The sequence below is a fragment of the Castor canadensis genome, chromosome 3 (genome assembly GCF_047511655.1).
Source record: "Castor canadensis chromosome 3, mCasCan1.hap1v2, whole genome shotgun sequence".
Lineage (NCBI taxonomy): Eukaryota > Metazoa > Chordata > Mammalia > Rodentia > Castoridae > Castor > Castor canadensis.
The window spans coordinates 198,078,040-198,149,496 of NC_133388.1; the positions used below are offsets into that span (position 1 = coordinate 198,078,040).

General features: G+C 46.9%; 2 protein-coding genes across 3 annotated transcripts; both read left to right on the forward strand.

Moving 5' to 3' along the window:
• The first annotated feature begins 10,627 nt into the window (after window positions 1-10,627).
• On the forward strand, window positions 10,628-24,895 carry LOC141421759 (cytochrome P450 11B2, mitochondrial-like). Of its 2 annotated transcripts, XM_074069321.1 has the most exons (6): window positions 10,629-11,761; window positions 22,097-22,288; window positions 22,376-22,478; window positions 23,107-23,185; window positions 23,271-23,438; window positions 23,742-24,895. In XM_074069321.1, exons 3-6 carry the CDS (start codon window positions 22,447-22,449, stop codon window positions 23,853-23,855), a joined length of 393 nt encoding a protein of 130 aa, XP_073925422.1. In that variant the 5' UTR covers window positions 10,629-11,761; window positions 22,097-22,288; window positions 22,376-22,446; the 3' UTR covers window positions 23,856-24,895. The 2 variants fall into 2 exon arrangements, with proteins under 2 accessions (XP_073925423.1, XP_073925422.1); XM_074069322.1 differs by lacking the exon at window positions 22,097-22,288 and having other exon boundaries at window positions 10,628-11,761.
• Window positions 24,896-38,994: 14,099 nt separating this feature from the next.
• Window positions 38,995-45,568, forward strand: Gml (glycosylphosphatidylinositol anchored molecule like). The gene is made up of 3 exons (XM_074067000.1): window positions 38,995-39,076; window positions 39,661-39,768; window positions 45,246-45,568. The coding sequence occupies exons 1-3, from the start codon at window positions 38,995-38,997 to the stop codon at window positions 45,539-45,541; spliced, it is 486 nt and encodes a 161-aa protein (XP_073923101.1). The 3' UTR covers window positions 45,542-45,568.
• The last annotated feature ends 25,889 nt before the right edge of the window (window positions 45,569-71,457 follow it).

A 71,457-nucleotide genomic window follows, 5' to 3' on the forward strand; every position in this document is an offset into this window, starting at 1 on the left:
CTTTGCTCTGCTGCTGTGGGAGCAGTCAGGGAAGGGTGTGATGGAAAAGCCTGCAGGCCATAGCACATGGGCCCTGGGTACAGCCCCAAAAGGAAGTGGGGGAGGCCTGAGCAGGGCCTCAGGCTTGGCTTCTCCTGGTGATGGGCCCCAGGCATATGCCTTAGGGCAGGAAGCATTTCTCCCCAGGAATGCCAGGCATGGGCAAGCTGCTATTGTCCCTGAATGGCTTGACTATGACAAACCCCCTTCTTTCTCTCCTGATTCTAGACCGGCTTCCTGCTTCTCACTCTGCCCCTATCCCTGAACCCATGGAACCCACCAGGGAGCTCTGTGTGACTGCAAGAGACAGAGGTAGTGAAGAGGTGGTCAGAGGGGGAGAGAGCCTGGCCCTGAGTCCCCCTCCCCAGACAATGAACATCTCACCAAGCTTGGGACCCCTGATGCAGGCTGCAGGGAAAAGGGACTGGAGGTGGGGTTCAGGTATGCATATGGGAAACCCACATTAGCAGAAGTAATCTCCATCTGATGACAGTGGCTGTGTGGCACTTCCTGGAGAAGGTGCCAGGTGGCTGCATTTGGAAGTATGAACCAAACCTTGAAAGTAGAGGATGAGCCAATGTAACAGGGGACAAGCCAGAGCTTGATGAATTCCCAAAACTCCAAACTGGCAGAATTGGCTGTATTTTACCTGGTGCATGAGACCGTTCTTAAATTGGGATTCCTAATCTCAGGGTGAGTGTTCCTTGAAGTCTGAGAACTGAACCCATCCAGTCTCAAAGGGTCTTTTAGGGCAAAGATTCTGCATCCTCCATGGGATGGGAGTGCTAAGCTGGCCTTCAGGGGAAGGAGAGACTCAAGGCAGGGGCCGCCATGTGTGACTGGGGGTGTTGGAGGCAGCAGCCTGGCTGTGACCGCCTTTCATTAAGCTAATGAGGTATCAGAAACTCACCCCTGCACAGCTGGGTGTGTGCCAGTTATAGCCCAGGCTCCCTCATCCAGGCCATAATTAAAGAGTGGCTTCCCAGCCCGGCATCAGCCTCGACTCCCAGAGCGCCAACAGGGACAGGGCTCCCAGGTCCAGGAATGCGCAGGGCAGAGGAGGGAACCAAGCAGGGCGAAGTGCTGCATGGGTCAGCCATGTAGAGGCCCAGCCCAGTGGAGCTTGAGCTGCCAGGAGGGATCTTTAGACTCAAAATCTCCCACATGGCCAGAAGCCCAGGCCTGCTCCAGCTTTCTCTCGGTCCTCAGGCCCTGCCTCCCTCCAACCCTTCCACATGGCTTTCTTCCACCTATACTGAGGACTGGGCTGAGGGGCATCAGTCCCAGCCCAGCAGTGCAGGCTGGCACTCACCTGCTACACTCATAGAGCTCACACTCAGCCTACTGGAGCCACAGGTGGGAGTCTTAGCACAGTCATCCTGTCCTCAAATGCTAAAGTGTCTTATACAAGATGGCGCGCGTCTTTCTGTCCACTTTAAATCACCTCTTGTTTGCTTATAATGCCTGATATGGCATAGAGGCTGTGTGAGGTGTTGTTGCACTGTGTCATTGAGGGAGTAAGGACAAGGAAAGAAGTCTGTGCAAGTTCAGTTTGGACACATTACCCACAATACTTTAGGTCCAAGGTTGGTTGGATCCACGGATGCAGAAACCACAGAGGCAGTTCATAAATCATGGCCCACTGCTCCTCCACCTCCCATCTGCTGAGCCCTGACACCACCCTCATACCGCTAAGCACCCCTCATACCTGCTGGGTCCCCTCTCAGCAGAGAGGTGGGGGACAGTGAGGAGAAAGTGGGCACCCCAGCAGAGTGAGTTTCCTCCAGTGAAGGAGCCTATTTTCTCAGCCCGGGAAACCTCCTTGCTTACAAGGGGGAAACTGAGTCGGGTGAGGGTGGGAGAGGAATCAGGATTTGGTCAGTCCCTTTGACTGGAAAGCAGGGAACCCCAGTGCTAAGGTCAGCAGAATAGCTTAGGAGTTCAGGGCCCATGCTGGGATCAGTCAGAGGGAAAGACGAAGAATCTAGATCATTCTCCAGGGGACAGCCAGGGCATCACAGCTGTACCCAATGTAGGGTACTGGGCCCATCCCCAACCTTGCTAGCCTGGTTGTCATCTGACGGATCAAAAGTGACAACCAACTGCTTCTGGAGGATGCCATGGGTTAGGGCTCGGGGGTGCAGTTAAGGCTCTGGTTAGGGCTTGCAGATTAGACAGGAGGGCCCAATGTCTAGCTAAACACCCAGTGAGCCCACCCCACGATCTTGGCTCCTGCTACCTCTTCCCAGTGAAAGGAATGAGGACTCCTTGGAGAAGCATCTGATTCTAGAGATGAGACAGGGCAGCATACAATGAACCCACAGCAACTTTCACTAACATTTCTGTTTCCAGATGTAATCCACAAGCCACATAACTCACCCATCCAAATCGTAGTGCAGTTATCTCCACAATCCCATTCTGGATGTTTATATTGGTCTGAAAAGAAGCCCTGTCCCATCAGTAGTCACTCCCACCTCCCCTCCCTCTGGCCCCTGGAAGCCCACACCCACTTTCTGTCTCTGTGAATTTGCCTGTTCTGGCCAGTTCATGTTGGTGGAATCACAACATGAGGTCTTTGGTTTGCCCATGTTGGGACATGGGTCAGCACCTCAGCCCCTCCTGTGATGGAACCATATTCTCTTGTTTGGACGGCCACACTGTGTTTACCATGCATCGATCAGATTGTGGAGTATCAGGTGGGGCCAGCAGTTTAGAAAATGATACAAGCTGGGCATGGTGGTTCACACCTGTAATCTCAGCACTCAGGAGGCAGAGGTAGGAGGATCATGAGTTTGAAGCCATCCTAGGCTATGTATCAAGATTCTATCTTGAAAACTCAAGGGCTGAGGATGTAGCTCAGTGGTAGAGCACTTGCCTAGCATACCTAAGGCCCTGGGTTCCATCCCTTGCAGTGAAAAAAAAAATGACAAAAACAAAATAAAAGATGACTGAGTTTGCCAGAGGGATACACAAGGCAGATGAAAAAGCTTCCAATGGCCAAGGCTGGACCAATTACAGCAGCAAAAGAAATAATAGTGCTGTACTGAATTATAACCCCAGGTATCAAATAAGTATCTATGAGCCCATAATGATCTAAATAAATGATCGAAGAAAGAAAGAAACGGAGGGGAGAAATACATCTTCTGTACATGAGAATTCCCAATCATGTATGCAGGTTGTGTAAGTGCTCTCCCCTTGAGGGCGTGGGGCTCAGATAGCAGCTCAGTTCCGGCTGCACTTAGCGGTTTTGCTCCAAGGAACACACCATGGGACTGGGCAGTGTGGAGAACATTACAGGAGAGACGCCTGGCAAGAACTGCATGTCCCGGTGATCAAAGTCAACGTGTGTAGTGACAAGCCATGCAGGTAGTGTGGACCCGTGACAAAAAAGCCATGAGAAAGGTGCATCCCTTCTACACTGTTCTTAAAACTATCAGTCCAGCTCTGCCACATGGAGGGTCATTCCACTAACTGTTGACCAGTACCGACAGCTGTTGAGATCATGGAAGACAAGGGAGTCTGAGCCACTGTCACAGTCCAGGGGAGACTTTTAGAGACATGATGATTGAGGGCCAGGAGGGTCTTAGATGGAAACCCAAGCAGAAAAGGGACACTGGGAAAGAGCAAAGGAAATCTGAACAAAATGTGGACTTTAGTTTAAAGTAATGTGCGAATACCGGTTCAGAAATTGTAAGAGGGAAGCTGGGTACGGGGAATATGGGACTGTCTGTGCATCTTGGCACCTTCTCTGTAAACCTGAACCTGTTCTAAAATTAAAAGCTTATACAAAAAACCTACAGTGTCTACAGAAGATGAGTGATACAGGTGGGGTTTGTAAGGCTGGCAAGCTATTGGGGGCAATTGCTGTTCTTCTCTCATCCAGACGGGTAGATGTGGGAGTGGCTGCCGCCCCTGCAGCCAGAAGATCCCATCGGGTGGTTTTGTTGTGCAGGAAGTGACACTGTCTCTCCAGCAGCTTGAAGACCTGGAGATGGCTTGTCTCAGGAGATAAGATGCCAAAATAATGAGCCACTAGTGATTATTGCATAATGAATAGCCTCATTCTAGGTATGGCTTGAATCTAGAACCTGGTCACAGATGGAGTTTGACCCTGGTCACACACTGAGCTCTGACCCGGGTCACACATTGAGTTTTGGCCTAGGTCATAGAAATTGAAAGCTGTTTTAGGATCTCAGAACAGAGCGTGGGGGAAACAAAAGAACACAGCTTGCCTAGAAACGCAAAGCACTCAGCTGCAGCTAAGGATTCAGGCTGTGGGACTCTGTGACTGTCCTGAGCAAGAGAGTGACCAGGTGGAAGCTGGCCGGCCCAGGGTGTCCAGATGCCTACCCCTGACATTTTCCTTCTTCCCCCTCCTTTCCTTCCTTCGCAGAACCTGGTGCCTCCACCCCTGTCCCTAGTTGCCTCTGTCTTCTTGTAGGGATGGACAGGCGACTTCTCTAAGCCCACTGTGAAGGATCCAGCTGTGGTTCCGGGTTCACTGAGTGCCACCATGGTTTGCACTAGCAGCTGGCTGCGTAGGTGTGTCTCAGCTGCCCCCTCCCTGTGCCTTGCTGGCTTCTTCAGGTGAGGAGACAGGGGTGGGAGGTGAGGACAGATAATTCATTGTAGGGCCTGGGCTGGCCGGCTGCACCAGTCTCAGCCAGTTTGGCCAGCCAGAGCCAGGTGCAGGGACGCCTGTGCTCCTGCGTGGGGAGCACCTGGTATTTTCCAGGAGCAAGGAGGAAGCCGGGTAAACAAGGGTGTTCTGGCTTTCCTCCAACTCCCAGCTCCCAGCACCCTCTGGGGGCACCTGGGACAGCTCTGGCAGCTCACCCCTGCAGCTAGGACTAGGCCACTGACAGCACCTGCAGGGCCTATAGACTGGGACTCTGCAGGGGGCCAGGAAGGGTGAACAGGAGCTCATCAGGGTGGGGTCCTTGACGAATGTGGCCAAGTGTCTTCGGGAATGTCCCCTTGGGTTGCCCTCTCTGAGCATGGAGCCCTTCAGTTCTTTTCCGGGATCATATGACACACATTTTGGCACCTTCTGGGCAGGACCTGACCTTGGAGTCGGACACTCACTCACCCTAATTGGCGCAGGGCTGAGAGATGCCCCTGGCCATCAGTGCCCAGGCTCCCTCTTGCACCCCCTGTTGGAAAAGCAGAAGCATGACTTGAGCCAAGCACAGATGATGGGCACAGTGGTCATGACTCCCCTGAGTTTGGGGAATAGAGTGGACACAGGCCCTTCAGTGCTGTGTTGGTCAGATTTTTGTCACCTCAACAAAATACTTGGGCTAAACAACTTAGGGAGGAAGGGTTTGTTTTAGCTTACGCTTTCAGTCTTCAGCCATGATCAATGACCCCATTGCTATGAGTCTGTGGTGAGGCACAAACATCATGCTGGATGGCATGGTGAAGAAAAGATGCTCACCTCAAGGGAGAGTGGGGGTGGGTGAGAGAGAGAGAAAGAGTGAGAGAGAGAGAGAGAGAGAGAGAGAGAGAGAGAGAAAGAGAGAGAGAGAGGGGATAGAGACAGAAGGAGAGGGAGTGTTGGGGACAAGAAACACCCTTCAAAGCTATGTCCATAGTGACCTTCCTTCTCCAGCTAGCCTCCCAATAGCCCCTTCACCTATGGACTCCTCGGTGCATTATTCCATTCACGGAACCGGGAGGCTCCAGGGAGGTCTCCAAAAGGGAGGAGGCCTCTACCTGGCCCTGGACTACTGGGTTCCCAATGTTGCTGCAAAAATGAACTTTAGGGTATATTGAGGTAGAGACCACAAAGGTTTGTGGTAAAGAAAAGCAGAGGAACTGAGTGCGGGCCCACCCGGATGAGTGTGGGCACACGGGGTGCTCTGACGTCGGGGATATCTCTGCTGAAAACATGGGGTAGGGTTTGGTTGAAATTCACCTTGGGATAAGTGCATCCCTTTGTTCTGGACACGTGGGACTTTCAACCCCTCTTGCTGTTACTCTGTTTTGACATCGGTGGGGCCAATGTTGAGTCTGGTCAGTTTATTAAATTTGGGTCACTGTGGCACAGATGTCCGTTTTCCCTCTAAAGAAAGGATGGGTTCCATCAGATGCTCCCTCTAAGCCAGGTGTCCTTCCTTAAGATAACTTTCTACTTCTTTGCAAACACTCTGTGTTCACAGGAGTCATTTTATCAAATGTTTTCCCCCAGGGTAAGTGTCTTTCTTCAAGGTAGCCTCGCTTGATACATTGCAGGTCAGCGAGGGTGTGTGAAGCTTTGAATCAAGTGCCTGTGTGCTGTACTCGAGCTGGGCACCAATGCAGGGTTTTAGTACCACTAGCTGGGGACCAAGCCTCCTTCAACACATGAGCCTGGTGAAGGAACACTTCCTGCCCGATCTGCGCTGTCTCCCTGCTCCAAGCAGATGACTACCATGGTGCGCAGCCCCTGCTGAGCACCCGTTTGAGCAGCTGGCCCAAGCCTCAGGGGCCTGGTCAACATCTCAAGTGGCCCCTTGGGTCAGGGGTCTCTCTCCTCCCACAGCTGATAGGCCTGGGTTGGGGCCTCACATTTTTTGCTGCCCACACTGTGCCCCTTCATCCTTCACAGGCCTCCCCCAAAATGCTCTTTCATACCTAATCCTGCGCTGATATCCAGTGTGATCTAGCATCAGGTACACCCAAGTCCTTCTACAGAGATTGGTCCATCTTGTCTCCAGCCCTCTGTCCCCATCCATGACGGTGGGTGTCTCTTCCCTGTCTCCGAATGCACACACGTGTCCACAATGTTCACACGAACAGTCACCAGCCACAGAACACACACACTCACACACACACGCACGCTAACGCACATTCACATTCACAGGAGTGTACACATTCATTCACACACTCAAATACACTCTAAAAATGCACACACACTGACTGACACACACTTGGGTATGAATACACCTACACAGACACACATACGAGTACACAGGTACATTCTCCCTGCAGATGTACACATGCACACAGCCATATACATCTTCACACATGACACACGCTGGTTGTCACAGACAGTATCACATGCTCACACACACCAGCACACTCATTTGCACATAAATACATATACGCGTGTGCATTTACACAGATGTCTTCACACTCAAATACATCCACACACACACGAACACGCATGCACACAACGTGAATACAAATGCACACTTGCGCACTCAGCACCAAGGTTGTCGGGGCTTCTCCCTCAGAGCTTACCTGCCTCCCCCAGATGGGGACGACTTCACCTGCCTCTGAGGAAGGCTGCTGTGCAGCTCATGGGCTCTGGCACACCTGGGTGCCTATGACGGAGCTCACATCATGACACCCACCACGCTGGCGAACCAGCAGATGTCTGCTGTCTGATTTATTTCCCAACGGTAGGGGCTGCACCCAGCATTGGCCGCAGTGGCCTTGTTTGGGATCCAGAGGCTGGTGGTTCTTACAGGAAGGGCACAGCCTGGGGGTATGGGGGCCTGCAGGTAACAAAAGTGCAGACCACGGTGACGGGGAATGACTCCCATACAGAAGTGGAAGGCAGCCTAGGATCCTACCGATGAGTATCTCTGGGCTCAGAGGATAGGAAACACCTGGCTGTGTCCTCCCAGAGGAGGCCTTGTGCCCACTGCCTAAGGCACTGTCATCTTTAGCTTGGAGCCCAGCGTGGCCAACACCTGAGAGGAGCCCATGCAGCTCAGAAAGACAGCAAATGCCTTTGTACCCTTGCTTCACCACCATGTGTCCATGCTCTGTTCCCAGTGCTGATGGTTTCATGTCTTTGTCTGGGGCTTGGTATTGGCCTGAGTTCCATTGTCTTCAATTTAGGCATACCAGAAACACCAGGAAATCTATGTTCCCAGAGTCCCTGACTCCCCAACAGTTATGCCAGGTTGGCAAGGACACAGCCCCGTCCCACTTCTCCCCAGGTGGGATGAGTCAGAGCTTCAGGGTTCCTTGGGGATGGAGCCTCTGGTCTGCAGTGGTGACAGCTCACCACTGCCTTGTCTCCTTGCATGTGTCCTTTCCTCCTGCACAAACTATGTGACACTGTGTCTCAGGGTCAGCTTCCAAACTCAGCCCCTGCAGCAGACACCACAATGGACACAGTGAGCATTCCAGGAGTTGTGGGGGCTCTGGGAAGCTGTGGAGCCCCAGGCTGGAGGCAAACCCTCTCTGTGTGCAGAGGATTCACACGTGGTGATGTTTACAGGAGGCAGAATCTTCAGAGGTGGGAGGTAGTTAGATCGTTGAGATGATGCCCTCAGAAGAGATTAAGGAAATTCTCATGGAATGCTGTTTAGTGCTCCCAAGTGTTGGCTGTGGTAAAAGAGCAAGTGTGATTCCTGCATCTCTCTGGCTTTTTGCCATGCAAACCCTTCCTCTCTCATGCACTCTCACAACACAAGATGTCATCGACCACGAGGTCCTCACCAGAGCAGAGCAGAAGCCAGTGCCATGCCCTGGACCCTCCAGAGTCTTCAGCCAAAATGATCCTCTTTTCTTTATAGAGTAGATGGCCTTGGGCATTTCCTTACACCTACGGTAATTACAGGTGTGACTTGTATAAATGACATGTAGCGCACAGCTTAGAAATGATCGCGTAGCAACGCTCTGTGCCGTAATCCCACATGGCCGAGGGATGCTCACCGAGTCGTCACTGGTGGTTCTCATCCCCATAGGGAAGCGGAAGCTCTGGAGCAAATGCTGACTGGTATTTCCATTCACACCAGGGAGCAGGAGGAAGTGAAATGACAAGGATGATAGGCCATCGCTGTCCACAGCGATGTAAGTGAGTTCTTTGAACTGGACAGAAGGCTTCGCGTTTTGTGCTGGTGTAGCAGTTACAGGCGGCATGTTTCTTCACTGCTGACATTTTTGTCGCCTTCTTAAGTCTGGATGATCGCTGAAGCTCTGTGTCAGACCGGATTTCAGCGTCTGCACAGTTCCATGATGGGCGTCATGGCGTCACAGTGCCACCGCTGAAAATCGTGGGGAGGCTCAGTAGCTCGGTCCTCCCCACCCCCAACATAGCCTCCAGACCCCAACCACAAAGGGCCTCCCGAGATGGGCAATAGAAAAGGGGGTCAAATAATCCAAACTGCTGTGTCTTGAGTTTAATTACCTTGGCTTTAATGTGATTGATTTAGTAGTAGGCTGATATAATAATGACTTCAACAAAGTCTCACAAAAATGTTTGGAAATATTGTAAATATGTCAACTGGCATGATGGGCCAGTGCCAGGCAATTGTGGTGCCAGTGGGAGAGATGGAAGCAGGCAGAGCTGGACGAGGGGCAGAGGAAAGAGAGGGATGGACAGAGGGTTGAGTGAGGAAGTGAGAGAGAAGCAAAGGGAGGAGAGAAGTAGAGAGATGGTGGGGCTTGGGCAGCTGGAGGCAAACCCCACAGCTCCTAGAGCTGGGATTCCACCTCCACTCACCCACACTGTTCCATCAGCTCCTGATTAGAGGTGGAAAGTGTGCTGGAGGCCCTACGCCAGCAGGATGGTACTGCCACCTTGCTGGAAGGGGCAGGTAGGGTGTCACTGGGGCCACCGTAGGAGCTGGAGGATTGTCTGCACTCTACTGAATGGGCTTCTATGGTACGTGACAGTTTGGAAGGGTGTCTGGGTGGTTTCCAGTTGGGGAAATTTATTTCCCATAAAACTGCTGTACACACTTCATGCACAGTTTTTGTGTAGCCCGGGCTGGCCTCAGACTCGCCATTCTCTTGCCTCAGGCACTCTAGTACTGGGATTACAGCTGTGCGCCACCACTCCTGGCTCGTGTGTAGTTGTATAAAAACCTGGCAAACTGTTTCACATTGTGGCTGCCTCATTCTACATTTTCACCAGCAATTTCTGCAGTGAAAAAGTAAGAGGAATGTCCAGTTCCTTGCAAATTTGTCAGCACTTGGTCTTGTCACTATTTTTTTATTTTAGCCATTTTCATAGGAATGTAGTGACACCTTGTGTGACTTCGGTCTGCATTTCCGCAGGGTAACACTTTTTTCATGTGCTTATTTGTCCCTCTGTATCTGCTTGCTCACAAACTGTCTCGTTCATATTGAGGCACATTTTCTAATTGGTTTCTTTGTGCTGTTAAATTTTGAGTTCTTTATGTATTTCACACAATACTTCTTTGCCAGATGTGGCCTGAAATTGTTTTCCCCAAGTCTGTAGTTTGCTTTTCCACTCTCAATGGAGCTTGTAGCAGAGCAAATGTTTGAATTTGGTGAAATCCCAATAGTCAACTATCCCTTTTATGGATCGAATCTTTGCCAAACCCTGCATGGCATCTTTTAATGTCTTCTTCATGCCAAAGCCATATTTTTAATTTCTGAAATTGGTCATTTGTGGATTAGCTCTTAGTCATAATCACTCTAGAAGTTCATGGAGATTTATGATTTTTATTCATTTTGTCAAAGAAATGGCTTTCAGTTTGGTTGTTTCTTTTGTGAACTTTCTGTGTCATCAGTTTTTGTTTCTTCTTTCTTTGAGTTTGCCATTTTTACTGTAATTTCTTTATATAGATAGATACTCAGATTTCTAATTTCAGATTTTTCCCATTAGTATATGACTTGAGATCATGAGTTTCTCTTAAGCGTTGACTTTAGCACTACACCACAGGAAATAATGTCACACACACTATTATTTAATATATTTTCCAATTCCCATTGTGTTTCTTTAGTCTTAGATTATTTACAGAATTATTGCTTAACTTCCAAACACTTGGGATTATTTTAATTCTGTTTATTTTTGTATTTAATTGCTCTGTGGTCAAAAATACCCTGTAGATGATTTCAATCCGCTGAAGTCGCTGAGATGTGCTGTATTCCCAGCAAGTGGATAAAGAGCAGATGGATTTTCCATCACGCTTGGAAACACTGCGGTTTTAAGTTGCTGGATATGGTGCTCTATATATGTGAGTAAGCCAAGATGCTCGTGATGCTCAAATAATTTGCGGATTCACTGTATTATATACCAAAGTAAGTATGTTTAACTTTTATTTCTGGTAACGTTTGCTTTATATATTTTGAGGGTACGTTAATAGATAATACACAAATTTGCAATTATATCTACCTGTCGGATTTACTCTTCTGCAGTTGTGAAAGGCCTTCCATCACTATGACGCTTCTTGCTAAGCACCCCCTTTGATAGCAGAAACGACCACACTTCTTTTGTCACACCCTGAGTCGACTCCCCTGCTCCTCTGTCCTAGTAGAACCACGCTCTGCATACTCTTCAGGTACCCATCCCACTGCCATGCCAGGAGGCGCCGCCAGGGGCGCCAGCGCAGGCGGGAGAGCCCTGGGCGGAACGACACAGCTCCTTCCGGTCCGCTTCCTGTCTCTTACCTGCCACTTCCGGTCCCTCACCTCTCCTGGGCCGGAAGGGCTTTTCTCTGAACACAGCTGAAGCCGGCTTGAAGGTTCCGGTCTGTCTGGACTGGGCTTCACCGTGAGCGTCAGACCCAGGCCGCAGCTAGCGACACCCCTCAGGGTCTGCACCCCGTGGCCCGTCCAGCCCAGACCCCACGCCTCGGTCCCTCCTGAGGATACGCCCCCAGCCTGGGCCCCTGAGCCCTGAGCCCAACCTGCTCCTTCATCCCTTGCAGCATCGCGGGGCTTTGGCTCCGACTGTCAGCGCCCACCGTGGGTCCTTCGAGCTCAGCTCCACCTGACCCCTCCTGAGGGTCTGCGCCCCGACCCTGGGCCCCAGGTTTGTTACTTGGCGCCGTGTGACCCCAGCCAGAGCTCATCGTGGCCTTGCAGAGCGCGAGCCGAGTGCTTGTTCAGCTCGATGCGGGCCGGGCTGGACCTTCCCTTGCGGGCTGGGTGTCCGTCGGTCGGCTTTCCGTCTGTGTCGCTCAGAAGCGTGCCTGCCCCTGGGATGGCCGCCGCCTGGGTCCTGCGCGGTGACCAGGTCCTCGCGTTAAGTGAGCCGCGCACCGGTCAAGATGTCCTTTCTTCCAGCAGCGTGGCCCCGTCATCCACGGCCATCGCCTGTGTTCTCTCTTGGAGCTCAGTGCTGGGCTTGTTGCCCCCGTGAGACTGGTGGCCATCTTCTCCCTGGCGACTTTTACGATTTTCTCTTTACTTTTGGTCTTCAGCAGTTTTACCCAGGTACAATTTTCCTTTTCGCCTGTTCTTCAGTTTTTTAGTTTTCCAAGTCTGTGAGCTGATATCCTTAATCAGCTTTGGAAAAATGTTATCTTCTCTTAAAATACTGTTGGTCGCGTTCGCTCCTTTTTTCTACTGGCTCAGTTTTTCTTCATTTCTCAACTAGCACTTATTTTCTACTTCTTTCCTCCTGTTTTAACATTCACAAGTAACACACTTATTCTAGGAAAACATCTTGGATTACAAATAAATATATGCATCCACAAGCCCTTGTGCACCATTTAAAACTGTCAGTGTTAAAGTTCTGATTTTAATAAAATTCTCAACATTAAACGAGAATTGCTCACTTATAAGTTTGACTTTAACAACATCTGAAAATAAAATTTAGTAAAATTATGGCTTCCAAAGTTAAGTTGGCACAGTCTATATAAGACAGAGTTCAGACAGAAATAAACTTCACCAAAACAGTTACATAACCCATCCTTATCCTTTCTTCTGACATTTTACACACCTGTAAAAGCCACCTTTTTACAGTCTTTAAAATCAAAGGGATGTCTGCCCTCAAGATGAGCAATTTCTACACATGGTAAGACATATCCAGAGGACATTCTTGTGTTTACCCACAGGAACGACATCATTTTCTGCACATTCAGCAGTGCAATAAATGTTTAACCTTAATGAGAAGTTCCGTAGGTATATACGTTGCCAAACAATGCAAAATAACTCACAATGTAAAACCAAGAGTATTAATTGTCATTACTAAAACCCTGCAACATTTGTTTTTACAAACCCTAAAACTGTAAATAGGAATTCTTTTAATTTACTGAATCAAGGGAAGTATTTTAAATGTCAAAATATACATACTGAATGTGATTTAGCACATAAGCACCAAAAAGTTTACAAATTGTTTAAACATCAAGGTGCACTTACATTCACTTTGAAGGAAGGAATGGTACCCCAAAGTTCATTAATATTTAAGAAATACCTGAATAGCATCCAACTTACAGCAAAATAACAAATACTACTTTTAGGTTTTTTATACAAGCCATCTAAAAATGTAGGTTGAGAGTTTAAGTGCTGCCTTAGACTGTGAAAGGCAGTTTGATCATTTGTTTATGTGTTTAATATACTTCACACACAATGGGATTTAATGAATGCCCCAAAAAATTAAAAAGTAAAATGAAATGGAGTCAGTTTGTGAACATATGAAGTTAGGAAAATGTTAATCTATATACTTATGCAGCACTGGACGTAAAGCCATTTTGGAGAAAATAAAATTATTTTTGAAATGTTATCAGTCTACTCAGTAAGTACAACTTTTCTAAATATGACATTATAGCTTTGGGCAATAACTTATGTTGTGATGTTAGATGATGAAAATACATAATTTCTTGGTTTATAAAACAAAATTATTGTTATGTTAAAAGTGTCTTTTTCAATCACTTGGTCAATGCTGATGGAAAAATGGAAAATAATACATGCCTGTTTGCTCTAAATATACTACTCATAGGTGTCCTGAGTGACCTCGTTAGATTGGGGAGGAACTGACCTGGTTCCCCAGTTCTGTGGAGCCCAGCCTCTAGCCTCACTCTAAACAGCTTGCATAAAACCAAGCTATCCTCGCTGCACAAAATCCAGAAGCAATGGTCCTGAATGTCATCTGCGTTTGCATATTGACTTCCATGTGTGCATTAAAACAGAATGTGTTGTGCTTTTCACAAACCTCACTTTTCATCTCATTTTATTTCTTGGCTTCTCATGAAGGGAAAACAAACACTAAGAAAAGATGTACAACAGAAGTCAGACTGCAAGGTAACGAAAGGCCAGCCTTTGAGACTCGATCTTAATGGAGATCGAGTGCCATATCTCTTGTCCCCCGCATGGCCCTAGAGAGCAGGAAAAACCAATCATCCTCAGGGCAGCTACCCGCTTCAGGATGTGACCATGTCCAGTTATGTTGGGAGCTTTGTGGAATGTGGAAGTGCTGATCGTGCAAATAGATTTCCTAAACTGCATCCATTTTAATTTCAAATCCTAATGTGTTGCGAGGGGCCTGGGCTCTCCAGGCTGAGGGTCTGTTCCTTCAGAAAGGTCTCTCCTCTGTCTCCAACTCATTGCTCTTACTTTATCTTGTCCCAGCGTTTCCTGGATTGAACCAGTAGTGCCACACAAAGCCACTTCTAGATCCTCTCAGAAATGTCTTCATGGCACAGTCAGCCCTGAGACCAGGTTCCTTGAGATCAGGTTGACTTCTCCCCTAGTTTGGTTTTTAATTCAAGGCATATCTCCTTCTAAAATCCTCATGGCTGTTTTACTTTAGCTTCCCATCTTAATGGAGATCGAGTGCCATATCTCTTGTCCCCCGCATGGCCCTAGAGAGCAGGAAAAACCAATCATCCTCAGGGCAGCTACCCGCTTCAGGATGTGACCGTGTCCAGTTACTGGCTAGCTCCTGCCAGCGTCTCATGCCGTCTCAGCCCTGACCTCCACACCGCTGGACTACCCGTGTCTGCTCCACCACTTTCCTTCTCCCTTGCCTTAAGGACCTCCCAGGGTGCTGTCTTGCCACTCAAACCTTATTTGAACTCTTGTTGTGAGATGTACCACAGAGAAACACGACTGTCAGGAACGGATTCTTTCAGCTTCCTGGCCCCTTCCCACACAGGCTCTGTCTGTGTATGCCTGTGTGTTGCACTGCCAGGTTGACAGGAGGAAGTGACTATCCTTCGTGCCAGCATCTACCCTTGGACACGCATCCACGCCATCCCACCTGGGCGGGGCCCTCACGAATTGTCAGAGCTCAAGTCCTTGCTCTTTTCTCTTCTCTTCTTTGTCAGTGTGTATTAATTGTACAAAGTGTTTCACTGTGATACTTCCATTCATGCATGCAATGAACTGGTCAAATTTATGCCTATTCTCTGTTACCCTCTCTCGCCCTTCTAAGCAGGTTTCATTATTCTGTTTTCTACATGCCCATCAAGCACTTTGATCATATTCAGCCCCCTTCACCCTCCTTTCACCTTTTACCTGCTTCTGGTCCCCAATTCCCCCATTTTACACTCATATCATTCAAGCCCTTGTTCTTGACTGAGTTTTCATAACCATAATGCAGTGCCCACTCTGTCCCCCAACCTTCCCTAGGCACTACCCTCTGCATCTCCCTCATTCCACTGTGGGCCTTCTAGAAAGAATAGCTAACGCTGGCAACAGGGTATTCCTTGATTTGTTCTAACTCCTCATCCTGCAATGCTCTGGTATAATCGCAGCCATCATCGAGTCACGGAAAGTGCTCTTCCTGTTGCCCAAGGCCCACCATTCCAAATTTTGGACTTTACCTTATTTACATTTCTTGACCTTTGGTTATTTTCCACTGCAGATTACATCTTCTGTTTGAAGGGCTGTCAGGTTGCCATGGCAATGCTCCCAGGCTCACCTTCCCCACTTACTCCTGAGTGAGGTACCACCTTTTCCTAATGAAAGTAGTGCCCTCAAGCCCCAGCCCAGGACTTGAGCTGGGAGCACCTTGTCTGCTGTTGCTGGTGTGGGTGCCAAGGGCAGTGTGTGAACTCAGACCCTGTGACAGGCAAAGGGAAGTGCAGGCTGGAGGTCTCCAGTCCTGGAGATGGTGACCAGTCCTTAGGGACCCTGCCTTCTCCTAGCCCCCAGAATGGACTTTGGTCTCATGTTTGGAAGGTTGAATGTGACAAGGATGGCCTTGTTCTCCATGCCTCAGGAACAGCGCAGAAACTCTTCTGGAAAGTTCCCCTGGCCTCCCCACCCAGCAGACTCCCGGTGTCAGACCAGAAGGGAGACAAGAAAGGGGTGTGTGGGTGCGTGCTGGCCTGACATAGGAGTGAGCAGAAGTTCTCCTTTACTTGGAACCTTGAAGTGGCTGCAGTTCACTTCAAATAAGGAGGAAGTATACGTGCTGCTGTCCACCTGGGTCAGATGTTGGACAAATAAATACATGGGGAAAATTCACAAATCCGTGTACCTGTGCCAGGCATCTTTCACTCGAGGGATATTTACCCATCTCATTCAGCCTCTCCCACTGATCCCAGGTCCCCTGAAGGTCAGAAGCACAGAGCACATCCTCTTCGTGTGTGGGATGTGGGCTCTCTCCCCATCAGTGCAGAGGAAACGAGGAGTAGAGGAAGGGAGTGGTTGTCAGCACTCAAGATCCTAAGGCTTGATTCCAGAGACATGGTCAACAAAACTGAGGCTGGAAGTCGGCACATGCTGTCATCAAGCTGGGGAGATTTGGGGACGAGAGCCGCTGGGCTCAGCCCCCTCCCCTCCCTAAGGCCCCATGGAGTCAGACCAAGAGACAATCAATGGAAAACAAATTTAATTAACAGGTTCCAACAGTCTACAATGAGTTCAAGCCCCACAAAGCACAGCCCAGACCTTCTGTGGATCACTGCAGGCCGAGGCCAGTGAAGGCTGCAGCGTTGAGCACTGAGAGGATGGTCAGCACAGAGTGGCTATGTCTCCTCTCACCAGCTCTCCCAGCCTGCTCTCGGAACGATTCTATTGCTTTGCTGGGTGGCCCCAAATTATTGCATAAGTTCTCTTTACAGCACCTTGCATATAAGAAGGGTAAGGGACTCTCCAGTAAAAAGGTCTTGGGTGGTGCAGGGCCAGGGACCTCAATTATTGGACAAAACCGGATGCATTGCTTCGAAACCATGTAGAAGCGTGGGAGTATTTCTAATAGGAAAGAAAGACAGAAGAAAATCGCAAGAGTTCAAAGCCCCAACACCAACACTTTTCTGTCTGCCTGTGAAACCTACACTCTTTGGTGCCTTGTCAGGCCCACACTCAAACAAGGCATCTTGAAGGGTGGGAGGCAGAAGCCACCACCCAGGAGGAAGAGGGTCAGGCCCTGTGTCCACAGCTGATTTGGGCAGGGTGTGAGCCTGTGTGTTATGTGGCCATCGGGTGTTCCAGTCCTGGCCTGTCCACATGCTCTGGGGAACGCAGGCTCCTTGTGCCTCTGCTTCTTAAACAAGGTTGGCGCAAGCCTTTGTGACCTCAGACAGACCCAGGCAGCATGTGCCTACTGGTCACCCTGACACTTGCCCTGGGACTGGTGCTGGCCCCTCAGGAGGCTTGGCACAGCTCTGGGGTGGGGGGGGGAGCTGAGCCTGGTACCTCACCTCATCTTATCCCTTGTTGTGTGAATCATTTTTTGATATGAATGAATAAAGTTCATGTGGATTGAACTGAGTCCCAATTCTTGAGCATCACACACACTTCCTGGAACACAGAGGCACCAGGGAGTGACTGGCAAACTGAATTTGAATTCTCAGCCTTTAAAAAAAATACCATGGCGGTCATGATGTCGTGGCTCTCCTGACTACTCTTTGATCTCCCCATGCACCCAGATCCTCCGGGTGAATCGCAGTGGACAACAGTGCAGTTGATCTGGAAACACTTCTTCCAGAGCATACTTGAAGCCTGTGTCCCTACTCTGATAAATCTCCTACGAAATCTATCAAGACACTATTCTCAGTGAGGCATGTGACATTTAAACTTATTTTTTATTGGAAAGAGTAAATCTGTATTTTCTTCCAATACCCCAACTGCTGGTGTGCACACCCTGCCCAGTGCTAGGGCCTTCCTCTCCTGTCGCATTCTTGGCCTCTCAGGCCTTTCTTTAACTTTTTTTTCCTAGGGGGAGGGGAGTCATGGGGTTTGAACTCAGGACTAGGCAGGTGCTCTGCTACTTGTGCCGTACTTCCAGCCCTTCCTTGTTTTGCTTTAGTTACTTTTCACATAGGCTCTCATGTGTTTGCCTCAAACTGAGCTCCTACCACCTGTGATTCCTATGTAGCTGGGATTACAGGCACATGTCACCATGCCCAGCTTGTTGGTCAAGAGGGGATCTGGTTAACTTTTTGTGTGGGCTGGCCACGAACAGCAGCTCTTCTGATCTCTGCCTCCTGAGTAACTGGGCTTACAGATCAATACACCTGGCCTCGTTTTTTGTTGTTTTTAAAGGTCACTTTCCAGAAGTTATTCTCCACTGAGGCGAACTACACAGGTCCTAATTGCCCAAAGCGATTGCTGCCCTGCTGAGGCTCCCGTGCCCGCCCTGTGTGAACAGAGACACTTACTCATGGCAACAACCGTGCAGTACTTCTCGTCCTGCCGGCAGTCCTGTGCACCTGTGCATTCAAAGCTGTTCTCGATCTCACAAACGTGGCACTGCAGCCTTGAGTCTGGAAGAAGCAGAGTCTCACATCCCACTCCAGACAGACGGAGCTCCACCGTCCAGGTCACCTCAAAGCCAGCGAGCTTTCTCCTTAGATCGGTGTCCCAGTGTGGCCCAGGCCGGCCGTGAACGGCCTCAGCCTCCTGAGCTCTTCGACCGAGCTCCGGGGCTCTCTCGCCCCCCAGGTGTGTCACCTGGTCACTGAGCTCGCCCGTCCTGCGGCCCCTCTGCGCACGTCCACCCCCGCCCCGCGCGTCCTCCCAAGCCGCCGGACTCCTGCGCTGCCCGCCACATCCGCGTGGCGATGGCCGGGGTGGACGCGAACCCGCCCGCCCCCGCCACGGCCCCCGCCGGGGACGTACCCTGCCTTCTGGTCCTGTTGGCCATGTGCACCTGGGGCAGGCCCAAGGCCAGGAGGAGCGCCAGCAGCAGCGCCATGTCCAGCGCGTGCCAGGCCCTGCCAAGGAGCAGCGGGTCAGTTCGGCCTGCGGGGCGCCGGGGCCCAAGGGCGGCTCCCCCGACCCCAAGACCTCGATGTCCCCACCCGTCGGGTCCCCCAACCCCTTCCGTCCCATGGAGCCTGTGCCTCCGCCGTCCGGGACCCCAGCAGGGCCAGGAGGCCGGCGCCCACCTGCAGCGTCGTGCTGTCGCCGCCACGCTCTCTGCCCCGCCCTCCCGAGCGTCACCGCGCTCCTTCTGGAACATTCCCCAGCATGCCCAGCCCTCCGGGGTCGCCCAGTCGGGCAGACGGGGGCGCGGGCCGGGACCCCAGGGCCCCACTCTCATCTGCCCCCATCATCGGGGAGTCAGGGCCTGCTGTCCCCAGAGCGCCCTGCGCGGACGCACCCGGCACAGCAGCGCTGGGCGACAGCAGGCGACAGGGTTCAGGCACAAGAGGCCTCCACCGCCGTTAGTCACTTCTCAGTGTGCTTTCCCCGATGGACACAGGCCCATCCGAAGCCATGCCGCGTGCTTTCTCCCCTCAGCCTGGGGCAGCACGCGCGTTCTTCCTTTTTCACAGTCGACTACGAGTCTGGGCTCTGAATGTAGCGTAGCTGATGTAAACGGCCGCCTTTAATGAACGTCTGTGCTGTTCACGGCCTGAATGTTCGAACTGCCCATGAGGGCACTCGGCACTTATGCCGGCATCATGTCAGGACAGCTTCCAGCAGTGAGGCACAAGGGCAAAGCCCTCCATCGCCTCACGGGCTGGACGTCCTCACTGCGCAGTCGCAGCCTCGTGCCCACCGCCTAGGCAACCAGGCTGGGCGTGTCTAGGCTCGGCCCGCTCCTCCCGCTCCGAGCCCCGCCCCTCCTGCGGGCCCCGCCCCTGCCGCGGGCCCCGCCCCCACCGCGAGCCCCGCCCCTACCGCGAGCCCCGCCCCCACCGCGGGCCCCGCCCTCCGCCCCCTCGGCTGGCCCCGCCCAGTGAGGGCTTCAGAGGCTGCTCACCTGCCTGGGTCAGCCTCAGATCAATGCCCAGCCCTGCATCAGACCGCACTCCAGTCTCTGCCTTGGGGGCATCAGCACCACAAATGAACCTGGTGTCAAGCTTCTCTTCACTGGAGGCCCTGCCCTCCCCTCTCTGTCTCCTTCCCAGCCCACCCTGCCGCTTCCCTTGGTAGAACAGAGCATTATGGGATGCCTCACATTCAGCATACGGACGGAAATTTATGCCAATAAGCACCTGCATGAAAAGATAGGTTTCAAATAGACAAACTGATGATGCATCTCAACACCTAGAAAAACGAGAACCCAAAACTAAAAGAAGGAAGAAATAGCAATGTTCACAGCAGAAATAAGTGAAATGAAGGCTAAAATATCAATACAAAAGATTAATGGAAGAAAGAGTTTAACAAGAAAATAAAACTGACAAACCCTGGGCTAGACTAAAGAAAAAAAGAGAGGGGACCCTAATAAATAAAACAGGCGATGAAATGGGATATGTTGCAAGTGATACTCCTGAAATACAAGGGTCATTATAGACCTTTGTGAAAAACGATATGCCAACGAATTGCAAAACCTAGAAGAAATGGATAAGTTCTTTGTGTTCCTGCCAAATCCTAGAAATGGAAAAATTCATGTACCACATATGATCAAAAGAAATCTAATTCCAAGATCATACCAAAGCGCAAAAGAACAATATATAGAATGACATAGAATCAGTAAGAAAAGTCTCCCAACAAAACAAAGCCCAGGACTCCATTTCGAAACCTTTGAAGAAGAACTAACACTAATATTTCTCGAAATACTACAATGAATTTAAAGCAAGGAAACTCTTCCAAACTCATCTTATGAAGTTTCATTCTATGTAGCAAGAATTACTCTGATACCAAAAGTACACAAGGGCACAAGAAAAGAAAACTAGAGCCCGAAACCCTGATGAACCATGATGCAAAAATGTTCAGCAAATCGAGCCAAACAACACATCAAAAAAGATCATTAGCAGAGCTCATGGTTCCTGCCTGAAATTCCAGCTACCCAAGAGAACGGCAGTTTGAGGCCAGCCTGGGCAGATTTGTGAGAACACCTATCAACCAATAAAAAAGGTGGATGTGGTGGCACAAGCTTGTTATTGCAGCTGTGGAGGAAAACTAAATAAGAGGACCAAGGTCCAGGATGATCAGGGCATAAAAGTGAGACCCAAAATAACTAAAGAAGAGGGGCTGGGGTTCATGTGGTAGAGCTCCTGGCTAGCGAGAGCAGGGCCATGAGTTCAAAGCCCAGTGCCACCAATATATACCTACATATGCTTACAGCTGTAAATGTCCCTTCAGCACTGCTCTTCTGGCTTCCGACAAATGCGGTATGTCCTGTTGTAATTTTGTTTTGCTCCATGGTAGTTTCTACTTTCTCCCTTTACTTCTAAATATGTGTTGTTAAATTCCTTGCATCTGTCAATTTCCCATTTTCCTTGTGTTTTTGACTTCTATCTTTATCTCCCTTGTGTCAGGAGAAGAGCCTTGTGTGATTTTAGCATTCTCAGATGCACTGAGACTTGTTTTCTGGCCTGTGGTTTTTCTGGGACTCCGTTGGGCACACCTTTAGGAAGAATGTGTATCTGATTCTGTAGGAGGGAGTGTTCCATACATGCTGCTCGGTCTTGACTTTCTCATTATTGGAATTTTTTGTCCCCATTTTTTTCATCTGTTACAAAAATGCAGCATTTAGAACTCTAGTTAATATTTAAAACCTTTCTTTATCTCCCAGTGATTCCGTCAGTGTATCCTTAATATAATGGGGTCCCAAGAAAAATTGAGCCAATACTAGGTAGATATATAGAAAAGAAGGAATACAGGTATTTATTTTAAGGGTTGGTTTATGTGATTTTGGGTTCAGGAAATTTCAAAATGTGCAGGGCAGGGTGGGTGTCTGAAGACCCAGAGGAAAGTAGATTTTGCAGACCCCATGGAAAAGCTCTCAGAAGCAGTTACCCTCCAACCTCAGGGACCCTTGGCTTTTCTCCTTCTTTCCTCGGCCTAAGAGTTTGACTGAGGCACACACTCACTATGGAGCAGGATTTATGTTTCACAAAGCCTGGTGATTTAAATCTTATTCATACCTAACAATGCCTCCATAGTAATATCTGCATGTGTGTTTTACTTAATGGACTGGTGGTGGCCCTCTCCAAATTCATACGTAGACACCGCTTCTAAAGAGGCAATGAAGGGTAAAGGAGATCCCATGCGTGAAGTCCTAATCCTAGTGTCCTTACAGAAGAGAAGGAGAAAGCAGGAGGTCACCTGCACAGAGAAATGGCCATTGGGCTCGCAGGTAAGACAGCCACCTGCAATCCAGGTAGAGAAACCTACACTGCTGACGCCTCGATCTTGAACTCCTCACCTCTGGAACTTTGGGACACACCCATCTTGTCACCTGGGCACTTGCACATGGCTCCTTAAACCACAGGTAGTGTCCAAGTAAAAACAATATCAAGGACAGCCTCCCACCTAACACATGACTAACAACTCATTCACCTTTGTATTCCACACACAGAAATGCATCAGACTACAAATCTTCTGCACAGCCAAAGAGCCTGTCAATGGACTGAAGAGACAACCTGAAGGATGGAAGAAAATATACAAGAAGCACATATCTGGTAAACCACACATCTTAATATCCAACTCAACAGCAGAAAAACAAATACCAGGTTAACACAAGGGCAAGGGACCTGAGTCGGCATGTCTCAAAAGACAGAGCTGTAGCCACAAAGTATAGAAACAGATGCTCAATACCACAATGAGATGTCACCTGATACTGTAGCGCAGCTACTAGTGAGAAGTGGAGACTCTGGGGCAGGCACAGCCCAGGACTAGGAAGGCAGACAGGCTGTGTGAGGCTGGGGGAGGTGGACACAGATGAGACAGACAGGGGTCAAAGAGACCCTGCGGTAGGTGATAGCTGACCCTCCCCAGCTGGTCTGGCTCCTCTGCGCTAAGGGGTAAAGACAGAGATGGGGCTGAGGAGGCATTTGCCAGGACCCATAGCCCCTCACCCTCTCTTCCACTCTCTGAAGGGTGGGGTTCTGCCCTTCCCCTGGGACTCCATTTTAGCATCCTATGCTGCTCAGGATGGGAGAGGTTCGGCTGAGTGGCAGTGCAAGGAAGTGCAACCCATCTCATAACCGGGGGTGGAGGGGCATAGGAAGGTCCTACTTAGTAGGGTGCAGAAAGGACAGGAGGGGCCAGCCTTGTCTGAGGTCCCTCCCTTTTGTGTTCCACTGGCAGGCTGTACCCCGTTGGTGTCTTCCTGGAGAGAATGCAGCAGTCAGACTTGGTGCTTCAGAACTACCATATCCCGGCTGGGGTGAGTGAACCCCAAGTCCCCGGCAGAAGCCACATTGCACATGGCCCCACAAGGCAGCTGACTCCTCCCTCCGCGTCTGCTGCAGACATTGGTGCTGTTTCATCTGTATGCGATGGGCCGAAACCCCGCCGTGTTCCCGAGGCCAGAGCGCTACAGTCCCCAGCGCTGGCTGGACAGGAGGCTGCGTTTCCACCACTCAGTCTGGGGTGCGCCCGACAGTGGAAAGAGAGAGACTCCCCTGCTGCTGCGTCACGTGAGCACGAGGGGGCGGGGTCTGGAGGGGGCGGGGCCTCAGAGTGGGGCGGGGCCTCAGAGTAGGGCGGGGCCTGCATGGTGACCGGGGCCTTTTCAAATAGGATGGGACCTGGGCGGAGAATTCGTAATATTGCCCAATTCTGATGGGGAGGCCTCAGGCTCTTCACCTTAGGGCGAGGCCTGCAGAGAACCATACGCTGCTGTTCCGGGCAGCATGGTGGCAGCAGTGAGCACCTTGGGAGGAGTTTGGGTCAACACCCTGCCCTGCTGAGGTCAAACGGAAGCTTTGTCTCTGTCCCAGGTGCTGAAATCCTTCAGCGTGGAGACACTACACAAAAAGGATTTAAATTTGGTCTACCATTTCGTTTTGATGCCCGCCTCCTTTCCCCTCCTCACCTTACGTCCTGTCCACTAGTGCCCCCTCTGCATCAAAGGCATCAGCCAGTCGACCCGCGTCCCTCTACCCTGTCCCCAGGCCATCCGCCCCTTTCTCTCTCAAGGAACTGCTTTCAGCAAGCCCTGTGCACACATGGAAAAGCTGCAGCCCTCCTGGTCAGTGTTTGCCAGGCCAGGCCAGGACCTAGGAGGACCTCGGTGGCAGGTGGTGGCTTTGTCCCCAGTGTCACTCAGCTCCTTCTCCAGCAAGTAGTCTCTGCTGGGACACTTTCTCCTTCCCTCCCAGCAGTTGCTCCAGCCTCCTCATGTTTTCCTCCACAGCCCCTCAGACCCCACCCTTGCCTTCCTGTCCACTATCATGTACCCATGGCAACCTCTCCCTCTCCAATTTCCCACAATATCAGTAGGTGGTTTGAGATTGTGAGAGGGGACCCAGCATTGAGAGCCCAGGTTGAGACTCTCCTGCTGTGGCCTTCCTTCCCAAGCTGCTCAAAACATGAGAAGCTGTTGCAATTCGCCATCATGGGGGGAGACCCTGCAGATCAGAGTGCAAAGGCCTTGGGGGTGACTCATCCTGACCCATCCTCCTTTCCAAGATGAGAAAACTGAGTCTGGACAGAGCTGATCCCACAGCTAAGTGGAGTCTGCCACAAGACTCAGCCTCTATCACCTTGGGGTTGCAGGACCAGTGGGTGACCAGAGTTCAGCCCCCAGAGCAGTGCTGAGGGGTAGAAGCTAAAAGGAGATGGAGGTTGCCTGTGGGGCACAAAAAAGCTTGGATCACTGAAAACTGGCTCTTATCAGCAGAGTCTTCACATATGTCCCCTGGTCAACACTTGAGCACATAACATATGCCATCACCTGTGTGGGCAATCAGGACATGCTTCCATCCACCCTCATGTTTTCCTCATGCCACAGAGAAAATGTACGCCTGGGTCCCTGGCCTTGCTCCAGCCCACAACTTCAGGGAGAGGATGTGCCCTGGTTAGGACCACAGCCAACACACTGTCTTCCTCTCTGTCCCTTCCAGCTGCTCTAATAAAATGTCATACAACAGTATCTTCTGAAGAACAGAAATTCATTTCTGGAAACTGGCAAGTCCACGATCAAAGCAATAGTGTGTTCTGTGTCTGGTAAAGAAGGACTGAGTCCCTGGCTTAAAGGTGGGACCTTCTCCCCATGTCCTCACATGGTGAAAAAGGGCAAGGAAGCTCTCAGGTCTTCTTTTATGCAGACGCCAATGTTCCTCATGAGGGCTCTGCCACCTGTACCTGATACCCTCTTACTGCCCCACTGTCTTCTTATCATGACATCGATGATTAGCTTGCAACAAGCAAATACCACCCACGTCTGATATGGGTGAGACACAAGGTACAAGGCTTCCTGAGTCAAACTGTTCCCGTTGTGCCCTGGGAAATCCATCAAGTTACATGCTTCCAAAATTCAATGGCTGCACAGGTGTGTGATAGATGATCACTTTTCAACCAGGACAAGGGGAAAGAAGGAAGTAACATGCCTTAAGTTGCTCTGAAAACCAAAAGACTAAGCAAGGTTAAATGTTACAGTTCAAGAAATTCTCTGATGGCATGTCCTGCCTTACAGACATCCTGGGACAGGAGTTGGGCCCCCATGGTTCCAGGACACCTTGCCCTGTGGCTGTCCTCAGCAAAGGCCATGCCACAGCTTTCACAGCTGCAGTTGCAAAGCTGCTGTTCTCCTAAAACCCAATCCCCCATGGGTCTTGTTTCTTCACTGGGCACTACTTTCTCAGAATTCCTCTGCCTAGGACCTGCACCTGCCCCTCTGGGAATCTCATCTTTGCTGGCTGGTCAGTGAGAACCCTGCCCCACAGCTTTTCCCTCTGTACTCTAGTGGAGATGGACCCACAGGAGCATCCCCTGGAAGTGTAGCCACCGAAACCCAGGACACACCTGGGCCTGCTCGACCCACACTTGGGTGGGAAACATCAAGTCTCCAGAACACAAGCAAAAGACCCCTGAAACCGCAGTAGGTGGTGTGTACCAAGGCACTGGGGGAACCTCTGGACGCTCCGTGGCTCCTTGAAAAATATCTTCTTTTTAATTGCACTGTAGTTTGAACTCAGGGCTTCCTGCTTAGGTGCTCTACCACTTGAGCCATGACCCAATCCGTTTTTGCCCTGGCACTTTTCAGGTAGGGCTGTTGTCCAGGGACAGCCTGGACCTCAGTCCTCCAATTTATGCTTCACTCAGTAGCTGAGATAACAAGTGTGTGCTATCACACCCAGTTACTTGTTGAGATAGGGTGTCCTGAACTATTTCCAAGGGATGGCCTTGAACTGTGATCCTTCAGATCTCAGCTTCCTGAGAAGCTGAGATTATAAGTGTGAGCTACTGGAGCCCAGCTTCATTTGAAAACCTTGCAGTCTGGCTTTGTGATGGCTGTGGCAGTCACAGTGGCTTCTGAAATGCCTGCATGTACATTCTTCCCTTGCCTTGAACAATAAATCTGGGTGATCCATTTTAATCTGATTATCAGATTGTGTTCTGGGAATTCCCTCTGGAGCTCACTGTCTCATAGTTTGCAATGTGGACTGGCTAAGATTTCCAAATCTTCAAATTCTGAGTCCTTTGACATGAAAACTTCCACGTTTAACACATCTCAGTGTAGAGAAAGTGTTTTTAATCCAGAAAATGGAAACTTGATAAATTTGATGTCATAATAAGTTTTCTGCATTGCATTGCAAAGACAACTGATGAATTGGTCTAAAATAGTTCTAAAATACAAATACAGTGTTAAATTCCTTAATATTAAAGTCACCTTACATATAGGAAAAGAAAAACATCAAAAACCTGGTAAAGTGGTACAGCTCTATGAACATGAAATTCACACCAAAGAAACACAAACAGAAAATAACCTTCTGTGTGTTCTTCCCCAAGACCTCCAACTACAGGTTAGTCACGAGAAACCATCAGGTAAACCCAAATCCATTGATATGCTACAAAACACCTGAGCAGAATTTAAGCGTCAAGGTCATGAGAGATAAGGAAAGAAATGATCTAGGTCAAAGGAGACTAAGGAAAGACATTGACCCCATGTGATGAAGTACCTGGATCAATGCCTACTGCAAAACCAAGGGAGCAGAGTGGGAAGCAGATGTCTGCGGTTAGCTGACATTGCTGTACTAAAGTTAATTTCTTTGTGTTAATGAAGGCACCATGATTATCTAAACATTAGCACCAGGGACAAAACGGGAAAGGAAACTCTGCATTCCTCTGCAGCGCTTAGGAAACTCCAAGCTGATTTAAAATGAAATGTGAAAAAAGGTACACACAGTGATATTCACTCAGCATTGTTTGTCATTGCTGAATACTGGAAGCCACCTGAATGTTGCTATGTAGGATGAATATACCGTTGTACACAAGGGACAGCTGTGGAGCCATAAAAGCAAGGCATCACCTGAAGATCTTCACAGTGATTTTCATGACACACCGTTCTGTGAACAAATGAAATGTAAACATTACCTGTGCAGAGTTCCTTTTGTGTGGGAAAAAATCACAATCAGATAATAAAAGAATCAGAGGGAGCACAAAGAAAAGCTATTGAGGTTGCTGGAGTATGGGGTGTGGGTAAGAGGTGCAATGGTGACAAAGGATGATGTGACACCACTTCTGTCACTCATCTGAGTATTTCTTTGTGCAGTTCCAACTTTGTATCCATGATAGTTTTCACATACACAATTTTAAATGAAATGACAAGTGTGGAGTCAACATGAGGGGTGAGTTACAAGCTCCTGAGGAAACACTGAATAAACAACAATATATGGAGCAAATAATTTCCCAAGAACTCTGATAAACAGTTAAGAAGTTGCAGCAACCACATGTCTGCATAACCCAGAAAAGGCCACTGTCACACAATATGGAAATTCTATAGCATTTTGTACCCCTTTCTGGACCATCTTCCCGGTAGAGTGTGGAGAAACCAGACAACTCCCAGCGTCTCCCTTGGGATGAGCAGAAGGGAATAGCAATGTCTTGCAACACCCTGACTTGTCTGAGGACTGGGTTCTGTCTTGTCTGAATGTGAGTGCTGCTGCAAATAAAGCCTAGTTAGGCTGTGAGATTGGAGGTCACTGAAAGTGGTGGGCACTTCTACATGATGGTGCTTCAGAAAGTATGCAGACCTCCAAGTGCCTGGGAGGAAATGGAAAGAAATAAGAATAACTAAAAGGAAATTAAAACATTTAAAAGCAGCTGTGTGTATGGGGAACCCAGTGAAATTGCATCTATTCATCCAGAAAGACAGTGCCTTGCAATGTGTGTGAGAGTGTGGCAGGAAGGCAGAGAGGGGAAACAGAGATTAATGAGTGCTACAGTAAAACAAAGGAAAACCAGAGCTGGGGACTGTTAACCTGGAGACCAGAGAAGGGTCACCTCACCCCAGAGGTTAAAACAGTCAATGAAATAGTATGTGACTATGTATGGGACAAGCTGTATCCCCCATTTCTGTAACCTGCTCTAAATGGTATATAAGGCAAGCCCCCTTTGATCTGGGGCTCAGCCTTTGGACATGCATCCACTGAGTTGCTGCTGGCTTACTTAATAAACTTGCTTCCTGAAAGCTTTGGTGCCCTTTCAGTCTCTATCTGAGCCCTCCTGCAACATTTCTAGGGGCCTGGCTGGGATTTGGGTGTTGGTGTTTTCACCTCCTTGTCACCGTCTCAACTCCCCAGCCCACCTGGAGGGCTGCCCCTGCCAGGTGCCACCGGACTATGTTGATCCCCAGGAGGGAGCCTCTCTACAGGCGAGCAGAGGAGACAAGTTTGGTTGCACAAAGGAACCTGGAAAGGCTTGGGAACCAACCTAGGAGCCCCACTCATCAGACTGGTAAGAACATGGGTTCAAATTCAGGCCTACTGCAGAAGGCAGAAGCAAAGTCTGATCAACTCTCAAAAGACACCCTAGTAACTGCCCCTTTTGGGGGTGAAACTGTGTCTTTCAGGAGGGAGTGGGGTGAAAGTACTATACTGTGCAAGAGTGTGTGAAAGTGCGAGCCTGAGACATAGCCTGGTTATGAAGCAAGTGTGGAGTCCTGATCTGCGTGTCCATGGTGAACTCATATGGTCTAGAGTGGGCCCTAATAGGGCCTCCTGTTTGGGGCTTATAAGGACTCATTACAGCCAAGAGACACCTAAATCCCCACAAGGGGAGCAGCTGGAAATGGGCGAAGCGAGTGGTATTGTTTTCCCTTGTGTGCCTGAGAGGAGGACCCCTTACCTCCTCTCCACAGCCCTCATCCCTTCCATCTTTATCTCTGTCTAGATGCCTGGCAAATGGGAGGAATTGAAGGAGGTTAAGAGTGAGAACACCCACCTAAAGCTTTAAGAGGGGATTTAATGGAGATTATGGAGTCAGGCTGACTCCTGGCAAGCTTAGGACCTTCTGTGAAATAAACTGGCCTGCTTTTGGTGTAGGATGGCTCTCAGAGGGGTCATTAGATAAAGTCATGGTAAATAGAATTTTTAAAGTGATTATAGGGGAATTGACTGCTGGCAGGATGCATTCCTCAGTCAACCCACATGGCTAACACCCCACCTAAGAAAGCATGTAAGGTTATGGTAGCCAGGGTAGCAGCAGCTTCCAAGTACAGGGAACATGTAAAAAGCCAGAAAAACCCATATTAGTAGGGGCCCCCAAGGAGTCCCTGCCCCCCTTATCTGCCACTATATAGATTAGAGAATTTCTAGGAGCTGCAGTTTCTGCCGAATCTGGATTCCCAATTACTCTCTCTGCAAAACCCCTGTATGAAGCCACAAAGGAAGGAGAGTGGGAACTCATGGTATGGGGAGAGAAACACAAAAAGGCCTTAAAAAACTAAGAGGGCACTCACAAATGCCCCTGCTCTGGGCCTGCCAGCTGTGATAAAGCCCTTCTTCCTAAATGTACATGACAGACTGAGAGCTGTAGGAGTCTTGACCCAGCTGCTAGGTTCCTAGCACCACCCAGTGGCCGATTTATCAAAGCAACTTGATGCAATTTTGTGAGGCTGGCCGCCCTGCCTGTGCACCCTAGCAACTACTGCTGTCTTGGTGGCTGAAGCAGACAAACTTACTTTGGGACAAAAACTCACAGTCTGAGTTCCCCACTCTGTTTTGATTCTCATGAAATATAAAGAAAATTATTAGTTAACAAACTCCCAAATATCAAATATCAAAGCATGTTACGTGAAAACCTGCGTGACTGGCTAGAGGTTGTTAAGACTCTAAACCCAGCTACCCTATTACAGGTTAATTCAGGCCTACTGGAGAATGACTGTTTAGAAATTATGGATGAGCTGTTCTCCAGCTGGCCAGGCTTGACCAACCAGCCCGTTAGTCATCTGGACATTGAGTGTTTCACAGATGGCAACAGCTTTGTGTGAAAAGACACACACTTTGCTGGATATGCAGTAGTGACTCTGGACACTGTCATTAAAAACACAACCACTGCTAGTCCAGACTTATAATTCAGGAGAAAAAGTGTTAAACATGGACAAAGCTGGATGGGCCCCTAAGCAAGTAGTGGTCATGCCCTGCTGAGAGAACCAGAAGAGGGAGACAACAGCTGTTCAGGGAAACTGAAAGGCTGATAGGCAAGCCAAGCGAGCGGTCCTCACAGAAGGACAAACCTCAGCCTCACTGACAGCTGCCTTGTTCCCGTGCCCCTTATCTGAATGGGACCCACGGTATACTTCACAAAAACAGGCATGGCTTGAGACTGAAGGAGGAAATTTTCTACTAGATGGATGGTGGTTTACTGATGGCTGCATTGCCGTACCTGAGTCACTGGCTCCCACATTTGTCTAGCAGTTCCATGAAGGCACTCACTCAGGGTGGACAGCTCTCGAGACCACATTGACCCAGCATTTTTATGTCCCCAAGCTCTCCAGCATAAGTAAGATGGTATGTGCGAGGTACAGTTTGTGTGCCAGAAACAACCCCCAATATTTGCTGGTGTTTGTCTACACCTCCTCAGGATGGATAAAAGCATTCCCCACTCAGACTGAGAAAGCCCAAGAAGTGGACAGGTGCTTGTTAAAGAAAATCATCCCTTGATTGGGTGTGTCTGATGGGTCAGACAATAGGCCAGCCTCTGTGACTGAGGTGGTACAGATAGTGGCTAAGAGATTAAAAATAATTTAAAAGCTACACATGGCCTACTGCCCCCAGAGTTCAGAGAAAGCAGAACGAATGAACAGGACTCTAAAATTGCAGTTGGGAAAACTGTGCCAGGAGAGCCACCTACAGGGGATCAATTACTGTCCCTAGCCTTGCTCAGGATTAGGTCTGGCCCCACCAAGTGGACAGGTCTCTCCCCTTTTAAAATTCTTTTTAGACATCCACACCCGTCAGTCAAGGGGCTGCCAGGGGACCTTAAAAAAACAGGTGACCTCACCCTGAGACAACAGATGTGGGCCCTTGCGTTGACTCTCTCAAAAATCAATGACTGGGTAAGAGAGAGATTCCCTGTTAGCCTCACAACTCCCACACACCCTTATAAACCAGGGGATGCTGTTTGGGTAAAGGAATGGAACATTCAACTGGTAAAGCCCCACTGGAGAGGCCCTTTTGTTGTTGTTTTGTCCACGCCCACTGCACTTAAAGCAGCAGAGATCATTCCTTGGATCCACCACAGCTGAGTGAAGCCAGCTTCCCTCAGTGGGAGTGCATCCCTGATCCAGCCTCACCGTGCAAGATCACACTTTGGAATGCCTGGGCCCTTTCCCAGCAGGACCCTGCTTCCCAGGAGAAACAGGAGATCATGAGTGATGTGACATCAGCACTGCTCTAGTCACTCCAGAAGCTGACTAGTCTACTCACAGCAGAAGCTTGAGGAGTTGCCCATCTCACCTTTGAGGATGAATGCTTTCCATGTAGTCTTCTTGTAATCTCGGCCAGCTCTCTACCTGGGGACCCCCAGGCTTTCGTGTATGCACACTACCTGAGCGGGGAGTGCTGTTACCAAAACTCTGGTTTTCATACTTCTTATTCCTGTGCAGATGCCATTGTTGGGTCATGCACCCACAACCATACCACGTACTCAGTGTGCTTTCATGATGATCAGTATATCTGCTTTAACCCCATCTACTGCCCGCAAGAGCAAGCACTGGGAAGCTTATTAATTGCACCCAGGTTAATGACCCCAACAAACCTGTGTTTGCAATAGCTAAAAACACCAGGCCTTAGGCCAACTGTGGGGAGCTAGCCTGGAAAAGGACCTACAGGTTAAGTGACAAGTATATAGGCCCAAAAGGTGACAGCGAGACATCCAGTTGGGCATACTATGTACAACTCTACTGCCCTTATTTGGGTTGTGAAAGGAGGATAACTTGTTTAAAAGGGGAGGTCCACACCTCACATAAAATTGCCACTCTTTTACAAAAAATGGAAGCAACCCCCAGCTGCATATTTGATGCCTGTAACCCTGTAAATTTCACTATTTTCAACCTCAGTGAAACAGGTTGGAGAATTGGGAAATAGTCTGACATTCTAATCTACAAAAAGGAAACAGACCCCAGTACTTTGCATTTTCAACTAATCATGATCACTCATGAGAGCTCCTCATACCAGGTCTTTCACTCCTTTTACGAGGAAGCACAGTCCTTCCAAAACAAAAACAATCTCCAGTAACTAATCTCAAAGAAATTCAGGATTTTGATTGATCTGATATTAAATTTAAAACTGTCTTAAACACACTCTATGTGGGGAGACAACTTAGAAAGCTGAACAAAGTGAGGAAAATAAGTAATGAACAAAAGAACATGAACAATGTGATAGAAATTATTTATACAGGTGACCAAACAAATTCTGGAGCTGGACTATATAATAACTTCACTGGAAAGTTCACTAAAGGGATCATATTAGTTCATTTTATCATCACCGTGTCCAAATACCTGACAGAAACAACCAAAGGAAAGGAAGATTTATGTTGGTCAAAGGAGGGAGACTGTGTGGAGCACTCAAACCATGTCAGACAGGAAGCAGAGACCAACAGTGACATGAAGGGGCCAGAGCAAGACCCAGACCACAGGGACACGCTCCCAGTGACCTACTTCCTGAAGCCAGGCCCCGTCTTCCACAGTTCCAACGCTTCCCAACAGTCTGTTCAAATTGTGAATCCATCCATGGATTAAACCGTTGATTATCTCAGAGCCTCCTGATCTAATCACCTTTCAAGATCCCTCACAGACACATGCAGAGGTGGACTCTACTATCTCATATGTTTCATGATCCAATCAAATCAATAATCAAGATTAACCACCACAGGGTGAAACAGCAGAAGAAATCAGGTAAAAGAATCAAAGGAGGCAAAAAGTCTCTTGAAATTGTTGATCAGAGGAGAAAAAGAGAAAAGAATGATGACAAGTGAGCAGAGCCTAAGGGACTTTAGGGGACACTGTCTCATGGGCCAGTATACACCAAGCAGTTCTCAGAAAGAGAAGGGAGAGAAAAGAGCAGAGATTCCTTGAAGATACAATGGCTGATAGTTTTGGTAATTCAAAGTAAGAAAGGGATAGACAAACAAGTTGAATGAATTCCGGACGGATCCCCACCATAGACACGCTGTAGTGAAACCATCAAAAGTCAAAGAGAATCTTCAAAACAGTAAGAGAAAAGCAACTTTCCATATACAAAGGAATCTCCATAAAATAATCATTGGCTTGCCCAACAGAAGCCATGCCAACTGGAAGGCGGTGGACTAAAAAGCTGAAATTAGAATTCTCAAGTAAGAATGCTGCTATCATTGGGATCTTAGGTGTCCCCCCAGCTCTGGGTGGGAAAGGCTTGCTCCCCAGGCTGACATTGGTGGGAGGTGGTGAGCATAAGGAGGTGGGACCTCGTGGGAGGTGCGCCCTTGAGGTCGATGCTGGGACTGAGCCTCTTCCTCTTTTTCTCTTTCACTTCCTGGCTGTGGAGTTGGTTTTGCTCCACCACACACTCCTGGCCCGATGCACCGCCTTGCCCAGGCCTAGCAGAATGGGCCATTAAGACTGGATCATGGACCAGAACTTCTGAAACCTTTCTCCGAATAAGTTGATGGTCTCAGGTATTTCTCATACTGACAGAAAGCTGATACAACTACTATGGTCAGCAAACCTGACTTTAAAAAAGGAAGAGAAATGAAGGCTCGCTCAGTTAAACAAAGCTGAGGCCCTTCAAGAACAAAATGAAAGGACTGCCCTCATAGCTGGCCAGACCCCAAGTTCTGGTGGACCTATGTAGCCTTCCCAAATTCCCTGGGCCTTACCAAGTCCCTAGCCATGTGGGACTCAGCGGCCGGGGAGACCTCAGAAGCATGCCTAGATATGGCCACTGCACTCATCTTCCTCTCTGCATTTTGGGACAGGTGTCATGGCCTTGGTTGTCGGAGTAGGTAAGGGGAATGCAAGCCACATCTGGCTGCAGGAGCTACAGCTGAACAGGTTTAATGTACCTGGGGGACCCTACCTGCTGCAGAGTGGCATCATTATGCCCTTCTCAGGGAACTCTCTGATAGGACACAGGCTGGCCTTGGCACATCTTCTAACTCTCCCTCCTTTCTGTCCACCATGCTTCCTTCCTTCCACATTCAGTGGAGGTGTCCCGTTAGCACACGGACAGTGTGCGCTAGTTCTTCTACTTGTCTTTTCAATGGCAAGATCCTATGGCCTGGATGTAGCACGGTGAATTTAAACAGTCTCCTTTAATGAACACCTGTGCTGTTTCCAGGCTTTTTATATTCTACCAGCACTACAATTGTCCATAAAGTCACTCAGTACATACACAGGTATTCTGCAAGGGCAGCTCCCCCGCAGTGAGAGAGATGGTCAAAGGTTATTTGTATGTGCAATTTATATGGATGCTGTCCGGTTGCTACATCTGGCCAGTGTGAAATTCTGTGCAGGTGTAGTTGAGAGGTGAAAGCCTGTTCTGATGCCTTAGCCAGAAAAAAAAAAAAAGCACATTCTTATTTAACCCTTGAATTTTCTCCAGTCTGAGAGGTGCAAATAGGGCCTGGTGTACTTTTTAATTGGCATTTTTGGCGTATGAGTGAGACTGCATAAGTGTTTTTCTTTCTAGTGGATTTGTGTGTTGTTGTGTGTGTGTGTGTGGTACTGGGGCTTCAAATCAGGGTCTTCACCTTGATCCACTCCCCCAGTCCTTTTTTGTGAAAGTTTTTTTCGAGATATGGTCTCGTGAACTCTTTGTCTAGGCTGGCTTTGAATGGCAATCCTCCTGATCTCTGCCTCCTGAGTAGCTAGGATTACAGGCATGAGCCACCGGGGCCCGGCTCTAGTGGATATTTTTGTGATATCTTCATTCATCTCCTCATCTTTTGTCCACTTTCCTGTCAGCCTCTTAGGATGTGGTGAGATTAGTGCTTGTCAGTGATCAAAACTCAAATTTCTTCCCTATGTGCTCTTGGTGTCAGTATTCAAGGTAAGTAGAAGTGTGTGTTTTCAAGCAGTGTCTCAGTCCATTTGGACTGCTAGCACCCAATACAAAGAGTGGGAAATTTATAAACAAGAGAAATTTATTTCTCACAGTTGTAGAAGTTGGAAGTCCAGGCAAGCTTGGCGTCTGGTGAGGGCCCATTCCTCATAGATGACACCGCCTCAGTGTCTTCACATGGCACAAGGGAAAGAGGGCTCAACTCACCCCCTCAAAACCCTTTGTAACAAGACAATAATCTCACATCCCAGAGTGGGCCCTCATGGCCTAACTGCCTCCGAAGGGCTCCACCTCCTAACAGCATCACCTGGGGTGGACTTCAAATCCAGCAAATGTGGAGGGACACCCACACTCAAACCTCAGCCCCTGCAGTGCTGGGTGCTGCCATGCCAAGCACATTGTTGGAGAACAGACTGTGGCTGGCAGGCCCAGCTTCATTTCAGAGCCCAGACCTGACTATGGGATTCTCTGAGAGGTCCTGCATCAATGTAACCAGGAACATTCCTCATGCAGTGAGAAATAATTCTCTCACGCTGACTCCTTTGTTCTGCAAGAAGCAGATTTCTGTGTACCAATGACACACGTGGGGACCTGACATCCTCTTTTTAGGAATACCCTGGCCCTGGGTGTCTGTATGTGATGGGTCCCCAAGCACAGAAAAGCACTGGGCATGACAGATAGCTCATGATTAATCCCAGAATTTGTGAAGCAGAGAGAATCATGGTGCAAAGACATCCCAAGTAAAAGTGAGATGGCCCCATCTCAACAACAATAAGCTGGACGTGGTGGTGTAGCCGTAATCCCAACTACACAGGAGGCATAAAAGGAGGATCTTGTCTCAGGCCCAGCAAAAAGGGCTAGAGGTGTGGTTTAAGTGGTAGAGCATCCGCCTGGCAAGCTGGACTGCTGATGGCCTGAGTTCAAATCCTGGTACTGCAAAAAAATCCAAAAAAATCCAAAAAAACACCAAATGTTCCCCTGAGGCCTCTGACCATGCAGTCCACAGGATGTCACGTCCTGCTATAAGAACGCATGGAGTAGGGGAACCTTCGTCCCTACTCCTGGATATGGTCAGGCTTTTCTGTCACCTCCCTGGGATGCCCTGTCACGCATAGTAATGGAAACTCGGCATGCTGGACGGTGGGAGCCTGATGCTTCCTGAAGGGAGGGGCTGGAAGGGGAGCGCCCTAGGGGCGGGGCCGGGAGGGGCGGGGCTGGGAGGGGCGGGGCCGGGAGGGGCGGGGCCGGGGAGGGGCGGGGCCGGGGAGGGGAGGAGCCACTGGGGGCGGGGCGGGGCATGGTGCTCCGGAAGACGGCCGGCCTGGGTTGAGGGCTGACTTCTAGAACGTTCTGTGCAGGGCCGCGGAAGACTCGGAGCTGCTCCTGAGCAGCCAGGGACCGGGCTGGAGGCTGTCCTGGTGCTAAGGTGCCAGGCGGGGACACGGGCCGTGACCCCTAAGGGACGGTGACTGGCAGGGGAACCCAGGTCCCTAAGCCCAGTTGAAGGTGCCAGGCGGGGACGCGGGCCCCTAACCCTGAGGGACGGTGCTTGGAAGGGGGACGCGAGCTTCTGGCCCCAGGGAAAGGATCCAGAAGGTGGTCGAGGCCTTCCGACCCATGGAAGGTTCTAGAATGGTGACCCAGTCTCCTGGCCCCAGGGAAGGTTCCAGTAGCAGGGACTCCAGCAGGTTGGGGGGGGCGGGGCAGCGGTTCCAGTGCCCATAGTGCTCTGTGCGGCCTGCTGAGCATGGCCGGGCATGGGCTCCTTCCGTCCCTCCCCGCCGTCCTCCCCTCCCCTCCTCTCCTCCCCTCCTTTCCTCCTCCTCTGTTCTCCTCTTCTCTCCTCTCTCCTCCTTCCCCTCCCCTCCCCTCCTCCTCCTCTCTCCCCCCTCCCTCCCCTCCCCCTCCCTCCCCTCTCCCCCTCCTCTCCTCTCCCCCTCCTCTCCTCTCCCCCTCCCCTCCTCTCCCCCTCCCCTCCTCTCCCCCTCCCCTCCTCTCCCCCTCCCCTCCTCTCCCCCTCCTCTCCTCTCCCCCTCCTCTCCTCTCCCCCTCCTCTCCTCTCCCCCTCCCCTCCTCTCCTCCCCTCCTTTCCTCTTCTCCTCTCCTCCTTTCCTCCTCCTCTGTTCTCCTCTTCTCTCCTCTCTCCTCCTTCCCCTCCCCTCCCCTCCTCCTCCTCTCTCCCCCCTCCCTCCCCTCCCCCTCCCTCCCCTCTCCCCCTCCTCTCCTCTCCCCCTCCTCTCCTCTCCCCCTCCTCTCCTCTCCCCCTCCTCTCCTCTCCCCCTCCTCTCCTCTCCCCCTCCCCTCCTCTCCCCCTCCCCTCCTCTCCCCCTCCTCTCCTCTCCCCCTCCTCTCCTCTCCCCCTCCTCTCCTCTCCCCCTCCTCTCCTCTCCCCCTCCTCTCCTCTCCCCCTCCCCTCCTCTCCTCCCCTCCTTTCCTCTTCTCCTCTCCTCCTTTCCTCCTCCTCTGTTCTCCTCTTCTCTCCTCTCTCCTCCTTCCCCTCCCCTCCCCTCCTCCTCCTCTCTCCCCCCTCCCTCCCCTCCCCCTCCCTCCCCTCCCCCTCCCTCCCCTCTCCCCCTCCTCTCCTCTCCCCTCCTCTCCTCTCCCCCTCCCTCCTCTCCCCCTCCCCTCCTCTCCCCCTCCCCTCCTCTCCCCCTCCTCTCCTCTCCCCCTCCCCTCCTCTCCCCCTCCCCTCCTCTCCTCCCCTCCTTTCCTCTTCTCCTCTCCTCCTTTCCTCCTCCTCTGTTCTCCTCTTCTCTCCTCTCTCCTCCTTCCCCTCCCCTCCCCTCCTCCTCCTCTCTCCCCCCTCCCTCCCCTCCCCCTCTCTTCCCTCCCCCTCCCTCCTCTCTCCCCCTCCCTCCCCTCCCCTCCTCTCCCCCCTCCCCCTCCCCTCCTCTCCCCCTCCCCTCCTCTCCCCCTCCCCTCCTCTCCCCCTCCCTCCTCTCTCCCCTCCCCTCCTCTCCCCCCTCCCCCTCCCCTCCTCTCCCCCTCCTCTCCTCTCCCCCTCCCCCTCCTCTCCCCCTCCCCTCCTCTCTCCCTCCTCTCCTCTCCCCCTCCTCCTCCTCCCCTCCTCTCCTCTCCTCTCCTCCTCCCTCCCCTCTCCCCTCCTCTTTCCTCTCCCCTCCTCTCCCGTCCTCTCCTCTCCTCTCCCGTCCTCTCCTCTCCTCTCCTCTCCCCCTCCTCTCCTCTCCTCCTCCTCCCCTCCTCTCCTCTCCTCCTCCCTCCCCTCTCCCCTCCTCTTTCCTCTCCCCTCCTCTCCCCTCTCCCCTCCTCTCCTGTCCTCTCCTCTCCTCTCCTGTCCTCTCCTCTCCTCTTCCCCACCTCTCCTCTCCCCCTCCTCTCCTCTCCCCCTCCTCTCCTCTCCCCCTCCTCTCCTCTCCCCCTCCTCTCCTCTCCCCCTCCTCTCCTCTCCCCCTCCTCTCCTCTCCCCCTCCTCTCCTCTCCCCCTCCTCTCCTCTCCCCCTCCTCTCCTCCTCCCTCCTCTCCTTCTCCCTCTTCTCCTCCTCCCTCCTCTCCCCCTCCTTTGAAATATTTTCTTTCTGTTCTAGGAATATCCATGATAATTTAGAAAGATTCCATTTCTCTGTAGAGGAGGGCCCGTGGGCAGGGTGGGAGAAAGGATGGTGGGAGCAGGTAGCTGCAGAAAGGAGCCCTTGCCCTCCCTGATGAGTTGTGGCTCTCCTAATTTTCAGGTTCCCCATTCTTGCAGGAAATGATGCTCCCCTTCGCCTTACTCCTTGTTGTGGGGTTCCCGCACGTGGAAACCAACAGCAGCAATCCTCTTCAAAAATCTTGTGAGTGTGATCTCAAGACACTCACGTTTATGGGGGGATGTGAATTCAGCTGGGGCTAACCAGGGTCATTCCTCTGGAATTTGGGTCATCTGCGCCAGCTGGGGTGTACATTGTCAGGGCAGTTGGGGGGTGTTCATGAGCAGGGAAGAGGGTCAGGGAGAAGGAGGCTTCACTCACAGAGCAGCTGACTAGACCTGAGGGAGAGTCTGGAAGTGGCACTTCCCCACAGGAACAGCAGGAGTAGTTGTGTCCAGGCAAATCCAGGAGGATGCAGGCCTCTCAGGTGTAACCTGCCTATCTGGGAGGCTGGGCGTGCTCTGCAGAGCTCAGCAGTCCCACACATGGCTGCCTGAGGGTGATCTTGAGGCTTCCTCTGAGAGCAGGAGAGCTCCATGGTAGGCCTGGCTCTTGTCCTGGGAGTTAGTCTTGCAGAAAATTGCACTACACCCAGGACTGAGCTTTAAGGGCTTAGGGAAGTCCTTGGGTGGAAGGTGGGGCCAGCTGTCAGAGGAGGGTGGAGTGGGCTGCTAATGGGTGAAAAGGGATGTTAGAGCCAAACTACAGTGCTTCTTTTTCTTCCACAGGGACCTTCAATCTGAAATGCCATGAGTGTTCGTCCATAAACAACTTCGGCTGTGAGACTTTAAGGACGTGTGTGTATGAAATTAGGCGCTGTATGACAATCGCCATCCGTAAGTATCCTTTTGACATTTGGGGGTTTATCACCCCACCTGAGCAACTTGAAGGGGAATGACCATTGTGTCTCTGCAGCCAGCCCTGCTATTACCCTTCTGTTATCTTCAAACTGGGGGCATGTTCACAGACAAGGGGCTCAACCACTGATGGGACAGTGTGCATCAGATTGTCGGCCAGGTATCTGCAAGATAGGGCAGGCAGTCCATGAGCCCATGATGTGTTCAGGGGCGGGAATGTTACTGGCCCGTGGGTCTCCCTATTCATATGTGTTCACCCTGAGTGACTCTGTTGCCCATTTGGTTTGTGGCTGTGGGTAGGGAGTTTCCAACTAGCCAGGTACAAGCAGTGAACATGCCTTAACCCCTCAAGGTGATGCCTACCAGCAGTGGGTGAGGACAAAGCCAGAGATCAGTCTGTTTCTGCTTCACACTCCACGGCCTCTAGTATCTGAGAGATGTGCCTCTCCCTACTGCCTTACCAGCCAGAGACCCAATTACCATTTCAGCAATCAGGGAGGGCAGCCATGTAGGCCCTGGTGGACAAGAGGGGGCCTTATCTGTGGCCGTGCTCAGGACTCTTGCTCTGTCCCCTGGTGGCCTCCAAATCCCCATGCGCAGTTGCTCTTGCAGCTTCACGTGGCATTCTGTGTTTCAAGAGCAGTGCCGAATGACCTACGGATTGTTCCTCCTTCATCATAAGGAGTGCCATTGCCCTGTGATTATCTGAGGTTTGGGACATGTGCAGGAGGCTGAAAATCTGGCTGTGTTCCCACAGGGAGCCACTAATGGGCGTCTCGAGAGGCTGTTTTCACTTGGAAATGAGTGCTCCTGAAGGAGCCTGGGCAGTGTTCTTCTTGGAATCTGCATCTCTCTATGACTCTGTTAGAGTTGGATTTGCAAGCCTGTAAAAGTAGAGACTAGCACTCTGGAAGGTCACTGGGGCCTTATACAATGACAGGTTTCTATTGTGATGATCTTCTTTCCATCACAGCAACATACACCTGAAATACCAGCTGACAATGAGAAAGGTTTGGTGGTTTCTGTGCATGAACAGCTGGACCCGTGACTTTGGCCTCTGACTCCACATCAGGGCAGGAGTATGTCGTGGAGGAAAGCATCTCACTTTGTGGCCAGAAAGAAAAAAAAAACGGGGGGAGGAACAGGGACATCTGTTGTCCCCTTAAAGGCCATGACCTCAGTGGTCACCATTGGGAGCAACCAAGGAAAGAAGGGTACACAGGAGCGCTCTGAATTACTTCTTACAACTGAACCTGATTTCATTTGTCTTCACATGAAATACTTAATGAAAAAGAAATTAAGAACTAACATGTCCTTACATTAACATTAATCAGCCACATTTTGTAGCCTAGAACTTTTCAAGTGCACAAGAAAGAATATATTGTGTATTAGAGACATCCTTAAATGTTTCAACATAGTGTGAATTGATAGATTTAACCACTGCACGGAAATCCTTATGCACACACTCAGGCAAAGTCAGAATTCAGTTACTTATGTGAACAGCAATATTTTATGGAAATACAGGACAGCACTACAAGGAAGGTGTCAAGATCTACATGTGAATGCTCGAAATAACAGAGAATGAAAGTGGATTTTAAATATGACAGTTTATGACTGTCATAAAAGACAAAGCTGTCATTTTTTGCCTTCCAGTATTTATTCTCAGGAGAAAACAAAGCTAGCTACATGAGTTTCATCACCTGCATCACACAGTTGTATTTGGATGCTGTGAGATACAGAAAGAAGGAAGTGACACCCCCCCTCCCCCCAGCTAATTGACTTGGTCATGAGAGACATTCATCTCAATATCCTGTGTTTTCAACTATACATTGACAATTAACGTTCAGGTCAATGACTGAATTACTGTAGAATTTTCAGGTCTAAAAAACAGTTTTGTATACTAAATATGATTAAGAAATATGCTAGGATGTCTTAGAAATATAACAATTAAAGCTTATAAAGTAATACTACTACTACAGTAAACTTTATTTAACCATTTTATGTGCACGTTAGAATTTACCAAGTGATTTAGATGAGTTGTGTTATTTAATCCTAGTGAATTCAAATGGTAGCAGACTTGCACAAGAGTGCATACAGATTGGATTCACGTGAGCTCTTCTGACTTCTGATCTTTTGCTTTCATTCTATAAAATGTCATATTCTTCAAGAACTCAAAGTAGTTTTTTTCTACTACACGTTAAGCTAGTTTGTTGGTCATTACGGTATCTACTCTCAAGTTGCCATTTTAAACGCTTCTCTACATAGCTTCTGGATGCTACGAGGAAACAAAACTGACTATGGCTATAGACGAGGTACTGTTGAACTTTTTCTGGAAAGGACCAGATAGTAAATGATTTCAGCTTTGCAGACCATCTAGACACTGTTGAAATCACCCAGTTCTGCCTTCATAAAGGCAGAAGTGGCCATAGATGGTAAGAAAACATGTTCCAGGAAGTGTTTGTGTACAGATACACCCATCAGAGGGATATGTTATCAGAAAGAAATTGCATCTGATAGAAATGATAATTAAACGAGAATGGTGGGCATACAATTGTCTCGAGGTGAAAAATGAGATAAGCTGTCTCTTGCCACCTCCTGTGTTCCCCAGGCAATTGAAGCTCTCACTTCAGTTCGGCCAATGAAAGAGTTAAATGCACTGGGATTGGAAGTAGAGAAATTGACCTGCTGTTAGTCTTCACCAAAGACAACAAACTTTATCCAAGAATGACTGGCTTTATCATGGACACTGTGTAGACAGGAAGTATTTTACAAAACAATGTAAGAGGACCAGTTTTCTTCCATTATCACAAGAAACAACTAGTAAAATTTATGCCACAATACCATTTTTAAAAGTACCAGAAAATCAGCATGTAGAAAGACATCTAATGAAGTTTTGCAAGTTTTCAACACTGCAAATGCCAAAGAACTGTTGAGATCAAAGACTGAAACACCTGGAAGGACATACAATGTGTGTGGGTCGTGACACAAGGTAGAATAAAGGTAGCTATTCTTAGGCTGGAGGAGTAGCTCAAGTGGGAGAGCACCTACCTAACAAGTGTGAGGCTTTGAGTTCAAACCCCACTACCACTAAAAACAAAGAAAAAAGGAGATAGCTGTTCTCAAATTAATCTGCAAGTAAATAAAATCCCAACCAGAATCTCAACAGGAGTGACGGAGGATGGGTGGGTACACACCTGTGCTTGTGTTTTGAGAAGTTGATTCTGAGTATTTATTGAAATATAAAGGGCTCGGAATGGCCAAGGCAGTCTTACAGGGCGGGGGATGCTGCAGGATGGGTGCTCTGAACGCTCAGTATCTTTTGTTTGGTTTGACTAGTGAGGACAGTGTTGCACTGTATCAAGACTGGAAAAGTAATATTAGAAGAGGAACAAGCACAGGTAGTGAGTTCTACACCCCGATGGTGCTGTCACACAGTGCAGGGAGGAAGCTGCTGCTGACGTTAGGTAGTGATGTGTACACTAGGTGTCCATTTACAGTACCTGCACTGTGCAGCTCTCAGTGTAAATGCTGAACCAACAGAGCATTTAGAGGAAAATGTAGAACATATTTGTGTCCTTTCTGTAATTAAGAATTTAAGAACTGAACCAAACGGTGCTACTCCCATTCTAATACAATTGACAATTTGGATTGTATTAATTGTCACAACTTCTCCTAAGAGACCAATAAAAAAGTAAAATGCTAGCCATAGATGAGAATAAAGCGTTTCCAAACCTGTGTCTGCCACAAGATTGCTCGTCATATTTACTGAACTTCCCACAGATCAGTCAATGAAAAGCAGATCATCCAACAGAAATTTGAAGAAAAGACATAAAGGACATGTACCAGAAAATGCTATTTGAATGAGTAACAGATGTAAGAAAGTTGCTTGGTGTCATCTCCTTGAGGAAAATGCAGGTTAAAACCACACCATGGTAACACTTGACTAATATCCAACAAGACCACACCAAGTTGTCACAGTTTTGAAGTGTACAATCCTTTGGAGTAGAGACAGATCCAACCTCATCTGGAAAAATTTTAAACTACTGGCTAAAGCTGTCATATGCAGAAGAAAATTCCACCATTTCTCCTATGTACATACATAACAAAACATGTAGCCAGGCTCACCATAAGTCAATACAAGAATATTTATTGGAGGACTCCTAGGAGTAGAGGAAACCCTGAAACAACTTTAATGTCATCAATATAGACTGGCATAGTCACCAATGGGATTGTACAGCTCAGTAAGAGTGAGGGATATACAATAGGCGCAATAGGGTTGTGTTCCACTCACGGTGTTCAGTCGGGAGCCACCCCCAGTAGCGTACATAACGCATGACTTCTTGTTTGTACCATTCAAAACTAGGGAAAACTAAGACGTGGGCTGGAAAGCCGTGTCCCTCTTGACTTTGGCTGCTCAAAGCAGTGTCTGAGTGGAACAACAGAAGGAGGAGTCTGGGGCTTCCTTACAGCTCTAGCTCTGATTTTAGGGCTGGATCTGATGACAGTTGCATGCACACTGTGAAAACCTATTGAGCTTTTAATGATTGCACCTTATTCTGTAGAAGGTTGAGCTTCAGTGCACGCTTTACATGGAAAAGAAAAGAAAATGACTGACTTGATTTGGTCACGCAGCAAGACCCAGAGCCACGGATGACTGACTCATTTATGGCAAGTTTCAGAATAAATGATCTGTGTAAACACTAGAGACCACAAGGGGAAGAGATTGTCGCCCGGTGCAAACTGTTTAATCTGGGATTCTTGACGGAGGTCTCTGGTGGACCTCTGGTGGAGCTACCTCAACCAGGTAGCTCTGGTTGACCCAGGCCAGTAGTGATGGTGATCACATTAGTTGTGAGCCCTCGAGCGTAGACCCTCTGGTGAGGCCATCACATTGCTTGTGGAACTCTATTTGAAAGGGGGCATCCAGCCTGTGCTGGGAAGGAAGTTGGTGTGAAGGGACATCGACATGTGTGTGTGTTAGTGCAGGAGCTTGGGATACCAGGCAGAGGGCTGAGAAGGAGCTTCTATTTGGAGTTGGTTCCAGCTGCAGGAAGTGAGTGAAATGTAACATCAACATGTGCACTCTTCTTAAACAGCTGTGGAGTCTCTGGGACATTAGGAAAGCCTGATTCACGGTCTCCATTCAATTTATACAGCTCTGCAATGGTTAGGGGAAAAAGGCATCAGGACATCGCATTTGTATAGCTACATGACACCAGGATACCATGTTGGGAGGGACAGAGGCAGAGGTAAAGATGACAGCATAAGTTAAAACACCTTTGGAAGAAGTTTTCTTGGAGCAGTCAGCCGCTCTTATGGAGTTGTCTCCCCATGAAGAATTTAAGGCAATGACATAACATTTGGGAATGTAGAGTGTATGCATACACCTAGTTATGGTTGAATGTGCTTTGGTGTTTACCATCAGAAACCAATAATATTCATCTCTTCTTTTCTAGGTTTGAACTCTCGTGAGCTACTCGTTTACAAGAACTGTACTTGGAACTGCACGTTTGTATATGCAAGGGACTTGCCTCCTGAAACCCCAAGAAAACTCCCGAGAACGAATAGTTTCTTTTTTACCTTTTGTTGTAGTGGTATGACTTGCAATTCAGGAGGACCTTCTAATGTTGAGAGGGACTTGTTGACAGATTACACCACTGAGGAAGATCTGCCAGAAGGGACCATGCGCTTGGGGCAGTCTCAGCTTTTCCTGAGCCTCGCCTCCCTCCTGGTCAGCAGCACACTGTTGTGAAAGTCCTCCTCGGAGGGTCTGTTCCTCTCCCCCCAGTGCTTGGAGCACTTTGCTTTGTTGCTCCGTTGTGAACCAGGGACACTGATCTCTCAACCCTCAGTTGGCTTTTTGTAAGAAAGCAATAAAGAGCGTTGTTGGTTGAAAACATTCTGGAATGTTTGTTTCCTCGTGTATACTGAGGTACCCATAGTGGGGATTCTCCTCTGGATCTGCTCTTTTCTCCCCTGCTACGCCTCAGGAACGAGTCTGTGGTCTGGTTATTTGAATGATCTTTTCTCCTTCAGACATGGTGGACTAAATATTCATTGTGCAATTTTGTCAAGTGTGTTTTGTTGTTTTTGCACACAGAGATTGGGTAGTTTAGTCAAAAGACAAAATGCTTACGTGCTAATCTACATGTGGGCTGATAGGTCCCAGCTCTGCTCAGAGCATGGGTAGTGGAACCACCTGAGACTGGCCATCCTTGCAGCGCTCAGGTGTGTGTGGGGAGGGGAAGCAGGGAGGGTGCCTGGCAGTGAGCAGGACCTAGATCATCAGGGCCTGACATTCATGGCTGTGTTTAGTGGCCTGTGAAGTCAGACAGGCTCTGCAGAATCTGGTTGTCTTTGTAATGCCACCTGCCTCATGGAAGTGACACAATTCTTCCCCAAGTGCTAGCACCAGAGAAAGAGGACCTATTTGGTGAGGTTCTCTTTGGTGTAAAAATGTTTAGAAAATGTGTGCGTGCGTGCACATGTGATTTCGTGTGTGTTTGGGGTGAGGGACGTTTGGATGTTGAGAATTCTTGGTACTTTGAGGGACCTCATTCTTTGCTCATGAGGCCCTCAACTGATGGTTTTTGTTCTTTTAAGTGCTTTGTAGAATTCACCAGTGAGGCCATCTGGTCTAAGGCAGTTGTTTAACAGATCAGAAATGCCTGATACTGGTATCAGGGTGTCACTGCACCACTGAATGAGTCAGAAGTGTTGTCAACGCTTCAGCTCTTTGAAAAAGTGTGTTAATAATTTACCTTAATCTTTTAAAATGTGAATGTGCATTTGTGTGTGTGAGTGTGTGTGTTCTGTGGCTGGTGACTGTTCGTGTGAACATTGTGGACACGTCTGTGCATTCGGAGACAGGGAAGAGACACCCACCGTCATGGATGGGGACAGAGGGCTGGAGACAAGATGGACCAATCTCTGTAGAAGGACTTGGGTGTACTTGATGCTAGATCACACTGGATATCAGCGCAGGATTAGGTATGAAAGAGCATTTTGGGGGAAGCCTGTGAAGGATGAAGGGGCACAGTGTGGGCAGCAAAAAATGTGAGGCCCCAACCCAGGCCTATCAGCTGTGGGAGGAGAGAGACCCCTGACCCAAGGGGCCACTTGAAATGTTGACCAGGCCCCTGAGGCTTGGGCCAGCTGCTCAAATGGGTGCTCAGCAGGGGCTGCGCACCATGGTAGTCATCTGCTTGGAGCAGGGAGACAGCGCATATCGGGCAGGAAGTGTTCCTTCACCAGGCTCATGTGTTGAAGGAGGCTTGGTCCCCAGCTAGTGGTACTAAAACCCTGCATTGGTGCCCAGCTCGAGTACAGCACACAGGCACTTGATTCAAAGCTTCACACACCCTCGCTGACCTGCAATGTATCAAGCGAGGCTACCTTGAAGAAAGACACTTACCCTGGGGAAAAACATTTGATAAAATGACTCCTGTGAACACAGAGTGTTTGCAAAGAAGGAGAAAGTTATCTTAAGGAAGGACACCTGGCTTAGAGGGAGCATCTGATGGAACCCATCCTTTCTTTAGAGGGAAAACGGACATCTGTGCCACAGTGACCCAAATTTAATAAACTGACCAGACTCAACATTGGCCCCACCGATGTCAAAACAGAGTAACAGCAAGAGGGGTTGAAAGTCCCACGTGTCCAGAACAAAGGGATGCACTTATCCCAAGATGAATTTCAACCAAACCCCACCCCATGTTTTCAGCAGAGATACCCCCGACATCAGAGCACCCCGTGTGCCCACACTCATCCGGGTGGGCCCGCACTCAGTTCCTCTGCTTTTCTTTACCACAAACCTTTGTGGTCTCTACCTCAATATACCCTAAAGTTCATTTTTGCAGCAACATTGGGAACCCAGTAGTCCAGGGCCAGGTAGAGGCCTCTTCCCTTTTGGAGACCTCCCTGGAGCCTCCCGGTTCCGTGAATGGAATAATGCACCGAGGAGTCCATAGGTGAATGGGCTATTGGGAGGCTAGCTGGAGAAGGAAGATCACTATGGACATAGCTTTGAAGGGTGTTTCTTGTCCCCAACACTCCCTCTCCCTCTGTCTCTATCCCCTCTCTCTCTCTCTCTCTCTCACTCTTTCTCTCTCTCTCACCCACCCCCACTCTCCCTTGAGGTGAGCATCTTTTCTTCACCATGCCATCCAGCATGATGTTTGTGCCTCACCACAGACTCATAGCAATGGGGTCATTGATCATGGCTGAAGACTGAAAGCGTAAGCTAAAACAAACCCTTCCTCCCTAAGTTGTTTAGCCCAAGTATTTTGTTGAGGTGACAAAAATCCGACCAACACAGCACTGAAGGGCCTGTGTCCACTCTATTCCCCAAACTCAGGGGAGTCATGACCACTGTGCCCATCATCTGTGCTTGGCTCAAGTCATGCTTCTGCTTTTCCAACAGGGGGTGCAAGAGGGAGCCTGGGCACTGATGGCCAGGGGCATCTCTCAGCCCTGCGCCAATTAGGGTGAGTGAGTGTCCGACTCCAAGGTCAGGTCCTGCCCAGAAGGTGCCAAAATGTGTGTCATACGATCCCGGAAAAGAACTGAAGGGCTCCATGCTCAGAGAGGGCAACCCAAGGGGACATTCCCGAAGACACTTGGCCACATTCGTCAAGGACCCCACCCTGATGAGCTCCTGTTCACCCTTCCTGGCCCCCACTCCAGCTATTGTGGTCACTGGTAAACAGAAATCCAGATTCTTACATCTCACATGAGGTATCCAAGCAGGACATGTAGATGTTGTGAAGGTGATATCAAAAGTTTATTAAAGGTTTGGGGAAAATGTCACTAACAGCCATGATGGGCCAGCAAAAAGGTGAAAGCAGAGACTGCTATTCTGTATCCAGGCCCTTTTAAAACCTTGCTAGGCTATGGGGGAGCAAAATACGGTGGTTCTGGATCACGAGTCAGCAGCGAATGGGGGATTTGGGTGTCCCTGTGCTAGGATGGTGGTGCAGGGTAAGATTTGAAAAATCTGCACATATTTGCAATTGAAAGGAGGTTTGGCAGATATTAAAAGGTTTTGCAATTGAAAGAGAGATCCCGAGAGTAAGAAAAATGTTCAATCTGAAATATAATATTAAATCGTAAGAGTTCTGGTCTCTCCCTATTTTAGCCTGCCTCAATTTCCTCCTACGTTCTTCTTCAGCATCTGCTTTAGTGCTGACCAGAGGCTGCAGACCCTGCAATTGTTTCTCCTACTCCTATCCTTCAGGTCTCATTTAGTCATCAGAAGGTGTCTGTTATACAGATCTTTGACCAACCCACTCAAGGTTACTCATAGGGAGCTTGTTCATCTGCAGAGATTGGCAGACTGTTGCAGCAAGATTTGAACCCTAAAGGCTTTTATCCTGGAAGATGTAAATCTGGTGAACAAGTTCAGATGGCATGACCGAAACATTAGCGCTGACAGAAGCATCAGAATGTGCCTGGCCAGGTGCAGTAGCCAGGATGCACAAATTTAAGTCTTAAACCATACGAATAATACTCTTTTTCTAGGAAAAAAGACAAAGCCTATCCTTTTTTTTGCTGTCAGAGGATCTAATTTTTCATTTGAAAAGTGACTACTGTCACAGAATCTATTGGTTACTTCTCATATAGGTGTCTATAACTGTAGCTATTGATAATCCAGTTAGAAGGGGGATGAGTTTATTGGTCCTCTTTGTTCAGATTACCACTGTAGTGGGACAGTTAATGACTTGATTGTTTGGGACAATAGCTACATCAGGGGCCAGGTGTTCCAGGGGATAGATGCCAATTCAAAGATAATCAATAGGAGTTGTTCCATACATATCTCTAATGAGGAGTTAACCACCACTACAAAGTACCATGTAAGAAAAGTAGGGAAAAGTAAACAACTCCATGAGCATGAACTATTAAAAGGATATAGCTGGAGGTAGTAGAAATAGCTGTATTGCCTCTGCTTAAACAGAAGGCCCTGGCCAAAGACACAAGTTTACCCTTTGCCATAAGCCTGAAAAGCTTATTACCAGATAACACAGGCATTAGAACCCCCTTTTAAGCCTCTCTGCTTGGGTTATTCTTGCAGGTCTGGCATAACTGACTACATCTAGATGTACAGGAAATCCCCTCGTTGTGTAGTCCCTTTAAACTGTTTCTCTTGACAGTTGCTTCTGAAGATTTCTTTGGTTGATTTTGGTCCTTCTTTGCCAGGATTAGCTTTCTCCCAGGACGTCTAATATTGTCCTATGTTGGAAGGAAGTAGTACAACAGACAGGTCAGGTGGAAGTCATTGTCAATGAGACCTCTTTGGCCAAATTTAAGCAACAAAGGATTTAAAAGCAGTGGCTGTTAGGCTGGTCTCAATTAAGTCTAATTCAGTCTGTCCTATTGCGGATGTACGGCCACCTTAAAAGTGCTGTGGAATGTCAATGAGCAACAGTTGTAAAGCTTTACAAGGAAAGTACAAAGCAACACCAATACTTTAGAATGTTTGGGTTGACAGACAAGCACTTGTCAGAGTCATGTTCCATGAGCTTGTCTATAAATCCTCCGGAAGGCTCATAACTGCAACAACAGACTGAAAATAACATGGTTAAAATTCTGAAGAACAGCTTAGTGACTGACAGAACAGTCTAATTGCTTGCATTGTATATAGCAATATTAATCCTCACATTACAATTGGGAACACATGCACAAACTTGCAAAAAGCTAGCATCACTAACAGCTTTAATATGGGAGCCACCAGCTTGGTACAGTGTCTTTTTACAACTCTGTATTTTAGAGGGCTTTTATACTTGAAGAGCACAAATACATCTAACATTTAAGGAGCCAGTAACAGCTGGCATCACAGTTTAAGCCTTGAATTTTGGCTAGGTAAACAACAGGTGTACAGTACTGACAAAACAGAAACTCTAGGTTTCTCATCCGTTAGGGGAAGACAGTGTTAGTAATCCCAAACAGTCCCTATTTTTTTTTCACAGTACTGGGGCTTGAACTCAGAGCCTTCACCTTCAGCCACTCCACCAGCCCTATTTTTGTGAATGGTTCTTTGAGATAGGGTCTCGCAAACTATTTGCCCAGGCTGGCTTCGAGCTGCAATCCTCCTGATCTCTGCCTCCTGAGTAGCTAGGATTACAGGGATGAGCCACCAGTGCCCAGCACAGTCCCTGTTTTTAATGCTCAATTGAATATCATGTATATAACAATGTTTATCTCAGCAAGACAAACAGATGTCAGCCCCAAATGGCCAGCCTCTTAGCATTGACCATGAATAGCAGAAATGTCAAAGACCCTATCAACCATCTTTTTTGGTCTTTTTAATATATACATAAAGAGAACTACAGCTGTCTACTATACATGTACTAAACTTATTTACTTTTAACTCTGTAATGCTTGTATAATGTTTAGATAATTTTTACTTTAAACTCAGTTTTCACAATAGTTAAAAAACCTAACAAAACTCAATAGAGGGCACAGGCAGTTATTGAGGAGGAGGAAACATCACAATGGAGAAATCACATCCCATAGTGCTAATGGTAACAGGATGGCTTGGGACATACAGCAGGGCTTTTCTGATCTGCATGCAGTCCCTGAGGCCCAAAATATTACAGACTCGGTCACTGAGAGTTAATGACACACACCCCCAGTCTTTTAGGACTAACCATCTCATTTTTTATAGTCCTTGATAAAAACTTGAGGTCCCTGGACCTCTGTGCAGCAGCCCCCTTTGAGAGTGCATCTCGGCTTTGTTTTCACATAATTTAATTTGTCTTATCCCTATCAGTTACCTAGATAAAACAGAAACTCTTTTTGAGACATACATCAGTACATTAAAATTTGATCTTAGGTTGTAGCTTTAAGACATTCTTCAAGTAAACTTTAAATTATAGCCAACTTAACCACACACATAAATTTACCATAATTTGCATCTTGAAACAACTTCTACAAAACCCGGAACTTAGATTATGTTGTTTTTAATAAAATATTCTTACTAACCTTATACTTTAAAACAAAACCCAATAAGAAAAGCAATTGTAAACTACCTTTTTCTATATGATATCAATCTATAAACACATTGGTTAAAAAACTAATTATAAAAGAGAATCGAATGCAAATTATATTTAAAGTAGAATAAAAGAGATCAAGATTACTGTCCATGAATTTTTCAGTCCTCAGGCAGAGGATAATTTTGAATATCTGCATTTTACTTAGAACTGATTGGGATAAAAACATTAGATAATGTTTTGAAGAGACAACAATTTTTACACATTAGCATTATAATCATAGTTTAAGAACCATGGCAAAGATGTTTGCATATACAGAGAGATGTTATAACTTAGGCCTGCCAAAAATGTCAATTTAAGCATGCATATATGAGCTCAAAAATGTAATAATTTAATTTAGTGGCAAGAAATACATTGGTAGGGGACATAAACTAATAGACATACACAAAATATACACAAAAACAATTACATTAATTCAGAATTCACTCTTAAACCATCCTTTTGCCATTATTCTAGATTTTTCTTGGAGGCAAAATAGACTTAGCATTTTTTATTCTTCAAGTAGCTTACCACAGACTTCCAGCATGAACACCCTAGTCTTGCTCAACCCTTGGATCGGACATTAAAGACACCACATACAAAACCTGCATTAATTTAGAATAGTAAGTCAGTTGCAGTTTTCCCTAGGAAATAGCAGGGTGGCACCAATCACGTGCCGCCCATCCAACACCATTACAAAGATGGCTGCTGTGGGGCCACTTGAAGAAGACATGGTAGCTCCGTCACGATGGCAGTCTTTCCTGTGGCTTTCAAATGGACCATAAAGCCACGTTACATGAAGTATACAAGCCCAAAACAAAATGACAAATGAGAAGCTTGTGAATTCATCTGGCCTTTAACTAGTAGCGCAGAAAGGAAAGAAAGTCTGAGGAGAGTAAAAGGATAGAATCGTAAGGAATGGAATTTTCCAGGTCAGGAGAGTAGCAAACCCATTTCACAGGTTACCACAGGCAGTTCTTCTTATCTCTGGCAGTCAGGCTGCAAGCTTTTTTCCCATTAAACTGAAAGGGATAAAGAGAAGTGGTTTTCACTGGGGTAGAACATCCAAAAGCCCTAGGAGTGTCCTCGTTGGGCTTATAAAAGTAATGGACTTCAAGCCATCTTCCCAAATTTAACTGCTGGATAGTCATCTCCATCCGTTGCTCAAGTATGGGCGCCCTTCCTTCTGTTTCACTTTCCTCCAGGGATCATGTCTGCCCCTGCATGAGGGGTTCTGGGATAAAGTACTGGATTCAGAGTCCAGAACACTAATGAGAAAAGGGCTGGTGGAGTGACTCAAGTTGTAGAGCCCCTGCCTAGCAAGTGTGAGATCCCGAGTTCAAACCCCAGTACTAGAAAAAAAAAGTAATTGTAGAATGTGCCAGAAGACATGTGTCATCTTGTCATTTGAGCATTCAAGGACAGGATGGATGACTGTGCTGAGACCCCCATGTGGCTCTAGTAGGATGAGTGTGAGGTCTGTGAGTGTAGCTGGAAAGTGTCAACCCACACTATGGGAATGGGGGCCACCCTTTATGGAGGCTCACCGCCTATCCCGACACCAGGTCTCTTTCTTTTGGGCATGGTATCTGCTATCTTTCTGGCTCTTGAGGTGGTACAAACCAGATGAGAGGCCCAAGCAACCAGCCCCTTGGATGAGCACTGGAACCTGGGATTCAGCTACAGTGACCAACTGTCTCCCTTGTCCCAGGGTGGAGGTGAGGGGTGGTTATGGGATGCGGGACTCTTGGTGCTAAAAAAGGAAGGGCCCAGGCAAGACAGCATACCTGCATTGACCCTTTCCAGCCCACTCTGCTCTGACCCTGGTGACCGAGTTTGGGGGCAGAAATGAGGCCAGGGTGGGAGGGATGTACTAGAACCTGTGATTATCAGCTGAATAATTATCATCTCCAGGATAATTAGCCCCCATCAGCTTCCCCTGAGCGTGGGGTTGGCACTGGGGAGCAGTCCAGCCAGGGCTGGGCCCACAGTGGGAAGCTGGAGAGACAGGTGGAGGGCCATTGGGCAAGGACCAGAGCTGACCCCCTGGGGACAGGAAGAGCATCAAGGTCAGACTAGGGTCATCGTGGAGAACCTGACAGGAAAGATAGTGGGAAGCCCCAAGCCAGGGCACTGCTGAGGTCACACCGGGAAGGACAGGCTGAGTCAGGAGGTGGGGACACTATCTGGCTGGGGCAACTTTGTACTCAGGACTAATCTTTCCTGGGAGATGGACAGCACAGCATTCATGCCGGACAGAATGCTGTCTGCTATGCTTTGACTAAGTATCCCCCAAAGCCCATGTGTGGAAGGCTTGGTCTCCAGGCCAGGGCACTACTGGGAGGTGGTGGAAGCTTTAAGAGGTGAGGCTACTGTATAGCTATCCTTATCTCAACCAGCAAAAACCCTTGTTCCTTTCTATTATTGCTTATACTCTCTCTTCAACAAAATTAGAAATAAGGGCAAAATAGGTTCTGCTGGGTATTGAGGGGGTGGGGGGGAGAGGGAGGGGGTGGAGTGGGTGGTAAGGGAGGGGGTGGGGGCAGCGGGGAGAAATGAACCAAGCCTTGTATGCACATATGAATAATAAAAGAAAAAGGAAAAAAAAAAGAGGCGAGGCTAGTGGGAAGAAGTCCAGTCAGTGAGGGCATGGCTTTGAAGGAGGTATTGGGACACTGGCACTTCCAGTTGGTCTCTTTCATTCCTTGGCCTGCCTCCACCTTGCATTTCTACGTGACATGCTGCCTCACCACAGGCTCAAACCACCATGCCTACAACCTTGGACTGAATGCTCTGCAACCATGAGACAAAGCATTTTATTTTAATGATGACTTGTGTTAGTTACAGTGTCTGCTTAAAATGGCAGATTACAGGGAGGGCTGCCATGGCTATAGAGAATTGTAGGAGCTACAATTTTTCCATTGAGTACCATCCTAGAGTTCATCATATTTGAGCCTCAGTATAAAGTCTGTGAAGTTTTGTCAGTGGGTCCATTCCAGCAACTGCCAACCTTAATTTTAAACCTAAGCTGATAGAGGAACAAAATCCATTTTTTTTTCTGGGCAGTACTGGAATTTGAACTCAGTGCTTTACACTTGTTAGGCTCTACCACTTGAGCCATGCTTCCAGCCAGAGGAACAAAATCTTTTCATTGCTCTTTTATCATTCCTTACGTAAGTTCTTTTAGTATATAAATTCTGCTATATATTTGTTTGATAAATACTAATTATATATAATTTGTTATATATCAAATTTTGGTATACAAATTTGGGATTTTTAATTGTGCCAAATCATGCAACTTTGTTTTAATTTGTTTAATAATCATAAACTGTGTATGAGTTTACACATAAACCAGCATAACATGGTTATACTGTTATGTTTGGATCTCAAATGTCTTCCAAATGCCCATATGTTAAAGGCTTGGTTGCAACTCTTGGGGATATACCCAAAAGACTGTGACACAGGTTACCCCAGAGGCACCTGCACACCCATGTTTATTTCACCACTATTCACAATAGCCAAGTTATGGAAACAGCCAAGATGCCCCAGCACTGACGAATGGATTAAGAAAATGTGGTATCTATACACAATGGAATTTTATGCAGCCATGAAGAAGAACGAAATGTTATCATTTGCTGGTAAATGGATGGAATTGGAGAACATCATTCTGAGTGAGGTTAGCCTGGCTCAAAAAACCAAAAATCGTATGTTCTCCCTCATATGTGGACATCAGATCAAGGGCAAACACAACAAGGGGATTGGACTTTGAGCACATGACAAAAGCGAGAGCACACAAGGGAGGGGTGAGGATAGGTAAGACACCTAAAAAACTAGCTAGCGTTTGTTGCCCCCAACGCAGAGAAACTAAAGCAGATACCTTAAAAGCAACTGAGGCCAATAGGAGAAGGGGACCAGGAACTAGAGAAAAGGTGAGATCAAAAAGAATTAACCTAGAAGGTAACACCCACACACAGGAAATCAATGTGAGTCAATGCCCTGTATAGCTATCCTTATCTCAACCAGCAAAAACACTTGTTCCTTCCTATTATTGCTTATACTCTCTCTTCAACAAAATTAGAGATAAGGGCAAAATAGTTTCTGCTGGGTATTGAGGGGGTGGGGGGAGAGGGAGGGGGCGGAGTGGGTGGTAAGGGAGGGGGTGGCGGCAGGGGGGAGAAATGACCCAAGCATTGTATGCACATATGAATAAAATAAATAAATAAATAAATAAATAAATAAATAAATAAAGGCTTGGTGCAGCCTTGGTGCGATTGAGAGGCAGTTGGAACCTTTAGCAGGTGAGATTAGTGGGAAGAAGTTCAGTGCTTGGGCGTCCTGGTCTTGATGGGAATTGTGGAATCCAGTGCCTTCTTCTCTCTATCTTTGCTTCTTGGACACCATGAGGTGAGCAGCTCTACTCAACAACCATAAGCTTCCACCATGATGTTCTGCCTCACCACAGATGTAAAGCAACCATGCACTGCGATCTGTGGTAAATCTTTCTTCCTTAGAAGCTTTGTCACAGCAACGCAAAGGTGACTAATACATACAGTAAGATTTAAAATGTAGGGGATATATATATATATATATATATATATATATATATATATATACATATAATGCACATAATTGAATTTTCATCTTTTTTGTTTTTTCTGTATTTAGGGTTTTTTTTATTGTTGTTGTTTTACTCTTTCCTCCTTTTTTATCTTTTCAGCTTTTAGCCCCTTAAAAGTTGTATAGGTAGGCAATGACCTTTCCCAACTGGATGAGGAGATCCCTCAGGTGGAAAAATAACATATTAACCCCAAAATTCATTAGCTTGGCTTCCATTTCTAGGAAGATAACTTTCTTTTCTCTCAGTTCCCAGGAATTCTCTCCCTTGAATGTTTACATTACAAACCCTTGGTGGTATCTGTGGTCTGCTGAGAGCAGTGACCTCCCTTTCTATGAAGGCCCAGTCCACCTCCCAAGAACCGAGGTACACCCAGGTCAGCAGTACTGGATACCGCTTGGTGTTGCAGCTCAAGCTCTGACTGGGACCTTCACAAGACCACGCAGCACACCCAGACCTGAGGCCATTGACTGAGCATCTTATGAACTGAACCTCAGCACATCAGAGTCTGAGGGGAACCAGAACCAAATGCTCCTTTTCTTTCCCCTTCGTCATGGAGCACTGAGCCACAGGCCTTTAGCGATGGGAGAGGTTCAACCAGAGACAGAAGCCAAGCAGGCAAAAAGCCAAGTGCTGAGGTCAATAGTATCACTAAGGCCTCTCCATGCCTTGGTCCCAGAGCTAATGCCCTAATAAAATGTGGCTGGCATCTCACTCTGGCCTCTGAAGGACACACCACCATCCTTTCATCACACTGGTCAGGCTGGCATGCATAGGAAAATAGCAGCTCCTTCTGCTCCTCCACTGGCCTTTGTGGCCTGGTCACCTGCCAGGCATGTCCCTTGGCCCATGAAGAGAAGTCACAACTCACTTCTTCATAGCCGCCTTTCCTAAATTTAACTAGTTCATTTAAAATGGGCTATCCTGGGAACCTTGTCTCTGAATGTAGGAGGAATGTACAATGCACACTTGGAACCAGGAAGACTTAGCCTTTCCTTAGTGAACTTGCAGTGGGAGCCCAGGAAGTCCAGGCCACTGCCACACATGAGTCACATAAGAGCAAGTGTACCCCTCCAGCTTGGGTCTGAAGTCAAGTCCACTGAGGTCAGGGCTGAGGAGTGCCATTTGTCTAAATGCAAGAATGGTGCTCCTGGGACACCTGTTGGTTGCCATCAGTTGGAAACCAGGAAGACTCTAGTGACACACTGTTTCTGTGGGAGTCCGAACTGCCCATCTCACTGCACCATTGATTAAGCTCAAGTGCTGTATCATGAAGGTCAAGTGAGCCTAACAGATAACGAGACTATTGCCCTTGAACACAATGTTGCTTACTCTGCATGATATGTGCCATGCCACACGTTGCAGGTACAGATGCAAAAGCACAGAGGAGGGGAGTCAGCGGGCAGAGGAGTGGGAGTGGAAAACATGGGCAAGAACCTTATTGTGGGCCTGGGAGAAAGACTAGGACAGGCAGGGTGAGGAGGCTGGGGACCAGCCAGTCTGCATATATCCATAGTCTCTGGAAATTGGTTGTGAATAGATTCCGGCCTTAGCTCTGGGTGGGTCGGGGGATAAAGGCACAGGATAAAAGCCAAGAGTATGAGAGCCCCTGAGAGGCAGTGGGTAGGCTGGAGATGCTTGGTTTGCATGGAGAAGGAAAACTGCCCAACTCTTCCCTCATGCCCTAGGAATCACCAGCTTTGCTGGGGCCAGCTTCCTCAGGGGTTAAAGCAGCAGAATCCTAAGATAAGAGGCAAGGCTAATGCGCTGCCATCCTTCAGAGGCAAGAGACAGATTTATTCCCCCAGCACACCATGCTTCCAGGTCTTTACTCCCACCTCCAGTGCCCAGGAACAGCAGTCTGTTTCCCCAGCCTTGGGTGCCCTCAGAAATAAGCACATGGGTACAGACCTAGAAGTGTCTGAGAACAGGCCAGGATTGAGCAAGAGGGTGGGCTTCTGGAGGGTACACAGACAGGGGCAGGTGGCAGGACTGTCCAGAGTGGTCAGAGCTGATTGCACCACCACCCCAAGGATGTGCAATGAATCTGGGCTGCATCATTCTCCCAAGGTCAGCTCTGACCTTACGTGGGGCTGGGCACACAGCAGACATGTCATTACCCATCAAGGTCTTGCTGAAATGGCCTCTGCAGCCCTTATGTAGTATCAAAGCTGGAGTCATCTCCAAGACATTGAAGTTGGAGACTTAGACTAAGGTAACAGATGGTTTATACACATGTCATACATCATGCATTTTGGACCTACTTTCCAGTGAAGCTGAAGAAAATTTCATATGCACATGTATGTTTAATAGTTATGTGTACACACACTTACAACCACTCACAATCATGGAAGAGCCTAAAGATATAAATCAAATGAAGGAAAACATCCCTCAGGGAGATCCACTAAAATTTGGTGAGCATATGGAGCATCCATGGTGAGTGAACCAAATCTGTGCTTTGCCTTCCCTTCCACTCTGAGCAAATTGGAAAATCCTCTTTGGAATGGTCCACCCTATTGCAGTCCAGTATCTGGCGTTGCGGGGTGTGATCTGGAGAGGCTCAGTATGGATTTTCAGCCTCTAGCTGGGAAAGGGTGGCCAATGAATGGGGCTCCATTCTTCCTTCTCACCCAAATACACTTCCTCAATTGACTGATGAACAATTATCTCCTCATGCAAGAAGCTCAATGACCTCCCAGTAGGCCAAACACAGACACACACCAAGGGACTCATGATAGTAAAAAGTAAAGCAAAAGATAGAAAAAGTGTTGAAAGCTGGTCTAGAAAAGGGGTTCATCACTTATAAATCACAGCCATGAAGTTAGCAGTTATCTTCTCATCAAAACCAAAGAGACTAGAAGAAAGTAGGACAATATGGCCCTAGTGCAAGGCCCTCTACCCAAGAATCCTATGTCCCACAAAGTTACTTTTCCTTTTTTAAAAAACCTTGGGAAATGTTTTGTTGGAATTAATGTCAGAGTTCCCTATCCCTTGCAATTAACACAAAGCACCTTCCAATATGAGGCTCAAGACTGGGAAGTCAAATAATCCATTGCTCTTTCAATTAGATTATAAGCTGTAACAGCCATTGCTTGAATGAAGAACTGGCCTTAGAGTTTTTTAGGTTTATTGTTATTATTATTATTAATTACTAGGTGTAGATTCCACATACAAATTAAAATATGCAACATTTTGTGTTTCTAAGTTTGCCTTATCTTGCTCAATGTGTTGATGCTCAGTTCCACCCATTTTCTTGTAAACAACATAGTTTCATTCTTCTATGTGGTTGAATAATATTACAGTGTGTGTGTGTGTGTGTGTCTCACATTTTCTTTACCCATTATTCAGTTGGTGGCACCTAGGCTGATCCCATAGTTTAGCTATTGTGGATAGTGCTGTAATAAACATATGTGTCTCTCTCTATTGTGTGTTGACTACATTCCTGTAGATAGATGCCCAAGTGTGGGATAGCAGGATTATATGGTAGTCCTACTTTTAGTTTGATGATTTCTATAGTGGCTGGACTTTCTACATTTCCACCCCTAACATTTGCTGTTCTTTTGTTCATGGCCATTGATTGTAGCTGGGGTGAGATTGACTCTCAATGTCATTTTGGGTAGGACTTCCTTTATGGACCATGATCTTCCTACTTAGTCTCCCATATAGCCTCCCATACAGGCACATGCCCCCACCCCAGCTCATTTGTTAAAATGGGGTATCACTAATGTTTTTCCTTCCTGGGTTGGCCTCAAACTATGGTCCTCCTAATCTCTACCTCCTGAGAAGCTGAGACTACAGGTATGAGTCACTGAGACCTGTCCTAAAGCATTTTAATTTGATGTAATCCCATTTGTTGATTCTTGCTCTTACTACCTCAGCAATTAGAGCCCTATTCAGAAAAGTGTTGCCTATGGCTATATATTCACCTATTTTCCCTAATGTTCAAAAATATTTTTTGATCCCAACCCACTACAATCATTATGGCTATTATAAGAAAAATGCTGTGAAACAAAATGGCTTGGAGACCCACCACATGCCTGCATCTCCATGCATCTAAAATAGAACCTCAGGCATGTGGCTACAAGAAGACTCAGTGGCTCAGCAAGACAAGGGAGGACACCAGTGAAGAACAGATAGAGACCTAGGGGAAACCAGTATATTGAACTCTAGATCTGTAAAAGAGGCAAAGGGCCCTAACATAAAGCACTAAGCTAGCATAGGGGAGGGGGAAGAATATCACCAATGGGCTTGCAGGCAAAAGAGTAATGAAAGCCCCTTCTGTGGAAGACCCCAAGGCATACAAAATGGGCATAAATAAAGCTTAAGATGGGAGAACGGTACCCTGTGAAGCAAGCAGACACTGCAGAGGGGGTCATATCCCATGGAGGGGATTCTACTTACATGTCTTAAATAGAAGCCTCTCAGATGGAAAGTTCACAAGGCTTGCTCTTGCTCTTACATTTCCAACCCCAACTCCACTACGAAGGCAAAGGACCACCCGAGACTTAGTGTGGGTCCAGCAAATTGGTGGGGATATAGACACAGATCCACAGAACTGCTTGGGTGGAGTGTGTAGGTGGTGTCCCCATCACTATTCTACAAGGACTTCGTGCAGCTGAAGCATACAGCTCCTGGGCTGGCCTGACCTGCACCTGGTGTTTCCACCCCAGTACTTGAGTGTAGTGAGCAACTCATGCACCCTGAGTTGTCTCTCCAGCTGTTGTTCCCCAAGATTCCCCACTTCCTGGAGCTGCTGCTGTGGGGCCCACAGCTGGTCTACTGCTATGCTGTACCGGAAGCCTTAGCTAACCACAGTGCCCAGGCTGCACCTAAAGGGGAACATAGACAGGCCCATGCCTGGTGGGCAACCAGTAGCAAACACTTGTTATACTGAGAGCCAGAGACTGGAGAAAAACCCTATTGCCTTGTCAGGGCCCAGGCTGTTTCCACACTCCTACTAAGCAAGGAAGGGACGTAGACTGAATTTTCATTCACCTTTTCTTATTTCTTTATAATAATTATACTGTGTTTTCTCACATTATTGCTTCAGCTTTTTTAATGGCTGGTTTCCTTAAGGAATTGTTCTTCTTATATCTTCATCCTATGTATTTCTCCTCTTTCCCTTTTCCCATTCCCTTCTTTTAGTGCTTATTTTTGAAATACACATGCCTTTAATAACTTGCAAACTCCTCATTTTCCTTATAAGAACTTCAGTTCTTTTCTTGTACAACCTTATTGGGAGTATAGTTGCACTTTTAATTTTTAGCTATGCTTTATCAGGTTTATTTTTGAATTGTTGACTTGTTACTGCTATCCATTCTCTCTCCTTTCAATGGTAGTGGAAGTGGTATCTACCCCAAGAGATGCACAAAACACAACATAGAGACTCAAATAATGTGAAAAACAAAGAAATACCACTCCTCCAAAACTGATAACAATTCAATAACCAAACTGAAAGACACTGAAATGGCTGAATATCAGATGAAGAATTCAAAAGTTTCCTTTGAAAAGTGATCAAAGAACCCAAAGATTGAAATAAACAGATAAATGAAGTAAGGAAGACAATTCAAGACCTGTGCAAGAAAGTCAGCAGCCTGGATGAGAAATTCAGCAAGGACAATGGAAATATGGAAGAAACCCCAGAAATGCTGGAAATGAAAAGCTCAATGGATCAAATACAAACTACAATAGAAATCACCACCAGTAGACAAGATCAGTCAGAAGAAAGACTATTGGGGGTTGGAGACAAGATCAAGGATATATTATACTCAGCCAGCAATATGAGAAAAATAAACATGCATGACTACAACCTCTGACAACTGGAGCAAACCTAAGAATCCATAGGGTCAAAGAAAAGCTGAGATTCATAGTAAAAGCATAGGAAACATACTCAATGAAATTATAGCAGAAAAATTTTCCAAATATTGGAAGAGAGATGAACATTCAATTACAAGCCGTTTAGAACCCCAAATATACATAACTAGAAAAAAAAATCTCTATACCACGTTATAGCTAAGATGCCAAGACTAGAGAACAAAGAATATTGAAAGCTGTGAGAGAAAAATGCTGACTTACCTACAAAGGCAAACACCACAAAATTATGTCAGACATCTCAGCAGAAGCCCTGAAAGTCAAGAAAGTGTGGAATGATGAACTCTGAGAGACAATAACTACTAGCCATGATTACTATAGTTAGCAAAGTGATCTTTTAAAATGGAGAAATAAAGATCTTCTAAGATAAAAAAAAAAGTTAAAGCAATTCATGTTCACTAAGCCTGCACTTCAGGAGATACGTAAAGGCATCCTATACACAGGGGAGGAATAAAGACAGAGCTCAGAAAAGAGTAAATTGTATAAGAGGAACTCACAAGAATTGGTTAAAAACCAAGCATGTTTGACTCAGCAAATCCTAAGAGGAATAAAGACCAAAGAAAACTAAAAACTACTCAAATCAACCAGGAAAAAAAATCCAAGAAAATCACAAGAATAGACAAATACTTCTTAATAATAACCCTAAATGAAAATGGTCTTAACTCTCCAATAGAAGACATGAACTGGTTTATTGAATTAAAAAACAGGATGCAACTGTTTGCTGCTTACAAGAAACTCACGCAAAGGCAAACACAGAGACTAAAAGTGAAAGGGTGGAAGACAATGTACCAATCCAGCAGAAGTTGAAAGCAAGTGGGGGTAGCCACACTCATATCTCACAAAGGAGAGTTCAGCCAAAATTGGAAATTCTTCAGTAATGAAGGGAGCTATCTGTTAATAAGATGTAATACTGGTAAATATATATGACTCAAATGTCAGTGCTCTTTATCTCATAAACCAAACATTACTGAACATAAAGGGGCAACAATCATGGGTGACTTCAACACTTCACTCTCATCAATAGACAAAAAATCAAGAAAGGTATCTCAAGGTTAAACTACACCAGAGATCAAATGGATGTAACAGACGTCTACAGAACTTCCCCCCCCCCCGCCATAGCTGTGGGATACACATTCTTCTCAGCAGCCCATGGAATTTTCTTCAGGTTAGATCAGTATTAGTCCATAAAGCAAGTCTTAACAAATACAGGAGAAGTGAAATAATGTCTTATATCTTATCAGAAAGTAAAGGGCAAAAATTAAGCATCAGTAGAAAAGAAACTATACAAACACAAGGAGGTTGAATAAAACACTTTTGAATGATCAGAAGGCCATTGAAGAAATCACAGAGGAAATTTAAAATTTCCTGTAATCAAATGAAAATGAAAATAAAACATGCTAAAACCTATGGGATGCAGCAAAGGCAGCCCTAAGAGGGAAGTTCACAGCTATGGTTGCTTACATTAAAAATAGAAGAGATTGCAAATAACTTCATGATACCCCTCCAGCTCTTAGGAAGACATGAACAATGCAACTCCAAATCAGTAGATGGAAAGAAGTAATAATGATCAGGTGAAAATGAATGAAAAACAAATTTACAAATGGGACAGCATCAAACTAGAAAAGCAAGAACCCAAAATTAGTAGAAGGAAAGAAGTAACAATAATCAGAGACAAAATAAATGAAATGAAGACTAAAATCAACATGAAAGATCAAGGAAAGGAAGAGTTGGTTGTTTGAGAAAATAAACAAAATTGACAAACCCTGAGCTAGACTATCCAAGAGTATATCCTAATAAATAAAACACAGAATTAAAGGGTAAACAACTGATCCCACAGACATACAAAAGATCACTTTTCAAACTATATGCCAACAAATTGGAAAACCTAGAAGAAATGGATAAATTTCTATACACATATGATCTACCAAATTTTAACCAAGAGGACATAAAGAACCTGAATAGACCAATAACAAGTAAAGAGATTGAGCCACAAATAAAAATATCCCAATGAAGCAAAGCCCAGGACTCCACGGCTACATTGCTGAATTTTACCAAACCTTAAAGTAGTATTACTAACTCCTCTCAAGCTAATGCAATGAGTTGAAAAGGATAGAAACCTTCCAAACTCATTCTACGAAGCTGGAATTACACTGACCCCAAAATCAGACAATGGCACAATAAAAAAGATTACTATAGACCAACATCCCTGATGAAGATAGATGCAAAAATGTGCAGAAAAAACTGACAAATCAAATCAAGCAGCATATCAAAAAGATCATTTACCATGGTCAAGTTGTATTTATTCCAGGGTTGCAAAGATGGTACACTATATGCAATCTAACAAAGATAATACATCGGATCAGCATAACAGGATGAAAACCATACGATCAACTCAGTGGACTGAGAAGAAGAAAAGAGGCTCAGGACAAACCTACACATCTGCAGTCAAGCAATTCTCTACAGAATCTCCAAAAAGCACTCATTGGAGAAAGCACAGAATGTTCAATAAATATATCTAAGGAAAGTGGATGCCCACAGGTAGAAGATTGAAGCTTGACCTTATCCTCACCCTGTACAAAAATCAACTCAAAACATACCAAAAGTCAATATCCCTTCATGATTAAAAACCCTGGACAAATTAGATATACAAGGATACCACTTCAATATAACCAAGAATATATATGACAAACCCATAGCCTCATTTACACTGAATGTGGGGAAAGCTGGAAGCATTTTCCCTTAAGATCTGGCACACAAAGCAAGAATATCCACTCTCACCACTCTTACTGGACAGAATACTGGAAGTTTTGGCTAGAGTAATTGGGCAAGAGAAAAAAAAGCATACAAACCAGAATAGAGGAAGTCAAATTATCCCTCTTTGTAAGTGACATGATTTTATATACAGAATTTTCCAAGGACTTCCCCGAAAGATGATTGAATTTATAAACAAATTTAGCAAAATTTCAGGATATGAAATCAATACATAAAATTCAGTAGCATTTTTATACATCTTAATGAACTTGGGCTTTGTGCTTGCTAGGCAGGTGCTTTACTGCTTGAGCTATACCGCCAGCCCTTTTGCTCTGATTATTTTGGGGATAGGGTTTGGCTTTTTGCCCATGCCAAACTGGATTGAGATCCTCCTATTTTAAGCTTCCAGCTATCACTGGGATGACAGACCCTCACCACCACACCGAGTTTTTCTCCCATTGAGATGGGATCTCACAAACTCTTTGGCCTGGAAAGGCAACCCTCCTGATCTCAGCCTCCTGCATAGCTTGGGATGACAGGCATGAGCCACTGCAACCAGCTATTGGTTGAGATGGGAGTATGGGGAACTCCCCACCCTGACCCCAAACTTCAGTCCTCCTGATCTCAGCCTCCCAAGTAACTAGAATTATAAATGTGAGCCACAGGCACCTGGCTCCTAGGAATGTGTTTAACCAAGGAAATGAAAGATGAAAAATCACGAAACACTGAGGAAGACACACACACAAAATGGGCAGGCATCTCATGTTCATGGATCAGAAGAATATTGTTAAAATGTTGACACTGCTTCCAGTCATTTCTAGGTCCAGTACAATCTCCCTCAAAATGCCAATGACGCCCTTCACAGAACTAGAGAAAATGATCCTATGGAAGCATGAAAGGTCCCAAATGTCCAAAGCAAGTGTGAACAGCAAGACCAAAGCTGGAGACATCATAACACTTGATTTCAGGGCATACTACAGAGCTATGGTAACCCAAACAGCTTGATACTGGCAGAAAAACAGATACCCAGAGACCAATGGAACAGAACACAGATCTCAGAATTAAACCCGGGAGTCCACAGTCAACCAATTCTCAACAAGGTTTCCACAAACATACACTGAAGAAAGAAAAGCCTCTTCAATAAATAGTTCTGGGAAAACCACCTGATACAAACATCAACTTAAAATGAGCCAAAGACCTAAATTAAAACCTGAAACTATGAAACTGCTAGAAGAAAACTTGGGGGAAGCACTTCAAGCATTAGTGTAGGGGGTGGGTAGGTATTTAGGATAAGGTCATGTGGTGAACACATATAAGATTGCTGTTGTATTGATGGATTGTGTTGTGTTAAAGTATGAAAAATTGTTGAAATAAGAATTATTAGCTAGTGTGTGCTAGGACGTAGAAACCAGCCAGAGAATGACAGGCTGATATGCCAATAAGCCAAACCTAAGGTGACAGCCATAGGCAAACAAGCTAAACCTAATGTGGCAGTGCTGATAACAGGGGTGGTGAGGTCACCACCGGGTATATAAACTCAGGCCGGAACCCAAAAACCTCACTCACCTCCCTGCCCACCGGAGATCACGCCGTCAGAGTCTGTCCCGAGACCCTGATGTGGAGGCAGCTGCCACTTGTGAGCGTGCCCCTTCTTCCAACGACCACTGGGTGTTGCCAGTGAACCGTGAAACTGGACCTGCCCCGAAGGCTGCTGTGAGGATCCCGAGATGCAGCTTTCCCCCTCATCGGCTGAGAAGACGTCGCACGGTGAGCGAGACTTGGGGAAGGTCTGAGTAGCCTGGCTGGCTAGGGTAGCAGAGACAGGCCTTAGGATCCATAGGAAAGTGCCGTGTGAATGTGTTGGAACAAAACCGTGTTCTCTGAAATAAGAGTCTCCTGAGTGCTGTTTATCTGTTCTCGAGTGAATCATAAGCGCTCACGACAACTTACTTCTTCCTTTCCAATCTGGAAGCCATTTATTTCTCTTTCTTGTCAGTTTCTCTGGTTAACTCTTCCAGTATAGGATTTAACAGCAGGGGTCGGGGGAGGCAGGCTTCCTCTTCCTGTTCCTGAACTAGGGGAAAATCTTTCATTCTTGCATCACTGAGGTTGAGATTAGTTGTATGCTTTTCACACCCATCTTGCTCATTGTTACACAGATGACCCTTTCCGTTCTGACTTCCTGAGTTGATGTGTCATGAAATAGCCTCAGATGCTTATTCTGGCAGCACTGTGCTGGTTGTGTAGTTAATGCACAGACAGCGCCTTACACAGACCGACTTTCTCACTAAGCTATCCTGGCATCTCTGGCTTAAGTAACACTCCATCATTTGTTATGAACTTTCTAATAGATGCTGGTTTAGTTAGCTGCTGTTTTTGTTTTTTGGGAGGTGAGGAATGTTGTTCTATCTTAATTCACAAGAGGTGTGGTAGGACTGAGGTGTGGTACAGTGAAAGAGCGCAAGGCCCTGGGTCTCATCCCCACACTACAAAAGAAATTAGTAAGACATGTTATTCTGTGCTTTTCTTGTGATTTGTCTTCTGACTTAACTATCAGGTTCTAACAGGCTTGCCCACTGGAAAGTGTTTCTTTCACTTCTACTTTTGGAAAGGGTTTAATTTGTGTTTATATTTTGATATTTTCCCTAGTACAGCACCCTGTCCCCAAGCCTTCTAATATTTATTTGTTTGTTTATTTATGGTGCTGGGGCTTTAACTAAGGGCCTTGAGCCTGCCAGGCAGGTGCTCTACCCCCTGAGCCACTCCCCCAGCACTTTCATTTTAGTTATTTTTTAGAAAGGATCTTGTGCTTTTTGCCTGGGGCTGGCCTCAGACTGCGATCCTCAGCTTTGCACGCTCTGTGTAGCCTGGCTAGGTTTTCTTTGTCACCATTACAGACCAGCCGTTTGGCTTATTATACATATATTCAGATCTCTGTTTCATCTTGAGTCAGTTTTCCTTGTTTGTGTGTGTCTAGGAGTTTGTCAAAATCCCCTGGCTTAGCCAGTTGTTTGGTGTGGATTGTTTATAGCTATGTGATTACAATTCTGCTTATTCCTGCAAAGTGAGCAGTAACGGGCCACTTTAATTTGATTTAGGTGTGTGTGCCTTCCTTCCTTCCTTGTTCGTTAGTCTCTCTAGCTTACTATTTATTAAAAGACTAATGATCTGCTTTCGAAAGAACTAACTTTATGATGCTGTTAACTACCTTTCTTGCTTTTCTATTATTTGTTCCCCTTTAATCATTTTTGTTGTCTTCCCTTTTTATGACTTGGCTCTTTTAAAAAAAAAAATTCATTCCTTAAGGTGTGACATTAGGTTACTGACTTGAGTTCTTTCTCCTGTTGAGTATAGGTGTTTATAGCTGTGCTTTTACCTGTGAGCATTGCTCTTCCTGCTTTCATTAAGTTCTGGCACATTGAGTTCTAGTTTTCTCTTGTTGCAAGGTATTTTCTAATGTCTCTGTAATTCCTTTTTTCAGCATTGGTGTTAAATGTGTTGTTTAATTTCTTCTATTTGTTAATATGTTTCTTACTTGTAGCTCTTTTAGGGAGTTGCATGGTACCATTCTTGTGCATCCATATAATAATGTGCTTTTACCATATTGGCTCTCTTACCTTCTATTACAACCCCAACCCCTTTCCAGTGATCCCCTTCCTCTTCTGCTTTCATGTCTCTTTTGTAAAAAAAAAAAAATCTAGATTCCACATGTGAGAGAAAACACTGGATATTTATCTTTCTGAGTCTGGCTTATCTCGCTTAACACGATCATCTCCTGTTCCATCCACTTTCCTGCCAATGACATCATTTCATCCTTCTTTGTGACTGAGACTCCATTAGGTAGATACACCATGTTTTCTTTATCCATTCATCGGCTGGTTGATGGGCACCTAGGCTGATTCTATGGCTTGGCTGTTATAAATAGCACTGTAAAAACACAGATTTCTAGACATCTCTGTTGCGACTGACTTTGACTCCATTGAAACACGGAGAGTGGCATAGTAGGAGAATGTAGTAGTTCTATCTTTTTTGAGGACCCTCTCTGTACTGACTTCCATGTTCATTAATTTACATTTCCATCAGCAGTGTATGAGGAATGCTGTAGCCTCATCCTCACCAGCATTGTTTGTTTCCTTGATGACGGCTGTCCTAACGAGGGTCAGATGCAATCTCAATGTAATTTTGACTTTCATTTCCTTTATGGCTAATGGTGTTGAATATTTCTTCATGTGTTTATTGGCTATTTGTACCTTTTTGAGGACTGTCTGTTCAACTCATTGCCATCTGTTGACTGGAATATTTGATCTTTGAGTGATTAGCATTTTGATTTCTTTATTTATTCTGGATATTAATCAGATGAGTAGGTGGCAAGGATAGTCACCCATTCTGTGGGTCATCTCTTCACTGTGATAATTGCTTCCTTTGCTGAGCTATTAGAAGGCTACTCAAAAAGTCATTGCCTGTGCTTTTAACTTCAAGTGTTTCCCTATGCTTTCCTGGAGTAATTTCACAGGTTTAGGTCTTACATTAAAGTCCTTGATCCAGTTTGAGTTGATTTTTGTACAGGGTGAGAGGTAAGAATGTAGTTTAGATCTTTTACACGTGGATATTCAATTTTCTTATAGAAGAAGCTGGCTTTCCTCCAAATATGTTTTCAGCACTTTTGTTGTCAAGTATCAGATGGCCAGAGCTGCGTGGGTATCTTTCTGGATCTTTTATTCTATTCCACTGCCATATGTTTTTGCTTTTGTGCCAACATCATACCGAATGGTGAAAATGAAAAGTATCTCCTCTAAAATCAGAAACAAGACTGAGATGTCACTTTTCCAATCACTGTGTAAACCACGCTGGCCTTGAAATTGAATCCTCCTGCCTCAGCCTCACAAGTGCTTCGATTACAGGCATATGCCACCATACTTGACTCTACTCTTAGTCCATATTGTGCTTGAATTGCGTTGTAGTCAAGTCAGAGCAATAAAACAAGAGAAATGAATAAAAGGGGTACAAATAAGAAAGGAAGAAATCAAACAATCCCTGTGTGCAGGCAGTATGATTTTATACTTAAAATATCTTGAAGACTCCACAAGAAAAATCTTTGACTTGATAAACACTTTCAGCAAAGTAGCAGGGTATAAAACCAATGTACAAAAACCAGTACCTTCTTCACATACCAATGAATCAGCTGAAAAAGAAATCAGGAAAAGAATCCCATTCACAACAGCTTCAAAAAATACCTAGGAATACACCTTACCAAGGAGGGGAAAGACCTCTATAGGGGGAACTATAAAACACTGAAGAGAGGATTTGAAGAAAACACTCCAAGATGGAAAGACCTTCCATGCTTACAGATTGGCAGTTAATATTATGGAAAAGGCTGTATTACTAAAAGTGATCAATAGATTCAATGCAGTCCCCATTAAAATTACAATGACACTCTTCACAGAAATAGAAAAATCAGAAGACCCTGAGTCACGAAAGCAACGCTGAGCAACACTGAAGGTATCACAATACCCAACTTCAAATCATGCTACAGAGTCATAGTAACAAAACAGTACAGCATTTGCATAAAAACAGACATGTGGACCACTGGAATAGAATAAGAGATCCAAAAATAAGTCCACACAGCTATAGCCACTTGATTTTGACAAAGGTACAAAAATCCTACTTTGGAGGAAAGATGGTCTCTTCAACACATCGTGTTGGAAAAACTGGATGTCCACATGCAGAAGACTGAAGCTAGGTCCCCAACTATCACCTTTTGATCCAAACAGATCAAAGATGTTAACATAAGGCCAGACATTTTGAAACGGCTAGAGGAAAACATAGGGGAACCCCTTGATTATATAGACACAGGTAATGCTTTTCTTAATAGAACCCTAATTACTCAGAAGATAAGAACAAGAATTGAAAAATGGGATTAAATCAAATTAAAAAGCTTCTGCACAGCAAAGGAAGCAATTACCAGAATCAAAATAAAGCCTGCAGAGTAAGAGAAAATCTTTGCCAGTTATTCACTGGATAAAAGATTAATATCCAGAATACATAGAGAGCTCCAAAAATTAAATACCAACAGAATAAATAATCCAATGAATAAATGGACAAACAGTTTGCTAAAGAAGTACAAGTGGTTAATAAATCCATGAAGAAATATTTATGGCATCCTTAGCCATAAAGGGCATAAAAATCAAAACACCAATGAGGGTCCATCTTACTCCAGTCAGAATGGCTATTGTTAAGAAAACAAATAACAACAATGCTGGTGAAATGTAGGGAAAAGGGACCCTTGTAAACTGTTGGTGGGAATGTAAATTAGTGCAGCCACTAAATCACTATGAAGGTCCCTTAAAAAAACTAAAAATAAAACCACCATGAGATCCTGCTGTTCCACTCTTGGACATATATCCA

Coding starts and splice junctions, on each gene's coding strand:
- LOC141421759 (XM_074069322.1), top strand. CDS start 22,447: ATGGAAGAAAATATACAAGAAGCACATATCTG. Junction 22,479..23,106: donor ATACAAGAAGCACATATCTG/GTAAACCACACA, acceptor TTCCACTGGCAG/GCTGTACCCCGTTGGTGTCT. Junction 23,439..23,741: donor CTCCCCTGCTGCTGCGTCAC/GTGAGCACGAGG, acceptor TCTCTGTCCCAG/GTGCTGAAATCCTTCAGCGT.
- Gml (XM_074067000.1), top strand. CDS start 38,995: ATGATGCTCCCCTTCGCCTTACTCCTTGTTGTGGGGTTCCCGCACGTG. Junction 39,077..39,660: donor CAATCCTCTTCAAAAATCTT/GTGAGTGTGATC, acceptor TTTCTTCCACAG/GGACCTTCAATCTGAAATGC. Junction 39,769..45,245: donor CTGTATGACAATCGCCATCC/GTAAGTATCCTT, acceptor CTTCTTTTCTAG/GTTTGAACTCTCGTGAGCTA.